Source organism: Mytilus trossulus, chromosome 2, assembly GCF_036588685.1.
Source record: "Mytilus trossulus isolate FHL-02 chromosome 2, PNRI_Mtr1.1.1.hap1, whole genome shotgun sequence".
NCBI lineage: Eukaryota > Metazoa > Mollusca > Bivalvia > Mytilida > Mytilidae > Mytilus > Mytilus trossulus.
Window position 1 is genome coordinate 32,847,603 of NC_086374.1, and position 72,089 is coordinate 32,919,691.

A 72,089-nucleotide genomic window follows, 5' to 3' on the forward strand; every position below is an offset into this window, starting at 1 on the left:
TCGCCTTCGAAACATTCATGTACGCTTCTGCATTAAAGTTTAACGACAGATTGTAGATATTTCTTTCGGCATCACTTGTTTCCCATTCATAGCAAAACAGTTCCTGTTCTGGAATGAAATATAATTTATGTCAACATTCATTAATGAGGGGGGTTACATAGGATATGTCTGTTGCCTAATCCAATTCAATTTATTTGAATAATATATTGTTTAAACTAAGTTATTCATAAAAACGTATCTAAATTCTATTTAACTGATGATAGATTCAACTATATGTACGTTTTCATGATGATATTTTTCATTGTGTAATTAGGAGTTCTCTAAATATACTGTCTAAATATACCAAAATTGAACTCACTTTTAATAAATCAAATAAAGATAACAATCACTGTCCTTTCCTATACTAAGATATATCATTTTTCACGAGAAACCGTTAAAATTTACGAAAATGAAGGACGATTTAACTATTTCCCTTTTTTGACAAGTGATCTGCCTTTGGTACTCACTGTCTAAGGTTGACAGGATTAGTTTTATGTGTTGTTTTTCGCTTTTAGCATCCGGCCAGAAACTGTGAGTATTCTCTGATCTGTTAGTAGTGTCTTTTATCTTGTGGAGATTTTTAAACACTTTGCTCCATCAGGTATGTGTTTTTGATTTTTGCGTTTCGGCTTTGTTTCAATCTGATGAGATAAGACCGTTTCGTCATATTATTGTTGTCCTGTTTCACCACTGGACAAAGTGGTGGGACGGTTTGGTTTAACTCACAACTTTCTGCATGCGTGTTTCAAGTCAGGAGCATGTTAAACAGTGGTTGTCGTTGGTTTACGTCTATCATATTTTTTTTTTTTTTGTGAATTGCTTTGTTATAAATAAGGCAGTTATTTTTCTCAGCTGAATTGTTTCATAATTATTCATGTGGGGGTCTTTTATATGTGAAGCGGAATCTGCTATTACCCTTTCGGAACACCTGAGATCACTTCCAGTTTAAGTGGGGTTCGTGTTGCTTACTCTTTATTTTTTATGTTGTTTTTTGTATACTATTGTTTATCTGTTTGTCTTTTTTCTTTTCTATAGCGTGGTCATTTTATTTTCGATCTATGAGGTTGAATGATCCTCTGGTATCTTAAGCCCCTGTTTTATAGCTAACTATAGAAAATTTGTTTTTTCTCATTCTCATCATATCTATATAAGTGTTCGCAGGCATTCTCTTAGTTTATGTGAATGGATCATTTTGAAATTTAATAAGAAGGATCAATACCACAAACAGAAGGTTGGGATTTATTTTGAAAATAATGGTACCAACCGTTTAGGAATTAAGCCTATTTCTCCGTTCAGGATAAAAACTTGTATATAAGTATTTTAATTGATCTGAAATTGTACCACAATGTTGAATACCTCAAGTAGAAGGTTTCGATTCATTTTGGGGGTTAAGGTACCAACAGTTTATGAATTAAGGGCTAAAAAGGGGCCAAAAACAAACATTTGTGTAGCTTGTGGACAATAACTTGTTTGTAAGAGTTAAGATCTATTTTACTTTGAACCACAAGGTTTCATATCACAAAAGGAAATATGGGATTGAGTTGTGAGTTTATTGTCCTATTTATGCAGGAATAAGGGGCCAAACAGGGCCAAAAACAAGCATATATCTAGTTTCCAGATAATAACTTGTGTTTAAGTCTAGGATGTCTCTTAAATTACTCTAGTTTCCATAATACAAAGGAAAGGCCGGGATCAACTGTGGAGGTTATGTCTCTAAGGGGATTCAAAAAGTGTTAAGGGGGAAGGCAAGTTTATTAGTGGTTTATTTTTTATTTATTTTTTATTTTCAAATGTTCTTAAGTTGCAAGAAGAAATCTTTAATTGCACAGTATTGCGCAAAGACTTTGTAAGATCCCGACATTTGTTTTGTGTCAGAAACCAAAATTATGTCCAAATTTGATAACAATCCAAATTCGGACAGTATCTATATAGCTAGCTTATTTATAAAACCTCTCATGTGTATGACAGTCGCAACAAAAGCCATAATATTGAAAATTATGTGTGAAAGAAACGATCAAACATAATAGGTAAATTATTAAGATAGGGGCACAGCGGTCAACATTGTGTTATAATCTTTATCACTATATGAACAAACAAATATGTCACAAACAGCACAAAAAAGCATATATACAAAGCATATTGGCAAACATCCAAGACACCAACAAACCAATTGATGACGTAGGAGCTTACCATACAATATTGTTATCTCATTCATTTAATTTTAATGAAAATGATAGAAAACAATGTCAAATCGTACATTCAAAATCTGACAAACTTCGTCTTCACATGTCAGAACGTTGAACAAAATCCAAAATAAAAAGGTTTGCATATGTGACAAAACATTTTTTGGTATTGATGTTTCACAACCTATAAATACGAACAAGAAGGTTTGAAAATGTGACAAATTTGGCATCTTTTGCTCTTAAATGAGAATAATAGTTTTAAACGCTTAAAGCAAATAAAAATGCTTTGACATAAAAAAATTAATAAAATAAAAAGGTTTTACTCTTTGTTATGATATGATAACTGAAGGTGTACTTTATGTTTCATAGGTTGGACTTATACGTTTAGGCTCATCATAGCTTAAACAGTGAAATAATGAGTAACATGCATTATACAAAGGTCGAGGGAAGAAAGCAAAAGAATATATCCTGATTTTTTCTAATTGAATATTACAAATTTAAAGTAACATAATCCTCAATGACGTTTTAAACCACACATTCAATTTGTATAGTAAAATATTGTCTAATAATCTAAATTATTCAAATGTAAATGATTTTTGTTGAAACTAAGCTTTTCAAAAATCCTATGACGTGTGTCGAATTCGAACAAAAGCTATGCTGAAGCCAAATGTAAAGTATTTTCTCAAATTTTCATTTTAACATCATAATATATTTCCGTAAGAATATAACAACATACTCAAAAATGCACATTTCAAAATGTTTAAAAAAAACTTTTCACATCAATTCTGAAGTATTCTAATAAGTACACTGTGCATCGTATTTGCCAACTTACAGTTATTCAGATAACTACCAAGAGTATCTTTAAACGCGCGTCTGGCGTAAAAATAAAATTTCAAACCTGGTCTCTATGATGAGTTTATTAATATTAATCTATAATAGTCCTTTTCCTCTGTTTGTTTTTTCAATTTTTTTCAACATCTGAATATAACACTGTTAGAGACGATTGATATTATTAAATTCAATACATTCCATATTCATTGTTGCAATATGTTCAATCTTGTTGATTTTAAAATATTAAGTAGGAATACATTTCTAGAATTGAAAAGACCATGTATATTGTACGTATTCTACGCCTTTTCTAGATTGTAATGGATTGATATTACTTTTTTTTTATTTTGAATAACTTGAGAAAATTGCTTAACATTTTATGTATCGTCATTAAAAAACCGCCACAACAATTTCTTATGCAATAAAATAAACTAAGACGTAAAACATATTTCTAACTCTCGTGATTCTTTAATCATGACAAAGCAATGTTACCATTAAAATGCCATGACAATAAAGAGGGAGCTGTGGTTTGTCTTTAGATATATGCAGTAAACAATTTTTCAGCAAATAAAAGTGGTGAGAAAAACCCATACAATATGGTCAGCCTTAATAGGGCCCGATATGAAAAGTATGAGACTATTCATTTGGGAAAACAAACGGCCTAATTTATAACAAGCAAATCTACGACAAACAAAACATTGCGCCTGTCCCAAGTCAGGAGCCTCTGGCTTTTGTTAGTCTTGTATGATTTTAAATTTTAGTTTCTTGTGTATAATTCGGAGTTTAGTATGACGTCCGTTATCACTGTACTAATATGTATATTTTTAGGGGGACGCCTACGGGTGCGGGAATTCTCGCTACATTGAAGACCCATTGGTTGCCTTCGGCTGTTGTCTGCTCCACGGTCGGGTGGTTGTCGCTTTGACATATTCACCATTTCCTTTCTCAATTTTATTATAGAAAGAAACAGAAGCAAACCACTGAACAACAGTCTACTGACTGGATGGACAGGCATAAAAGGAATGTGGAGGGTTTATACATGTTAATGAGCACTCAACATTCCTCATAACCCGGAACAGTGGTGTTACAAAACAACTTAAGAACAAACTTTAAAAATCATTTGAAAACAGCTCAACACGTCAGATGGATACAAATATTAAACAAAATCACACGGTGGACGAGTGCGGGTACTTTAATATACATAAAAAGAAACCAGAAACACTAATTACATCTCTCAGAGTACTCGCAGTTACTGATAGCTAAATTAACATGATTAAAGCCAAATAGAACTTATGACACTTTTTCGTTGCAATTCTGCATATAAAGTATTGTTTAATAATAACAATGGTTAAATCATAAACATAAACTTTTTAAAAAATCACATTATATCGAACGTTCATTATTTTCGAGATATTAAAAATCTAAACAAAATGGAAGTGAAAACACTATAGAATTTCAAATATCATTTTACTCGACGTACATTTGTCTCATAACAAAGAAAAATATGGTCATTGTTTAGCGATGGAATTGTAATTACAAGCTATATTTAATTCATATCTTTTAATAAAATTGAGAATAGAAATGGGGAATATGATCAAAAATCAGATAGTAGCCGAAGACCACCAATGAGTCTTCAACGTAGCGTAAAAATCCCTCAACCGGAAGTGAGCCTCACGTTAATATATCGATCCTAAATAATGACAGAAAAGTATGTAATGCAATTTTAAATGCAAGTGTTAAATTCACTATATTGATAGAGATGCCATAACAACATTCTGCTTTGGAACCAGATTAAAACAATCGATTAGTCTTTTCAAAATCATTATATAATTTTCCTCCTTTTAATTGTGTTGTTATGTATGTAATTTGTACAGGTGAAATTAATAAAAACCCCAAAACATGCATATATTAAAAAAAATATTTACAATTTTACTGACACAACGTCAAATATATAAATTGTATTCAAGGACATTTGCATGTGTTGTTGAGATGGACTCATTTTGGGAGGAGACAGATTAGAATAACCTTCCCTGAGGGAGCTCTGTACACTTCTTAGACTAGCACTTTCATTTCAAATCAGTGGTTTTGACATTTACGTTCTCTGTACGAGATCTGTATAAATAGTCGAATGCCATTATTATTTCAAATCAATGAGGATTTTTTTCCTTTTAGAATTTAATTGTTAACATATTTGACTGTTGGCGTCTGTTTTGGCGTACATATAACTATTCAATCCTCTTATCAGTTGGAGTTCTAATTTCTATTTGAACTCATGGAGAAGTCTTACTAGCCATTTCACTAATTCTAACATACCATTCTTCACAATATCAAATGTTGGGTGAAAGCAAATTAGCTTTAATAACTTTAAAAATGTTCTTTAAAGAATTAAAGAACATTCATCATTTTAAAAGAAAAATGTTTTTAATACAAGTTTTTAAGTGCATGTTTGATGGTAAAATATTATCAAGGTAAATAAGAAAAAAGTGAGCCCATAATGTTTGAAAGTATGGAAGTTTTAACTTCAGAATATACTTAATATAACTCCTAACTATCACTCATAAGATACATATTAAAAGTTCATAATTATTAAGTATTTAAAATTTAGTTTTCTCTAATAAAAAATGGAAGGAAACCGTTGAGATTTTTGATTTTTTTTCCTTATGCCTTCATAGGCAAACCATTAAACATTTGAACCTCTAATCCGTTTCAGTAAGCGTTACACAAAAGTGCTCATTTTCAAAAAATCTAGAACTGAACAAAGAAAACAAAAATGCTCATGGAGTCCGCTTTCTATACCCAAATCCAAAAGACAAAAATATTTTGTGAAAAACCAGTGCAATTTTATAAAATTTTGCATTTTTTCAGTTTATTTATGTCCTGATGGTGTGCTGTTGGGTCCTGTCATTGTGCTGGTGGGTCCTGATACGATGGTAGTGATTTTTGTTAAAAGTTTGTCATATTGGAAACATATGTTACAAAATCAATAAAATTTGGCAAATAACTGTATTCAATCGGATCTGTGACGACTTCTATTTTTACTTTAAATAATCGTAACTTGTATTCTATAAGTTGTATTGCTTACGAGTAAAAGATTACGTCTTCCGTCCAAATTTCAGATGAAAATATATCTTATGAGAATAGTTTTATTTAAGATTTTAAATGCCCTTGAAATGACGATTCTTTACATGATGGTTTGACTGGTTTATTTCGGTTAAATATGCGTTCCACACACTCCTCGCAACACCATCCAACCAATCCCTCCTCCTTTCCTCATTCATTGGTACAGTGGTGTTTTAAAGACAAAAAAATTATTACATAAAATAATAACATTAAGACACAAATTGTTGAACAACGCATACTCGCAGCTACTGAAAGCTAGTTCAAAGACGCATTTTCAACTAATACCGGTTGATAATCCAAGTTCTTTAAGATAAAAATCTCAATCTTACCGGTCATAAAGTTCATATTTTTATGTTTGAGAAAGCAGAACTTTAAAAGTTTGCAGTGAATCTTGTGCTCACAACAGTTATTTCATATGTATAAATCAGACAATATATAGGCATTAGGAAGATACCAAGAAGTATTTTACAGTTAATGATCACGAAGGGATGGAGATTGCATGGACGTTAACATAGGATAATAAAAAAATGATAGTTGGTTTTGTCGAAAGACTTTAAAACTTCTTCGCATTAAATTTTAAATAGTTTTCTTCTTGTCGTTAAGGTTAAATTCTCAACAAAATCTCAATAACTTTGTTGGAACGAACAAAACAAAGGGGACCTATAGTTGTTAACTTCTGTGTCATTTTGGTCTCTTGCGGAGAGTTATTTCATTGGCAATCATAAGCACAACTTCTTTTTTATAATTAAATCCAATTTTCATGGAATTTGATTTACTTTTACGCTACTACCCTCGTGAGAATGCTTATTGTCGGTATACTGTTGCACCCATCGCATGTAAATTTTCATATTTCCATTTTTTTCTCTGATTTATTTGACCCAATTCATACGTGACAGGATTATTATCCTAGTAACCGGTGTTACCCATGTAAACATTGAACATAAGTTTTAAAAAAAATCAACAATACTATATTTATGTGTGTCAGTTTGTTTAAGCTAAACAAAACTACAAAAACTTCGAAAACAAAAGAGATTTTTTAAATGTCATGATTATCTGTCGATTTCTTGACCTATTAACTTCAGATGGCAGGGAATTCACACCCTGGTGACTATGTTGTCTTTCATAATAATATTCATATAAAATTGAGAATGGAAATGAGACAACAACCCGACCTTAGAACAGACAACAGCAGAAGGTCACCGATAGGTCTATACATCTATACACTGAGACTTCTATAGTCACTATCGATTTATCGGATAATACGAGTCTCATTTATAGTTAGCTACGTTATTTTAACATAATTTTAATTTAAAAACTAAAATACATTTTAACGGACAGTGGTCATGTTTGTTGATGATTATTGTCTTTCCTAAATTCACCCTTGAAAAATCATTTGGTAACGTTTATTCGAGTAATTTCATAGAACATTTTTTTTTATTATTACGGACGCCAAGTCGATGCATGTAGCTCACGCCGCCCCTCGACACAGGTTAGCTTATAGCGAAACAGGTTGCTAACCAATTATTTCAAATTAGTCGTGTAAAGTGTGTTGATTTGTATTGTTACAGCGGATAACAGTGAGGATATTCTGGTGTATTGCTATCGCCTAAATTTCTATTACGTAACTTTCGTCAGTTTGGGTTGTAACCGATTCATAAACATGACGAATACATAGATATCATCAGCATTTCTTATCGCTTGTTATCAGTTCATTTCTTTAATGTATACTCATCGAAAACTTTTTAAAAACGATAAATATTAAAAATATAAATTAAAAATGTGTTGTTTTATGTATATACATACCTATCAAATTTATTTCATAGTGTGTTAATTTACGATTTTTGATTGAGTTAAGCCTTCCAATTGATGTTTTATCGTGTGTTTTTCTATGTTGTGACGTTATGTTTTTGTTTCAGAAAAAGACAGAAATTTTGGTAACATTAAAACGTTTCATCCCGCTGCAAATGTTTCACCTGTCCTGAGTCAGGAATCTTAAGTACAGTAGATGTCGTTTGTTTATGTAATTTATAAGTGTTTCTCGTTTCTCGTTTTTTTATATAGATTAGACCGTTTTTTTTCCCAAAAGAATGGTTTTACACTTGTTATTTTGGGGGCCTTTATAGCTTGTTGTTCGGTGTGAGCCAATGCTCCATGTTGAAGGCCGTACATTGACCTATAATGGTTTACTTTTATAAATTGTTATTTGGATGCAGAGTTTTCTCATTGGCACTCACACAACATCCTCCTATAGCTATGTAAAAAATCATTAATATCGATGCACACGCATGCGGGCGAATATCTCAAGAACATTTGCAATCTCATGGAACGATAACTGCATGGATGATTAAACATTTTTTACGGGAAAATACGAATGCCTACTCAAATCTTTTTTATTAAAAATTTTTAATTATTTCAGTAGAGTGTCCAATATGCACTTATACTGTACTATCATATATATAGTAAAAAAGAATGATATACAAATACATGAACATTCTAGATACAGTCCTGTCACTGTAATATACAATTATAAATATAACAATAAAACAGAGTATACTGAGTTGTATCACTAGAATATAATAGGCATTACGGTGAGGTTGAATTCCCTGTCATTAATTTATCATCCACTCACAAATTTGTCCCCAAAAAAAGAAATTATATCTGTTGACAAACCTCACTTTCCTGTTACAGAAATGTGATTTTTTTTCAAAGACAGGTGGTTGTCGGACCATCCACAAGAACATGCGGTAATCTGATGTTCAGTACATCAGTATTTTGATTTTTAACTGTTATTACTTTTTTAAGTTAAAAGTAGGTGTATAATTTAGTATTTTATTTTATTTTATATACTTGTATAATAATACTCATACAAAAACATGTAACTGTTATATACAAGTGTTATGTTCTCCTCATATATGTTATGATAGTATCACATTAAACCCCTAACGGGAAGGATTGTGCTGATATTCATATTATGGAATCATAATCTTTCAATCAGTTTAATTGAAGTCTGGAGCTGACATGTCAGTTAACTGCTAGTAGTCTGTTGTTATTTATGTATTATTGTCATTTTGGTTTTTTTTCCTTTGGTTACATCTTCTGACATCAAACTCGGACGTCTCTTGAACTGAATTTTAAATGTGCGTATAGTTATGCATTTACTTTTCTACATTGTCTAGAGGTATAGGTGGTACATTGAGATCTCACAAACATGTTTAACCCCGCCGCAATTTTGCGCCTGTCCAAAGTCAGGAGCCTCTGGCCTTTGTTAGTCTTGTATTATTTAAATTTTAGTTTCTTGTGTACAATTTGGAAATTAGTATGGCGTTCATTATCACTGAACTGATATATATTTGTTTAGGGGCCAGCTGAAGGACGCCTTCGGGTGCGGGAATTTCTCGCTACATTGAAGACCTGTTGGTAACCTTCTGTTGTTGTTTTTTCTATGGTTGGGTCCATGTCTCTTTGACACATTCCCCATTTCAATACTCAATTTTATGCCAACTTTTTAAACACTGTTAAGTGTCTCTTTCAGTTGATTCGATTAGTTTATGTGAATGATTTTAACTAATGTAGTCATTAAAACGCACTGATTTAAGCTTAAATATGAAAAATCTATCACATATACAAAAAAACGTCACTTTTCAGATGGTTTTTGTCATAAATGAAAGTGGCCGCATTCGTGTTCATCATCAACCTTATATATGTTTTGTATTATCATCAATTACAACTTATATTTCAACATTATAAATGAACACGAATGCGGTCACTTTCATTTTACTGAAACCGTCTATAAATTAACCAAAATACAAAAAAATTTAAGATTTCAGTAATTAAGCATGACTTAATGATGCTAGAACGCGATATTTGTGCAGTGTATTGTCAAAAACAGCTCATATGTATGTAGCAGAAGCATTTAATTTCAAAATTTAGCTTGAAGATTACATTTTCACAATTTTCTAAAACTGCTATATTTTGGGGGCATCACATACAACTTATATTTCAACATTATGAATGAGCACGAATGTGGCCACTTTCATTTTACTGAAACCGTCTATAAATTAACCAAAATACAAAAAAAATGAAGATTGCAGTTAGTTAGCATGACTTTATGATGCTAGAATGCAATATTGTTAGAGAAACAATATTCAGAATTATTAGATTACACTGAATTCATCTAAGAAGTGTTCAGACTGACATGAATCTGAGTATTTGCCTTGATCAACTTTGTTTGTATTGTATGTATTGTTCAGTTCATTAATATATTGATAACCGATAACGGCTTTTAATATCATTTTAATAGAGAAAACAGAAACAGTCAATTAAAAAAGACGGGTTATTTTGTTCATAATTCCAGTAAACTGATTCACAATAATTTTATGATTATAAACAATAAGAAAACAGATAACAGCTAATAAGTCAATTACAGTAAAGCATTAATGATCTTGAATATTTGCCACTTTTGACTAAAATATAAAGGCACAGAACCAGGACCGTTTCTCTGATCACCAGCACGGCGTCAGGACAATTTCGTTTAGCGGACTTGCACGACTTTTGCGATAAAATATTGTTGTTATATGCTTTGCATGGTACTTATGACGTATCAGAGAAAAATTAAGCAACAAAACAGTTGCTTTATTGCCGTTCTGATACATGTAAAAAAAAAACATCAGCACAGAATCAGGACCCACCAGCACCCGTCAGGATCGAATCATCAGCACAGAACGTTCCCTCGCAGGACAACCTTACCCACCGTGATTTTGGGGTGTAACATATCTTTGGATACGTGTTTTTGATGAACCTTTTGAATCGGTTGACCGTTTTGACTTTCAAATCTAGATATTGCTCTTCCCCACCATCTTATCAACCATGTTTTTAGAATTTAATTGACTTATCGTTTTTAACATCTGATTGCAAATGTATTTGCTGCAACTCATATACATGTAAAGCGTTTTTCTCTACTGAGAGTGTTAAAATTGTTAGATATATTTACTGGAGATGTGATGGGTGATTCATTTTGTAAATATTCTCTTTCGAAACATTTATGTACGCTTCGGCAATAAAGTTTAACGACATATTGTAGATATTTCTTTCGGCATCAATTGTGTCCCATTCATAGCAAAACATCTGCAATAAGCACAATGTGTGACTTCATTCATTAATGAGAGAGCTTACATAGGCTATGCCTGTTGCTTAATCCAATTCAATTTATTTGAATAAAATATTGTTTAAACTAAACTATTCATAAACTAAAACGTATCTTAATTCAATTTAACTGATAGATTCAACAATATGTACGTTCATGAGGATATTTTTCATTATGTAATTAGAAGTTTTGTAAATAAACTGCCAAATTATACCCACTAGAACATTTTGATTTAATAAAAAAAAAATAACAATCACTGTTCTTTCCTATACTTAGATTTATAAATTTTTTACGAGAAACCGTTAAAATTTTCGGAAAAACGGAAGATTTTTCAATTTCCCTTTGTTGACTGTTGATCTGTCTTAGGTTGACAGGATTAGTTTTATGTGTTGTTTTTCGCTTTTATCATCCTGCCAGAAACTGTGACTACTCTCTGATCTGTAAGTAGTTTCTGTATCTTGTGGAGATTTTTTAACACCTTGTTCCATCAAGTTTGTGTTTTTGATATTTGCATTTCGGCTTTGTATCAATCTGATGAGAGTAGACCTTTTCGTCATATTATATGTTGTCCTGTTTCACAACTGCTCAAGGTAGTGGGACGGTTTGGTTTAAACTTGCCACTTTCTGCATGCGTGATTCAAGTCAGGAGCATATTAAACAGTGGTTGTCGTTGGTTTACGTCTATCATATTTGTTTTTTGTGAATTGCTTTGTTATGAATAAGGCATTTATTTTTCTCAGTTGAATTGTTTCATAATTTTTCATGTCGGGGTCTTTTATATGTTAATTGGAATCTGCTGTTACTCTTTCGGAAAATATGAGATCACTTCTAGTTTAAGTGGGCTTCGTGTTGCTTAGTCTTTATTTTTTATGTTGTGTTTTGTGTAATATTGTTTATCTGTTGGGGTAAAATTCAGTAAAACACCTCCCATTGACTTTAGTAATAATCTATCAATGGAATTAAATTTATACCTGATTTACCTTTAGAAATTAGAAACTTTCATATATTATTCATGAAAGTACAAATGTAGCCCTATCTTTTGCAACAATAAAAACAAAGGGTCATGCGGCATTTTTGGGCATTCACATGACCTTGTTTACAAACAATGTAGATTCGCATTGAATTTCTATACTGACCCCCATTACTTTTCAATCCTGTAGGAAAACAAATTAATACATTCAGCATTTATTTTTGATTTTTTTCATTTCTAGTTTTGATCCATCTGCCAAAAATTATTCATTACAAACAGTATCTACCAATCACAGGAGAATATGACTTTAGTGTTATACGGGAAGCTCTCCCCTAAATGGGCCGTCCCTGATGACGTATATTTATAAACTGAATTTGCCCCTATAAGGGACTTTTTTAATTCCCACTTTTTTGGTAATAAACATGTAAGGTATCCAATTTGTAAGTTCCAGTTTCAATACAACATTCATAAATGATGAATTTGTAAAGATAGAGCAAAATTTATACTACAGCCCATACTGCGGCCAATGTTTATTTGATATATAAAGTTGCACATTGACTGTTTTTATAAGAAAGGTGTAAAATACTTTGTTTAATAAATATGAATTGTTTTCTTTGTTTGCTTTGACCAGTATTGCAGTACACCTTGAAACTAAAGACTTGGTGTACTCTTAGTGAAATTTTTCCTTAATGGAAATTTTTTATAAAATACCCTGAAAAGACCACAAAAAGACTTTTCAAAGGCTTTTTTAAGCAATTTGATACCAAGAAAACAATTATGTTTAATTATACTAAATCTGTGTTTTAATTCATGTAAAGTTCACAAAATGTCATTGACAATCACTCTGCAGAAATTCCCGTTACCTCAACATCAGGATGGATTCTTCGCCAAAACTAGACAGCAAGAACTAAAAAAAAAAAAGTGCGAAATATGAATAATTAAGACTGAGAATAACCAAACTTTGCATTTGGAAGAATAAAGTAACAATTTAGAATATTTAAAAGCAATTATTAAACATAAAAATCCAATTACAAACATTTCAACACTAATTTCCTAGATGAAGGACATGTAATCATGAAAAGTTGTCTAGTATAGTTTTTAAATAAAGAAACGCAATGCGTTATGTAAAAATAAATGAGTTCTTCATGCGGTCAGATTATTCGAGTGTTAAAATACTAGAAAAGTGCTTATTTACCACTTGTTCTACAACTTAACATGGGGAACACAGCTTTAAAAAAAATCCCTGTCAAAGGGAGGTAATTCGGTTTTTAAAAATATGATTTTATATACATTATGAAGAGAAATATGTGCAAAATGTGATGTAAATGGGGAGGATATTTATGCCTTTCATTGATATCATCACTCTAAAGTGTAATTTCTATTGTTTCTGTCAATCTGCACACCAAAACTGAGTTTTACCATAAACCCCATGCTTCCTCTCACAGTACATTAAGTGCATCCTTGATAGCCGCAGCTCAGATAGAACTTTGTGTAAAAACACAACTTCAAATGGTTCTAAAATCCATCCATAACATTAACATTTACAGGAAATGAGTTTGTTGATTAGTGTGTGGCCTTGGCCAAGTACAGTGAAAGTGTGCATATTTTCCTATAGGGGTAAATTCAGTAAAGACATCTCCCATTGACTTTAAGGTGGCTCGGCCTATTCGAAGTTTCTATCAGAAGTGCCGTATTTTTAGTTATTTTATTCTTTAAAGAAAATGAATCAAATTGGTCTAAAAAAAAAGGGGTCACGGACCATTTAAGCTCAAAATTTTACTTTTAAACAGGTATGTAAAAGGGACAATTTTTCAATAAAATGATAGGGAAAATAGAGGTGTTGACATATTTTTATCGGAATATCAATAAAGAAAGTTTTATGACAATTGGTCCAAAACTGAAGTATGAAAAGCTGGAATATAGCTTCAAAGAATGAGCCAATAAAAAACATAGGTCACCGATAAGGAAAAAAATATTTTGCCTTAAACCCAAATTTTAGCGGGAAAATGGTGTAAATGGGTGAAATGTCATTTTGACCCTTTAACAAATATGATTTATAACGAAACTATTCTATTAGTCACATAATTACAATGATTTAACATTTATAATCAATCAATATATTTAAAAAAAATTATATCGAATTTACGACAAACACTTTTGTAATTCATGTGGTTAACAAATATGTTCATGTGGTTAACAAATATGATTTATAACGAAACTATTCTATTAGTCACATAATTACAATGATTTAACATTTATAATCAATCAATATATTTAAAAAAAATTATATCGAATTTACGACAAACACTTTTGTAATTCATGCGTGAAATTATGCGCAGTCGAATAGTCCCGAGCCACCTAAATGCTAATATATGTATGGAATTAAATTTATACCTGATTTACCTTTAGAAATTGGAAACATTCATATAGCATTCATGAAAGTACAAATGTAGCCCTATCTTTTGCAACAATAAAAACGAAGGGTCATGCGGCATTTTTGGGCATTCACATGGCCTTGTTTACAAACAATGTAGATTACCACTGAATCCTATACTCACCTCCATTACTTTTCAACCCTGTAGTAAAACAAATTAGTACATGCAGCATTTATTTTAAAAAAATCAACTCTAGTTTTGATCCATCTGCCAAAAAATATTTTTTATAAACATTATCTACCAATCAGAAGAGCACATGACTTCAGTGTTATACAGAAAGCTCTCCCCTAAATGGGCGGTCCCTGATGACGTATATGTATTTACTGAATTTACTCCTGTTTATCTATTTCTTTTCTATGGAGTGGTCAGTTTATTTTCGATCTATGAGGTTGAATGACCCTCTGGTATCTTTAGCCCCTCTTTTATAGCTAACCATAGAAAATTTGTTTTTCTCATTCTCATCATTTCTATATAAGTGTTCTCAAATATTCCACTCTTAAAACAAAAAGTATCTATTCTTTTTAACTCAATACCGGTTTCAATGGCGTGTGGTGTGTATCCATTGATGTGGACGTTTGCCATGTCATCCAGTCTCGCTCTTGTTTGAGTTGATGTGATTCTCTCAGCTTTTTTATGTTGCGTTGGTTTGTATTGTAAATCTATTGATGAATTGCATTACCTTCTACTGTTTCATTTACTTATTCGTTTTTCACATGTTATATTTTATAATGGAATCTGATGCGACTGTCATACTAGTGAGAGATTAACGCTATAAAACCAGGTTCAATCCACCATTTTTTTTTACATTTGAAAATGCCTGTACCAAGTCAGGAATATAACAGTGGTTGTCCATTCGTTTGATGTGTTTTTTAATTTGATTTTGCCTTTTAACTAGAAACCGTTTTGAATTTTTCTCGGAGTTCAGTACTATTGTCATTTTACTATGACGTTCATCTGTGAATGTTTGGTTTCACACATAGGGGTAAATCTCTTTTCATAAACATTTATGCTTTGAAAAGAAGCTCATTACCTAAAAATGTATAAATCATTTTTAGATTCAAAGTTTTTATTCATATTCTATTAAACGCCGATTATTAAAACAAAAGAAGGAGAAGATGTGCTATGATTGCCAATGAGACAATTCTTTACAATTAACATATTTTGATTTTTTTCTATTGCAGAATTTGCAATTCAAAAAAAATATATAGATATGATATTGATTAATTTCTTAAATCTTCGTGTGGTTGTGTATAACGTTATGGTTTGTTTCAACATGTTCAATCCATCATTTTTTCTTAAAATGTCCTATACCAGATCAGGAAAATGGCAATTGGTTTTTCGTTTAGAGTTCGTTTCTGTGTGTATTAAATTTTGATGGTGTGTTTCTTTTGTGTCGTTGGTCTCCTTTTATATGTGATGTGTTTGCCTTAGTTTTAGTTTGTAACCGGAATTGTTTGTTTGAGTTTCGAACAGCGACATACATGTACTACTGTTGACTTTATTTGGACATCAAACATTTAAAACAAGTTAATAAAAATCGCATACTTTATTATAATCATATCAAACTGAATACTATTCAGTTTTATTTCAGCATCTGAAATGTTGTTTCCATTCAGGATATTACAACAACAAATGATATGTCATTATACCTTATAAGAAGATGCTGTCATTGACGCCATAACTTCTTTCAATAAGACTTGGTACAAATATGTATTCGACAATGCAATTTGCAATTTATCACACGCATCCTGCATGTACTTATTATGATTAATAGTACACTCTAATGTATCTGCACTTTATCAATTTAGATGTTTGGATATGGATGAAGATATAGTTTTAAATTACCACAATGTTAGCTGTTTACTCCCTGTCACATTTGTTTAGTAATATTTGAACAGTTCCTCATTTCAACCCAATTACACCTTCTCTCAGATTTTTTTTTTATTTTACTTTATAATTCTTCAAGATTAAATTTGTGAAATGACATAATACTGTATTAGACATAAATTATAAAAATTAATCAACACTTGTAAGTTGGATCAATGTAAATCAAATGCTGCTTCTAACAATTGTGAGGGGTTAAAAAGCATACATAGTATTTTTTCTATATTAATCCAATATATTTATTTTAAATATTCTATTCAACCATATGTTTTGGGAATATTTTCTTATCTACATTTTATATATAGTGTCTAAATAACAACAAGATATTATTGACTGTTTTAATCTTATCTAATCTTTTAATTACCAAACGTGACTTATTCCCGATTGTGACTGTTTTGCTTAGTATGAATTTGCATTACTATAAGACGTGTTACGGTACTTATCTATCACAAATTCATGAATTTCGTTTAAATGTTTAATGTTATATTTGTAATTTTCATCGGATTTTGTCAAATGTGTTGGCGTCTTTTCTATTATATTCATGTGTTATGGTTAAGAAAATTAATCACCGCCTTCATTTATTAGATTTGATTTTGTTCAACGTAATCTGTACGATGTTTTACGTTTGAAGTTATATTAAAAACAAACCGGACATAGCTATATAACATAATTAATTGCTACCTTAGTTTGCTATTAATAAGTATTGAAATGTGTATTGTTATAAAAGGTAATATCAGTATTTAGTTAAAATATAATCTTAAATCAATCCTAATTCTATCTTATTCATTCAAATGTGACGTCATTTTTCATTTTTTGATGATCTGTTTTAAAATTTCAAATATGACATCACTTGGCGTTGAGGTTTTGACTTATTTGGATGTGTCTATTTTTTTGTGTTGCATTTTGTCGGGTTTTGTAATGTATTTCGGTTGTTTCCTGTAATCAGTTAATACTTCAGTTTTATCATCTTTATCTTTTGTATAGTCATTTTATAAAATTCACTGTTTGCAAAAGTATAAATTATTCTAAATAATAGGGATGTTCTGGTACCTAGCAGAAAAACCTGGCCGTTTTAGGCACAACTTTTCTGAACTTTTGGTCCTCGATGCTGTTCAACTTTGTACTTGTTTCGGCTTTCAAAATTTTGTACCTGGGCGTCACTAGTAAGTCTTGTGTGGACAAAATGCACTTCTGGCGTATTCAAATTTTAAACTTGTTGCCTTTTGTTAGTTATTATTCGTGTGTTTCTTTGTCAATTGTATTCTCCTATTTATTTATTTTTGTAGTCCTGTAATGTTGTGTTGTCATTTTAATTTAACTTTTCACATGGCAATAAAAGAGGGAGGTTTGGCATGCCAGAAAACCAGGTTCAACCCACCATTTGTTCCTTTAAAAATGTCCTGTACTAAGTCAGGAATATGGCCATTGTTATATTGTAATTCGTTTCTGTGAGTATAACATTTAAACGTTGTATTTCCTCTCCTTTTTATGAGTGTGAATTCACATTACTATAAGACGTGTCACACTACTTATCTATTCTAAATTCATGTATTTGGTTTTGATGTTATATTTGTTATTCTCATAGGATTTTGTCTAATGCTTAGTCCGTTTCTGTGTGTTTTACATTTGAATGTTGTGTCGTTGTTCTCCTCTTATATTTAATGCGTTTCCCTCAGTTTTAGTTTGTTACTCCGATTTTGTTTTTTGTCCATTGATTTATGAGTTTTGAACAGCGTTATACTAATATTATTTAATGTTGACAATATCTTCTGACACCATAAAATTCTTTCGCGCTGAAAGGCAAGAAAATGTCATTATTTCTAATCCAATATATAATGGAAAGTCGGAAATTTTGTGGAACATTATATTCCCAAAAAAAATGACAAAGTTTCTTCTGATTTCTAAACAAAATCTTTTCTGTTTGATTTCTTTTAATTTACATTTAATTAAAACAGGATAACATATAGATTTCAATGAACAATCTCAAACTGCAAATTTGGTAAAAACGAATTTCTAGTTGTAATAAAAGGCATTGAGTGAATTGTATTTCCATCTTCAATCATAATATTTAAATCTATTTATCTATGTATTACAGGAAGATAAAGTTTAAACTTTTGTGTTGTACTCCAAAAATAATTTATAAAAGATTTTAGTTCCTTTATGATTTTTTCAACTTGGAAAAATTTACCAGAATGTCATGCCAAAATGAATTGACTTGTTTTGCTAAATGTAGCACACCATCTTGACTATAATAAGTACAAAATTTTGTCACCCCAACATTTATGTTAATAACTAAGTAGCAAAACTTTCTAATGGAAGTTGTTTTGTGGGTCAAGAAATCGCTACAAAAATGCAAAAATAATTAAAATTAGGCATCTTAAAACCACCATTACAGTGTTCAGACATCACTTTATCTGGTTTCCCTTTCCGTAAAAAAAATGAAAATATATTCTGTATCTCATTCAGAACCCCTTCTTCAAGAAGGACAGTCAGATCTTGAACCAATATTAGAAGTATCAAAGTTTTAATAACTACAACCCCTTCCAATATATGGGGGGTTTTTTTGTTGCTTTTTTCCCCAATATATATTTGTTCTCTGTAAGACCAAGTATTGAGCAATGACTTGATACTGTTTTTCTTGCAAGTAAAATTACATATAGTATTATCCACGTTACGAGACTTTTTTTCCATACTACCTTTTTTTTTACCCAATCCATATTACTTCAGATTTGTCAACAATACATGTACAGTCGAGCACATTCTGAAAAAATTTCAAACAAATATAAACATTGTTTTAGGAACTAAGAAAGAATAGTCAAAATATCGACTCAACAAAAACTCAGTCATTAATTGTTACACCAGCAACATCAGATCCATGTTTAATAGCTGCACTGGGTAATTCAAGAACTAAAAGAAATAGTAAAGGAGACAGAGGACGTGTCCCCTTGACCGACCCTCCTTTTCAAAGAAAAAAATCTGAAATATACTGACCGACTTTAGAAACGCAACACTTTATTATTGTTGTGTTATTTTATGTGTTATATAAATCGAGGACTGCCTTTTACAAACGTCAAATGATTATCAGAAAGGTCAACAAATTCTGTCTGACATGTTTTGGGTTATGTTTTACACCTTCTGATTCTGCATTTGTTCAACCCATTAATTGGTTTTGGCAATTGTGCGGTTGGAACTTAAGGGCTTTGAAGGTTTTCCTTCAGTCGATTCTTTGGCAATTCAGTTGATGGGAAAAATTTATGGCACGAATTTGTAATCAATGGCACTCGGCAATTTGATAAGCAGTTGCCGTTGCGGCCGTAGAAATGTATGGCAAATGACGTTGCGTAATCAAATTCTGTTGACGTTTCATTGAAACTATACGTTGATATATACATTGATGGCCAGCAACAAATCTTGTATCGTTGTCAGAAGGACAGTAAGAAGAGTTTCTGAAGTCATAGAGTATGGTTGCTGCACGTTTATGTTTTCATGTTTAAAGTATTATTAATGGCTAATTCAGATTTAGTATTTCTCAGTCTTGGCAAAATGGAGATGCAACATTTTAAAACTGATTTAAGTGAGGAAAAGGATTGAAAGAACTGTTTCACAAAGCAAACAAAACTAAAACAATCTTTCATGGGTCCAAAAATTCGTGTGACTTCGAAAATTCGGTAGGTTCAATAACCACAGGTTAGTCAGATTTTGTAATTTTGTAAGGAGAAAGAAGTATAATAAGCATGAAAAGTAGTTGTAACAAGATTTGGTAAAGCAAAATCAACAAACTGAGTGTTTCGTTTCTAAAGTCGTCCAGTATATATCCGTTATTTAACACTGCACTAGAGGCATCACAGTAACTCGCTTTAAAATACAACTTAAAAATGTATTGTCAAAGCCATAAATCTGTAAAGCCTCTGATATAAAAGACAATTCAACCATGTCGAAGTCTTTTTCAAAATCAACTAAAAGTAGAGTCCAGGAATGTCATCTTCTTCCATTTTTTCAATCAGATCAAACATGAATCAAGTACATTCAATGATATATCTACCTTTGCGATACCCTTTTTATATTTGGCTTCTTATATTTACCAGCAACTTTAAGTCTATTTGCTAGAACTACTGTAGCTATCTTATAGTCTTCACATAACAGTGTTATAGGCCGCCAGTTCTTTAGATTTTCACTCACCCTCCTCTGGTATATAAGTAATGAGTCCATGAATTTGGGTGTTAGAGAACTGTCCATATTCTTAAGCCTCATTTAAACATCTAATCAGTGATATTTTAATATCATTCCAAAATAAATTGTAAAATTCAACATGGAATTCGTCTATACCAGGTGATTTGGAATTCTTCATATGTTTAAGAGAAGACAACCATTCCTCCACCTCTTTCTCATTAGGTTTTGTAATAAAAGGATTATCATGTTAAAGAAATGTGTCCCTGTGATTTCAAGCAACAATGGATTAGAACTAGTATACAACTTTTCATAAAGCTGTTTGTGTTCATTTCTAATAAGACTGGGATCTGTTATCTCAATCTCGTTCCCCAAAATAAGTTTTGGAATATTTTTTTCTGTGTAATGTTTTTTTTCTAAATTACAAAAATAGTTACTTCCCTTTTTCCCCGCTACTTACCATCTTGGCTAAGCTCCTGTTATTATCCCTTTGGCATTTTTCCCCTCAATATTTTTAATTTTTAACCCCTTCCCTTTCTTGGTATACTAATGGCAAGTTATTCCCCAATAGTTTTATTTTTCTTATAATGATATCTTATATAGTAATTCTTTTTCTTTTTTTATTTTCTCCTTTCTTCTGGAAAGACGAAAATGAAATTGCAGTTCCGACTTCTTTTATCTTTATCATATTCCAAAACAAGGTAACACAAGGTCCTTTTTTTTCTGACTATTGATGACATCTTTACATTAAATCCATTGGCTTTTGAATGTGTACGGGTAGTTTGGTTTTAGATGCATGATGTTTTTATTAGTTATTAGTGGCTTTGAACTAGCTGTCAGATAACTGTTATAACTCTCAGATATGTTTCTTGTGTCTTTTTGTTGTCGGGATGTACAAGTACTCTGCCACGTCCCCTTATATTTTTGTCCAACTGATGAGTTAAGCCTTTTTCAACTGATTTTTATAGTTCGTTCTTATGATGTACTGTTATACCACTGTCCCAGGTTTGGGTAGGGTTGGAATCCCGCTAAGATGTTTACCTGCCACATTATTTATGTATGTGTCTGTCAGGAGCCTTTTATTCCGTGGTTGTCCTTTGTTTATGTGTTTCGTTCATTTTTTTATATAAATAAGGCCGTTAGTTTTCTTGTTTGAATTGTTTTACATTGTCATATCGGGGCCATTTATAGCTGAAGGCCTTATGATGACCTATAGTTGTTAATGTCTGTGTCGTTTTGGTCTCTTGTGGACAATTGTCTCATTGGCAATCATACCACACCTTCATTTTTTATATTGACAGCTTATATGATACATTTGTATTTTTAAAATACAACTGACATATAAGCATCGTAATGGTGCAATGTGGATAAATTTATTGGTTACCAAGAGCAAAATTGGTAGGGCTTTCATTTCTACGATTGTGTAAATGAACTGGCGTAATGGGGAGATCATTTGACGAAGTAGAGTCCTGACTGCATATGGCTAAAAAGTTCATATAATTACATTTCACATTAAAGAAAAACAAAATCTGAGTAAAAAAATGTCTTTTTAATGACTCATTTTATACAAGAAAAAAGTCTTAGCATGTAAATCCATTTGATCTATATTGTATTAGCAATAAACATACAAAACAAACATAAAAATATAGAAATCTTGTGAGCAATAGAGTCAACGTCATTTTGAAAATGCCAGTCATACATGTACACTTATGTATCAATCCTTAAATCAAATAACTTGACCTTTTAATAGTATTAGAAAGACGAACATTTCATAGGCAATTATACCACATCTTCTTTTTTATAATCGTCACATAACTAAAACCTTGATCACTGATCTACTTAATGCATTCGGGGTCCAATAAACCCTGTAAGGATCCCATGTATCAAATATAACGATCCAATTTCTCATAATAGGCGAGACATTTACATGAGAACATAACTATACAACGGATAACACAATATAGACACCGGGTATTGACCTTGAACTTTTGTTTATTTGAAAATATGGCTTATAATTTACATTTCCAATAAAGTTCATACAATATATACCAATCATAAAATTTGAGGCAGGTTTAAACTAATATGAATTTTTTTTTCAAGTATTGTTTTGTAATGTATAGGTGAAAAAATACAACAACACCATAAAATCAAAATGCAATAGATATTCAAGCTATTTCAAAAAATTATGATATTGCAACTGCATTATTATTACCGTTGACATTGGTCATATAGTTTTTCGTGAATTCGTTCTATACCCCGAAACACGTATCATACCATTTGACCGTGTGGTCGTTGTCGGGCTTGAAGTTTGAAATGTTCAAAATGGCCCTAAATTATCGTTTAAGTGTCATCATTTATCAGCAAAAACGATTTGGTTTCGCATATACGCCATAATAGCAAAAAATTTTGCAAGCCTATATTATCGTCTTTCCCTACTATCACCCTGCTTATTCTCTCCGTAATCCTCGTATCATGGCTTTGAGAAGAAAGATGACATTTTCAGCGTCGTCGCAATGTCTGAAGATAAGTTATTAGTGACGTCATTATGTCTGAGAATACGTTATCAAGTTTGCTTTCGTCAAGTTTATAACTGGTACAGGGAAAGATAAAAAGACTAGTGATAGAACAATAAACAGAAAATCGGGGTTTCCTCGTAAATATAAAGTAGAATATTAGCCTCTGGACACAATACACCTTATCGCGAATCCCAGCTGACCCGGCCGCTTGATCTTTTGTCGCATACAACAATCACTTTTCCGTTGTGGCGTCAAATATTTTGTTTTATGACGTCAACATTTTACGGGAACCTGTGTGCTATCCAGTAATGGCGGACAAATAGGGATAAGGTGTGTGTGAAACTCTTTAGCTCGTTTGCTTGAGCGCCAAAAAGTACACATTGTGTCTTGCGGCTGATATTATAAGTTATCTAGGTTCATATCCGTAGATATGGGTATTTTAACACCCTGAAGTACCTCAGTACACCCTGAGGCGTAGCAGAAGGGTGAACAGGGAACTGAAGGGTGTTAAAATACCCATAGCTAAGGATATGAACGTAGATAACGAATTAATATCCGGTAGTCAAATTTAATACGTTTTTAATACGGAGACAGAGAAACTGGACTGAGTCAAATTTAGTGCTCAATGTTGTGAAAGTTACGTCATAGACGGTGTGACGTTAACGTGGTCATTTGCATAGCTATGTCAGTAGTCTCATTCCTTTACAATGTGGCAGTCAAGAAATGCATTTAATAAAATGAGTGTAAATGATCGGCATAATAGGACAAAATCGTTAATGAAGTAAAAATATGTAATTACAAACATCAAGGATAATCTAAAGAATTCAATATTTCACAAGTAACAACCATGGAACTAAGGAAAACTTGCGTGAAGTTCCTCGGGATAATGGTTAACAATCCGAGTATATAGGTAAGCAACACCCAGGGGCTTTGAGTTTTGTAACAACGTGTTTTAACCAATCATAATCCTAGATAAAGTCAGAAAAATTTCTCATTCTTTTGGTTGATAACGTCTGATTTTTGTCAGTTTTAATGACTCCCTCGTTTTGATTTTACCTTTGAGTTCTGCAAGCCTTTTTTATACTTTTTATTTGACAGGAATAGTGTCAAATAATACATTTACGAGGAGAACATTTTGCAACAGTAGTAAACCAATTTTAAAACTCATAAATCTATAGAAAAAAAACCAATTCGGGTCACACACCAAAACCGAGGGAAAGGCTTTAAATATAAGAGAATTACAACACAACATTCAAATGTAACACACATAGAAACGAATTAAGCATTAGACAAAATCCGACGAGAATAACAAATATAACATATAAATGTAAAACATACTATATACTTTAATATCCAAGTTGTATTTTGCTGATAAATGATAACAGGTTAACTGATAACCGTTTCACAAATGATATCGGATATGTTTCTTACGTCGTAACTACAATCCCCTTCCCTTTCATGAATTTGACCTACCGAATTAGACTATTTACCGGATTAGTGATCACATAAGCAACACGACGGGTGCCGCATGTGGAGCAGAATATGCTTACTCTTCCGGAGCACCTGAGATCACCCCTAGTTTTTGGTGGGGTTCGTGTTGTTTATTCTTTAGTTTTCTATGTTGTGTCATGTGTACTATTGTTTTCTGGGTTTTTTTTCATTTTTAGCCATGGCGTTGTCAGTTTGTTTTAGATTTACGAGTTTGACTGTCCCTTTGGTATCTTTCATCCCTCTTTTTTTAACTGAAGACGCCTTTATACTTAAACATAAATATGACATATTTACAAATTACAAATATTTATCAAACAAAAAGAATAATTATTCACAGTTTTACATATTAAAACAACCAATTAGCAATTTAAAAATATAATAAAATCACAACGTACATCTTACTTGTAATTATAAAGCAGAATGTGTGTGCTTGTCATTAAAAAAAGTAAGATAGATATATGAAAATGTGTTCGAAACTGAATATTGTCACACTACAATATATTTTAATAAAGAAAACAAATCTTTTAGTTTCATATATACATATGAACATGTTTCTTTAAAACAAAATCTTGTTATTGCCAATTTGCAACTGTAAGATCATAAAAACAAGTGACAGCATCTAGTGAAAAAAATCATTTTAGAAAATACGAATATAAATCAAGCAAGGTTGACAAAATTGATCCGCAAAAATGGTGTTATTTTTGGTAATATTTTTTTTGTCTATGTCAAGAAGGCTCATTCTGTTGGAAATTGAGTTTAAAAAACATTGGGTCGGCAAACATTTAGTTTGACATATATAGGTCACATAGTAGAACTCATGTGTGCATATCTATAAAATTATAGTAGAGATCTGTATTACTAGTATTTCAAAGCGTGGGCAAGAATACAAATATTTCTATTTACATATTTTTTTTCTGTCAATTTTAATGACTGTCTAACCAATGTCAAGGTTGTTTTGCAAAACGGCAACAATTAAATATAAAAAAGAGGTCCACATTCGGTTCTGCAACTCAGAGAAATCTTAGCATACAAAAGATGTTATTGTAAATTTTGCCAAAGCTTTTTTTATAGAATAAAGCCAAAAAACAAACTAGCTATCAACGTCAACAAAATTTGACATTTTCCTTCACAGTATTAATACTGGAATCAATCATTAAATTTAAAAAAAAATGATAAATACATTACTTGATGTGAAAAACTTGGTTGCAAGCTAATTTTAGTATTCCAGATACCAATACCCACATATGCAAATAAGTTTATATAAAAATGTATTCTAACGATAAGATTTGAATATAAGTGATTCAAGGTATAATTAGTTAACAAAGGTACCAGGCCAATAATTCTATACGCCAGACGAGCGTTTCGTTTACATAAGGTTTTCATAAGCCTCATCAGTGACACTAACATTAAAAGGTTTGAAAGCCAAAACAAGTACAAAGTTGAAGAGCATTGAGAAACAAAAATTAAAAACAGTTGCCATATACGGCTATGGTAATAACCATGCCTGGGATTAGAAATTATACAGTTTTTCGAAAAATAAGAACCCGATTACTATGTTATATTAAACGCTTCTCTTACGTTTTGCACATATCGTTTTATGGAAATACAATCGATAACAATTATCAATCCGAACGTAGCACCAATGAAAACTACACCCGCTATTCCAATCTGCGTGGACGATTTCCGGCCATCTTTTGCACTGGTGCGTTTACGAATTGATTGTGACAATTTATCCTTTTCAATTTTCATTTCGTCAAGAACTTTTTTTAAGGACGGTTCCATATAGGCTAACATTTCTTCCCGAGTAAAATTTTTCTTTTTCCAAAAGTTGATTTTTTCTTTGAAAGAACATTGACATGTGCACATATCTAAAGCTGAAAAAAAGAAATTAAACACTTAAAATGAAAAATCTAACCAACATACTCCGTAATGAAAACGTATTTATAGAGAGCCGTGGTGTAGTGGTTATTGCATCGGATTACTAACAGTAAGGTTCCTGATTCGATCCCTGCTCCGGGGGGAGGGGGGAATTTCAGGGACTGGATGTTCGGCTCTCTCTTGACACCTTTTGAGAGTATGGGCTTGCGGAAACGATGATCATCCGTCGAATATGTGGACGAAAAAAGGCTGACACGTGTTAAGAGAGATCCATATCTCTTGCACGTTATAGACACGTTAAACACACCCTTGTAGATTTAGAAAAAGAGCAGGCTAATGCCGCTACAAGGCAGCACTCGCACCTGTAAGGTGGAGAGGGATTAATAAAGGTTGCAATAACTTTTTTCCCCATCAAATTTAGATAAACATTTTTAAACTAAACTTGAAAGTCTGTAATATTCTGGTTTTTATATAGATATCACCTAAACCTAACAATATTCGTTAATATGAGATCAAGGTTAGATCCAGTCATATCCTAGAAGGGAAAGTACACCGTACTATCATACTTTCCACCAAATATAGTAAGTCTACTGTTATTATCGTCCAAGAAAGAGACATATTAACGCACTGAACTTTGGTAAAAGAACCACAGGTAACTCTGCCAGACAACCATGCAATCATTTAAAAAAGTTGAAATAAAGAACGTTAGTGAGCACGCTCACATAAACTATGTCCCAACATTGTCACTGAACCAATTAAAAAAAGTGTACGAAAAAAATGGAATCCTTATTTCCTGTCGATATGCACATCTACATAGTATGTCTTTATTACTGGTATATACAAAGTAAGTTCGTGAAATTCTGTTGTCTTGTATGGTTTTAGAGGAAATGCGATGACAATTGTTACAGTAGTATATTGGGGCAAATGAGTTCACAGGGACGTTACTCATAGAAAAAATTGAATCCTTATTTCCTGTCAATATGCAAATTTACATAGTATGTCTTTATTATCTACAAAGTTTCATGAAATTCTGTTGTGTGGTTTCAGAGGAGTTGCGATGACAATTATTGCTAATTGTACCTTAAATGAAGACTAGACTACGAAAAGCTTATAGTGAATAAAAATATAAGTTCAAGGTCATATGAATCCTATTTGGCAGACGAGTATGCAAGTATCTCAAAAACCAAATAGAGATATCATAATACTCATGATTAGTGATTTTTTAATATGTAAAATAAACACACCTATAAAGCGTATTTAAGCAGTCGATGAAAACAGGGCAAGGACTATGGACAAATGAAAGACGGTAACTTCGTAACATACGGCAAGTAGATTCTGAAACAGAAAGCTTTAAACAAATAGTGAATGCTGTCGCTGCCGCTGGGTTGTAAGTATTTTTCCTTGATGTCTGCTAGTTTTATCGCAGACGAGATAAGAACAAATATATGAGTAGAAAAATATACACAACCATTTATTTTTATAAGTCACTATATAACTTCACTTTTAATAACTCGTTTTGTTTTATGCAAACGGGTCAATGCGAAGGATACAATTCCATAAGATGAAAGAATTTTTAAATAAGATTTCCATATTCTTTTTCTGAGAATCGACCTAAAAACAGAAATGCTTAATAGTTATCAAAGGTACCAGGATTATAATATGGTTTGCCATATGGTTAATTTAAATCACTACAAAGTGTATCATCCGTAGTCCCAGATATACATTTGAATTACTTATAAGTAATATATGTAGTAAAATGTTCTTGGTCATAGACAGATCACATCAACTTTCTTTTCAGAAAATACCATTGGTAGTGTGAATAAACATTGTAGAGTAGAGTGTTTCGAATATGACATACACCATGTACACTGTGCCATCTCTTATTTTTTTCTTTTCATTAAGTATTACGTGTAATATAACGTAAAGTCAGGTTTTTTAATGACAAACTAATACTTACATTCATTGACCTGTATATATACTGAGTTTCCAGCACCTTTACCGACAGCATTTGTGACAAGGCATGTATAATTTCCTTCGTCAGATTTTTCTATCGATGTAAAAGTGATGTTTGGGTCTATCGAATTGCCACCAGTTGCTCTTTCTGACAATGGCTTGTATATACCGTTTTGTTTTTCCCATTTTATATCTGTTGCAGGTGGGAAGGATTCATAACTACAAGTTAGTATAAGTGTTGAGACTGATGACTCGTTCACGCTTACAATCGCCGAGTGTAAAACGTTGTCGTAAATTAAAATACTGTTCACGCTCGGGAAGTCTGAAAATAGGTTTAAACTATTAATTCATGGTGAAATATAATAAAATTTTGATGAATTGAAGCTTTGGCAATTTGAAAAAACACCATGGACAAATAAGTTACATGTAAACTCGCTGGTAACAACTATAAGGTCAAACTATAAGGCATCCTTTTTGCAGCGAGGCACCCATTATTGAAAACCATATTGAAATTGAATAAATAAAACTAAAACTAACTCCTATGTATAAAAAAGATCCGCACAAACGCTGATTAACTGTCTTTTTCATTTTTAGCCATGGCGTTGTCAGTTTGTTTTAGATATATGAGTTTGACTGTCCCTTTGGTATCTTTCGTCCCTCTTTTAAGAAATGAAATACCATTTCAAAAAATAAAACAGTGAATATGAAAGATCACATATACCTACATAATCGCATAAACCTAATATGAAAGAAACAAATGTTCTTTCAAATATCAAAACGTATCTAAAGTTTCTATAGCAAAATTATCGTGTGTGGTTTTGTTTTCTTTGAACTCGTGGATGTATAGCTTCTTTATGAACAGCAATCCAATATCATGGAAATTAAGATAGGAAATGCAAACTCGGATATATTGTACCAATCGGGAGATATATATTCCTTGTGTAGGCGCTGATGGAAGGTAGATACATAGAAATGACAAGTTCACAACCAAGAAGCTAAAATCACATCTTTTTTCGAAATGTTTTGTATTTTCTCCATAATTAAAGCTCTTTTTGCAAGATATCAAAGAGGAAGGAAATCTGCAATGAAAAATAAGTTAAATATTTCTAGCATACACTTATGCCTTGACTTACCTCCAATAACATTAAGCCAAAGTCCACCACTAGTTTCGTTTCCGTAATCGTTTTCAACTGCGCATGTGTACGTTCCTTGATCACTAAACCCAGCATGTTTGATTGTCAATTCTGTTGGTGTTGGTTGGAGATATTTTGTTGTGTTATTAATATTAATACAGCTTCCATTTAATGACCAAGTTATTGTTGTTAATTGTGTTATCGGTGGATGCGAATTCACGGCACAGTCGATTGAAATGTCTTCTCCAAATGTAACGTTTTCATCAGGGTGTTCGTCAAATATGACTGAAATAAAGATTAACTATAATTGAAATTTGAAAAAGTTTACAATTAACGATTATATCAAAATATTGAGAGAAAAAAATACTTTGATAACTTAATTCGATTTTCGTTTGTTGTGCATAGTGATAAAAGTGTTAAGTACTCTTTGTTAAAATGAAGTCCATCTATCGAAATAATCTAATGTTGGGAAAATTTGAATTCGTAAAACGACTTCTTATTTAAATATTCTAAAGTGCAGTAATTATATATTCCGTCATAATAGTGATGTGTTCCTTACAGAATTCAACGTGTTAGTCTTGTACAGTTCTTTGAGATATTCGTTTTATCCAAATTTGTCTGATGGGGTTCCATTTACATATCCTCCAGAAGTAGAAAAAATTAAACTGATGAATACACAGAATCTATCGTTTAATCATGGTGAAAATATCCATTTGGCTGACGATTTTTTTCACATTTTCATACGTCGTCAAATGTTTGTGTTTCAAGGACATTGTGTTACATTGAAAAAGAATGTAGGTAGATATGACAACATAAAAATTACATATTTTATGCTTAAATGGTAAAAGCTGTTACATGACCCTTAGTATAAAAAAAAAACACAATGTGAAGCTCGCAAAATCAGGCAGGTATATCACCTATCCGGTTAAGGAACAACTGACGACCTTCCGAGGGATGAACTTTTTTTAATGAAATACTTTTCGTCCAATATTGGAATCAATATCGACTTTTTCAGATAAGGATGAACTTTTTCGAAAGAATATTCTATCACTAAATATCAAGTTTTCGTTCATCAGGTTTTTATTTAATAAACTCCATAAGTATAAAAATAGGGAGAAGTAGGATGATTCCGGTAAATTTTCAATAAATTTGCAAAAGCAATATCAAAACATTAAACCAGCCAAAATGTTGGTCGGAATAATGAAATAAAAGATTAAATCAGAACTTGCCTCCATATATTTCTAGTGTTATTGCATCACTAATGCTGGATGTGTGCACGTTAGTTGCGTTGCATGTATAATTTCCACTATCCTGTAATGTTGGGTTAGTTATTGTAAATGTAAACTTTTCTTGGTGATTTCCAGTGGATACGTTGAAAACATTTGCTTCGATAATCTTCCCTTTTAATTGAAGTTTAACATCGAGGATTCTAGGGGCGGATTTCACTTCACATGTGATATTAAATGGCTTTCCCAGGAATCCTTCAGCATAATGTGTATAATTAGTAATGATAGGCATATCTGAAAGAAAGGGCTAGAAATACATAAAATAATAACATTTGTATTTCGTTCCACGTATCTTTGAATAATATAGAGTATATAAGAAGAGATTTTTCAAAATAGATATTGTGTTTGGCAATGTGTCAAATAAACTCATCATAGATACCAGGATAAAATTTTACGCCAGATGCGCGTCTCGTCTACATAAGACTCATCAGTACGGCTCGAATCCCAAAAAAAGTTATAAAGCCCAAATAAAGTACGAAGTTAAAGAGCATTGTGGACCAAAGATAATCATGGATTGATATGCTCGAACTGTCGAAATTACAATTCCATCCTATTCTTTTATGTTATGAGATCCCTGTTTAGAGAGACTTTTCAACAAATAGGCACTGATCACGAGCCCCAAGATGGGACCTACAAGTGGAACAGATACTGCTTATTCTTCCGGATCACCTGGTATCTCCCCTCTTTAGTTCATTTCGTATTCCGAAGATTTTAGTTATGTAGTATTTTGTCTTTGGTCGGGTTTTTTTTTGCCATGTTGATGTCAGTTTCTATCCGAATTATGTGTTTTTGAATACCGCTTAGAATTTTTCGCCTATCTTTTGCAGTGAACAAGAGACAAAATCAATGAAGACCACAGGGAGGATACATGGTATACTGTTCTTTACTATCAGAATCCGTAAAGGGATATTTTTTTTTTTAAATATGGACGAATGTTTCCCTACCTTACTAAATCCAACCGGTTGACAAGTTAGGAATGTTAATTTGCCGACAAATACTTATGAGAACAATTATGCAGTGTACGATAATATATAACGTTTAGAAATCAAGCGATTAAACCTTTTGGTAATTAAGTGTAAAACCCTAAATAGCTGATTCCTTCTACGTCATGAACCTCAAATTAAGTAACACAATAATAATACGCATACAAAATTATATTCGACATATACAAATAAGAAGATGTAGTATGTTTGCCAGTGAGACAACTTTCCAGATTGGACCAAACGACACACAAATTAACAACTATAGATCATAGTACAGCTTTTAAAAATGAACAGCCCGTACGACATAGTCAGTAATAAAACACCCCACAATGACAAATGTCAAACAATTCATACGAGAAAACTAACGGTCTAATCTTTGTTCAAAATACTGTATGAAAAACAAAAATATGTATCGTATATATGTTCATATCACTGAACTAGTATATATTTGTTTAGGGGCCAGCTGAAGGACGCCTCCGTATGGCAATTTCTCGCTACATAAGAGACCTGTTGGTGACCTTCTGCTGTTGTTTTTTGCTATGGTCGGGTTGTTGTCTCTTTGACACATTTCCCATTTCCATTCTCAATTTTATACTAACTCATAAAAGTTGAATACCTGTACTTATTCAGGAATGACAGTCGTTATCCATTCGTTTGAAATGTTTGAGCTTTTGATTTTGCCATCTGATTACGGACTTTCTGTTTAGAATTTTCCTTGGAGTTTGGTATTTTTTGTCATTTTTATTTTAAAACTCATTTAAACAATACCTTAGACAGTGATGTAACAGTACAACATCAAGAAAAACTTTTAAAAAATCAGTTGAAAAAGGCTTAACTCATCAGTAGGATGAAAAGAAAAATATCTAACAAAAACACAAAGTAGACATGGACTGGTACTTATACGTGAACATCCCTACAACACAAAAACACTAAGTACAGATTTGAAGGTACTTCTAGTTACTGGCAGCTACTGTTCAAAACCATCTAATTACCAATCAGTACACACCAAATGAATTTAGTGTAAACTGTAATAATCAAGTGAAAAACATGACCTTGAGCAATTCCAAGATACAGATATTGACGGATCTTAAACCTTGAATGTGCATATGAATACAGATTAAAAAAAATGATTTTGCTAAAATGATAACAAACTTAATATTCATACCAATTAAAAGAAAATATTCGAAAATATTATTGCAGTGTTTCATACATCTAGATACATTTACAGGCAATAAATAAAACAGCTCTGTAGATACATCTCAAGGTCAAGCAATTCGAATTGCCAAAACAAGATTTTTTCATCATTAACGAAATAACAGGCAAAGTCGGGACCGCGAAGTCATTTTTGGCAGTACATCTACGTTATATAATTAGATGCACGATTGTGCTGCTTGCATGTCTGTTCCCCTATATATAAAGAAAGAGTAACATATTGATGACAAACATTTAAAAGCAATAATTCCTAATGAAGTAAAACCAGACAATGCAAATGTCACCTTCAAAATATATTCAGCACCCAAAGTTATTTTTAATCTAGAAACTGTAACGATTACCAATCAGCTGCTGTCAACTTGTGAGCTGTTTAACTTCATGGTAATGTTTGAATAGATTATAACTTGAAGTGAAATTGACAAAACGAAATCATTATAGCATTTCGAATTAACAAAGATCCATTCATATACTCAGTTAGAAGGAATGGTACTATATCATCTCTTATATCATCGTATGTCCGCTTTTATAAACCAAAAATTTATAAATTTGTTTGTTGCTGATTTTTTTTAGAACGAAATTCAACTCACATCCAAAAACTATGCTTTTACTACAGCTGAAACCTATGGAATTGTTTGCACAGCATCTGTAATATCCAATATCGTCTGTTGTAGTCGTTGATATGTTGAGTGATGGTTCTTGTGGAGTAGACCCGCTGTACCGACTATCTGTTTTATCTATTAGTCCGTCGTCTTTCGCCCACCAAACATCCGTTACTTCTGGATATACGTCAATCATGCACTCCAAATGTACGTCTCCACCAAGATTCAGCGGGTATTTTTTTAATGGTATTTGAGGGTCAGGGGTTTCTGATTTATAACAAAACATACGTGTTTATCATAATTTATATCAGTTTGTTCGATGTTTGTAGACAATGTTGAAAATAAGAATATTTGTTATTTCAACAATAAAAGGTTCCACGTGACTTGTAGTACTCGAATTGCTAAATTTAAAGGTTTTTTTGTGTTTTATTTTGTTGACAATTATTTCTGATTAGTTCTTTTTGATGGGTTTATTGACAGTGTATACCTCTCTTTTTTTTAACTTGATATGCTATTAACTATGTTTGCCACATCTTAAATCGTATATTCAAATATAGTATCTTATATTTTATGTACATTGTACAGTATCAAAGATTCATGAAACCTAATGGAGTTATGAATATTTCATTTTTCAAGATTAATCGTGCAATAAACCATCCATTCTAAAAAAAAAATCTTTCTATTTGTTTTTTATGAAAGTTGTCATAAAATAAACTGACCTTCAATTATGAGCATGGATACCTTGTCATCATTTTCGCCATTCTCGTTAGAAACCTTACACTGATAAAAACCTACGTCTTCGGGTATAAAATCAAACACAACTAGCGGTACACTATGAGAAACTCCGGAAAAATTAGTGAGTTCATCTAAAATTGTTTGTCCTGTTTGTCCATGCTTGATCCATTTGAAACTGGCAATGTTAGCAAACGATAAAAATGAACACTCTAATGTCACATCATCATGTCTATGTACATAAATACTGCTGTGTCCGGGAGTTATATATACGGTTGGGGGATCTGAATCTGAAATGTCGAAAATATCATTTAAAGTATGCGTTGTTATGAAAGCGAGACGAGAGATACAAACAAGAGCATTCAAACTCATAAACCGAAATCAATAGCGTGGCACAAAACGAAAAACTACAAAAGAATGAGTAGAACACCGGTTTACTTTTTAAAACATAATGTTGTAAAGAATATACAATTCATTTTTCAAGAAATACTTTTCAAAATAAATACGCAATCTATAGAAATTTATAACACGTCTGTAAGTAACACTTCTTTAGAAGACATACATATGTTCAATATTACTTAAAAGGAATAGGGGCATTAAGGCCTGGATTTGGCCCAAAACAAATAAATGTTTGATATATATTTCAAATTGGCACATAATGTTTAGAAATACATAGGTTCAAGAAATATAAAAGAAAAACATAAAGATTTTTACCTGATGACGTCACAATTACGTCATAATATGTACTTTTTTTTTAAAATGATGAAAAATACAGTTTTTATGCAGTTTTCCATCTTTATTTCCGTTATGGAAACATCGTGCGCAGGTAAGAAACAACGAAATAATTTAAGAGAAGCTTTATTATTACTATTGACATGATCCTACCAAATATAAATTTGTTTCTTGGGTGCGCTCATACTTTTTCAATCTAAAATATACATAAATTTGGTGAAAAACAAGGAAAATCACGAAATTTTACAACATATGCAAAATAAATCATGATTTGTTGCAATGGAAACTTGTTCAATGTCAAATTTGTTTTGTTTTTCTGAGTACCTTGTATTGTATAGTACGGTTTTCAGTTATTTTAGAATACATATGATAACTTTTAAATTTGCAGTAATTTTTGGGCCAAATAAGGGCCTTTTTGCAATTAGATCAACAAAATTGTGATATGAATTTGAAAACATTGTGATAACAATTTGAAAAAATTGTGATAACAATTTGAAAAAATTGTGATAACAAATTGAAATTTTCAAGCAAATGAAAATGTGAATAGATTTATTTCATTTATAATACCGGAAATGAATGTGCATTTGACCTATAGGACAAGCAGGACTTTCAAGGAAATATATCATTTAAACCCGTACCAACTATAAATATAACAGTTGTTTTCCATGTTTATATGTATTTTTAAGTGAAATTTCGCGTAGTACTACATTTCATTAACTGTAGGTACCATGTACTATCAGTTCTTGACATCAAACAATGTGTCTTTTGGTATTGTGCTGTTGCTTTTGTAACTAATAATATACAATGGTCTCTATCAACAATTGTTTCCAGTCTATTTCAATGTTGCGCTGTTATTTCGAAATCAAGGTGTCGATGTAGGGTTTCGCGCCCACATATATGTTTTATATCATAGCATATCAAATATTCATCATGCAATGAGTTTTATCATGTTCATTATTTGTTCAGAGTTATCTCGCTTGAGATCAAACTACATTCTAAATCATTCTAAGAGATTATACTGCAACTTAAACAAATACAGTCGCAAAATTGAAGGTAAATTTTTCAATCATGCATTGCATGCGGAAAATTCATGATAAGGTCTGAAGTAGCATGTCATTCACGATTCAAGTCATATCAACCCTAGGTTAAAATATAATTCTATTAAGTCAATGATAATGGCATTAAAATCACATGGTAGGAAGTGACACGAACAAAATGACAGGATATGATGCATATTGCATCTACGCGTTACAAAAAGTAGTGTCAATTCATCATCGTTGTTCGTCAACAAGGTTATAGATGCAACATAGGTCTATATGTACGGAACACGCCCGTAAACACGCTAATACTCGTATCTACATGTAAGAGACCGCTTTCACTAAAGCTTTCGTAATATGTAGAATTTCTTTGTAATCATACGTTCTTGGCCATTTAAACTTCCGTCATTTAAACCTAAAAATGATACAATAGAAATAAATTCTAAAGCGCAATCTTGTAAAGTATTCCCTTTCATTTGCATTTGTTTGAAAAACCAAGTGTCACTTCCTGTCATTTGGCATATTATGTCACTTCCTCTTCATACATCAAATGCCATAATACTATTGAATGCCACAATACTATTGAATGCCACAAGTAATTGAATAGTATATAGGATTGCGACTGACGATGCATGGTCAATTTGGTCAAAGGACTTCCGTTGACGAGTGCTTAACTTTGTATTTCAAGTGCGTATTCCGTCTACACAAAGAAATATTCCGCTCGAATAAATAAGTTGAAATGGCCTGATTTATATATATGTTTCCAACAAATATATGGCTTTCATGAGTTATTTATTATGCTTTATAAGTTATTTGTAGAGGAAGTTCTTGAGATTCAATAGATTTCGTAACTTTCGATAACGTTATTGTCGAAACATTAAATGGGGTCGAAGTCCCCTATTACGGAAGAAAAACAAAAAAAACAAAAACGTGAAATTTTCCGAGATTTTCATTCTAATAATGAACTCAAAATCCAAACTCCATACAGTGTTATCATTGGGGTAATACTTCCCTTTCTCTACAAAGAAGCGTAGCCAGAAAAAAAATCGTATTTCCGTTTCTCTTTTTAACATGTTTGGTATTAAAACAAAATCATACGTACCCATTCACAGGTAATACCTGCCTCATATTATGAGGACGAAGGCCCCAGTTACGGTAGAATTATTTTTTTTAAATCAAAAATAAATTTCGGAAAATTTTCCTGAATTTTTCATTCTTCTAATTAACCCAAAAGCGTTAAAAAAAATCAGACTTTTTTAAATCCCCGCATCTGCGCAGAAATCAACTTCCTTTTTCCTGTCTTGTTTGCATGAGACTTTGAATAAAATATATATTTATCAGTCTAGTTAACTATAGGAAGGAACTCAATACCAATTTCCTTTTAAATAAGTGTATGATATTTAAAAAAAGTCACCTGATGACAGCTTTTCTTTGTTTACATTAAATATGACATCATAACTTAAGTAGAGACACAACTTAAGTCAATATCAACAGAACCAAAATCGAAAACGTTACAGTATTTCCGTTTCTTTTTTTAACATGCTTGAATTAAAACATAATCATACAGACTTCGTCCCCTTTTACAGGTAATGCCTGCCTCATATTAGATTCACGTTAACCGTACAAGATAAACGACTTCCCGTTACACTTGCACACGGCATGTTTTTCAAGTTGGTAACATAGTGTCTTCTTGTTATAGGTATTCTGGCAGATGCACGTACTTTGATATAGTACTGCATTGGCATTGGAACACTTGTTGGTATTTATTTTTTCCGTTTTGTCAATTTTTTTAATTCTTATAATTTAACGCATGAATACCTTTAAATTAAATTACTTCTTACAATTTCAAATATTACCTTAGCCAGTTTTAAAAAAAAAGAACTAAAGTTTAAATATGTTAACAACAATTACTGTTTTAAGTGATTTTAGTCTAGACCAGACAAAAACAATAAAATATTCATTTCCCAGAAGTAGATGTATACTTGTTATTTCCCCGTCTACTTTAACAAACCTGTAGGACATTTGTCTAATTCTAAAGTTGGTTCTTTGGCCTTGCAATCGGGATGAACTGAAAACAGAAACATTAAAAATGAAAACTTGTGGCCTGATAAATTTATTTTTGTTTCATATACCTTTTTCTGTTAGATCTGTCAATTTAATTACCACGACGATAATTTTAAAATTATGGAACACAATGATTTAAATACACATTTATCAAATGTATTAAAATAATATTTTTAAAACAATTAGTGGTTAGTGGTATAAGTATTCGATAGTCGGTTGACAACATTAATCTTATCAGATCAACAAACAAGACGCGCTTTGTTGTTAGATGTAGAATACATTCGGTAAATTGTATTCCTTTCTATTAAGTGGATGACGCGTACTATTCTCACAGTTTTAAAACTATAATGTACTTTTGTTTAACTAAATTTAGAACTATAAGATGAAAAACATATGCTGCTATTTCATGTTGTGCAATGCAGATGCTGCAATTTATTTTATGTTGAGTATTTCAGAAGATTTGTTGTTTCCTTCGTTGTTTTTCTGTTGATTGTAAATTCCTTTGTCGTTTTCCTGTTTGTCTTTTTACAATTATTTCTTTGGTACGTTTCTCTTCCATTTGTGAGTTCATTCTCCCTTTGATATCTTTTGCCTCTTGTTCGTAACCTCAAAACACCTTTTAAGGTAATTTGTGTAATTTTGTTGTCTAGTTGCATATCCACTAGTAATCATATTCATATTTAAAATATGTTTTATAATTTAACTTAAGTTTTTAATATTTTATCATATTGTCTTAACACTATGCCTGTTCCGACCGTATCTCAGTCCTGAAAGTCAATATCCACAAACAACTGATAGAAATAACAAATTTTAACTATTTGACAGTCTTGTTCTTTTACTGCTACATGTAGATATAAGCATTTATAACTGATAATACACATTACTTTCTTACCAATGTATTGTTGGCAATTAGTTTCGGATAAAGTAGCGGTACTTTACCAATAAGTTTAAACTATATAAGAAAGAGACTTGGATTTTGCCCCATGCGTGACGAATTGTAATTTATTTCCTTCAGAAATAAGAAGGTGTGGTTTAATCGCTAATGAGAAAACTCTCCGTCCAAGTCACAATTTGTAAAAGTAAACCATTATAGGTCAAAGTACGGTTTCAATACAGAGCCTTGGCTCACACCAAACAACAAGCTATGAAGGGCTTAAAAATATTATTGTTAAACCATTCAAACGGGAAAAACAACGATAGAATCTATATACAAAACAAGAAACGGGAAACGGAAAACACTTATGAACTAAATCAGGAAACTACAGTTACTGAACATCAGATTACTCGTAGTTGATATTAAACTTTGAACTAGCTTTCAATAACTTTTTTTTTCTTTATGTTATTTTCTTTTCTTACATATTATTGATCTCATGCATATGATTGAATCCCTTAACATTGGATTTTAACACTTTGCACTTTTAATGTGATGTTATATCACTGTTCCAGGTTTAGGAAAGTTGAGTACTCAGAAACAATGTGGGTTTTTTATGTGCCATGAGGTAATGATCATGTGCTTGTCCTTGATTGCTATCTGCTGTAATATGTTTAGTTAATTGGGTTTCTTCTTTGCATAGTTAAGATTGTTTCATTCCTGTTTCTTTTAAGCTTTCATTGGACATTGGGTTTTGTTGATGTTATTAATAAAATTGAGAAAGGAAATGGTGAATGTGTCATACATATCATTGATCGTATGTTATCACTTCACTTCACTTCATTAATAAAGGTGTACATTATAAAAGTAACTGTTAAGAATACATCATACGTAATTTTTTTTTATGTAACAAAGTAATATTTTGATGCAAATTTCGGATAGATATTATAAACGGGGCATAGGGATCCTTTTTTTTTTGGCATAAATATTTGTTAACTTACCGTAAGGTTTGCTGTTTATCATAAAGTTTGGTACAACTTCGACAGAAGTCGTATCAACTTCGAGTTCACCAGCTACAATGGAATATTATAATAAACTACATTTAAAATACACAGAAATCCTGCATCAAAAAGGCAAAAATGCACAGAATGGGAATTGAAACTGTATTCAAGGTATTGTTAACTTCGATTAGGTTATTTGGCACAACTTTTTGGAATTTTGGGTCCTCAATGCTCTTCAACTTTGTACTTGTTTGGCTTTATAACTTTTTTATGAGCGTCACTCATGAGTCTTATGTAGAGTTTTGTGTATCAAATTATAATCCTGGTAACTTTGATAACTATTGAGTGTACCAGTAAACACTATTCGCTTCGAAGTTATATAGGACTTTTTACATGTGTAAAGATAACAAAGTCAATTAATGCCAACCTATAACATACAGGGAGAAATCTGTTTGCGCTAACAATAAGTCCTGTCGTGCAATAACTCATTTGCACCAACGCCACTAGTTTGCAAATCACATAGCATTATTAGAGCAAAACACAAAAAAAATATACGATTGCGCCAATTTAAATGCATTAAATTCCTTTCTTTTTATTATATTTAGTGTGAACATCGGATAATATTAGTTATCTTGGTGTTAAATTCTGCTAATGAAAACATTCCAGTTTAACATTTTTCAACGATATTACTGCGTTTTGTCAAATACTTTCTTTCTTTATTTTTGTGAAAGAAATTGTTCTTTTCAGTTTTGAATTTTTGGGGACTTTTTTTTTATTTCTAATTAATCTTTATTTTTTACAAATTTTCGTCCTCAAATTATTTATTTTTTATATTTTATAATTGTCTACTGAACGAGTAGCTAGCCTTGCTGCTATCAATATCTATGTAGCAGCTAGACTAGCTACACGTTCGATAGTTATATTTCTCTAATTTTTGTGCTATTTTCACATTTCCTGACCGGTGTGAGAAAAATAGTTCTCCTCACTAGTGAAAAATCTGTTCTCGGCAAATGATTAGTTGAAATTTGATTATGACGTCAAAATGTTTTGTTTTCTTCTCAATTTTCCTATTGTGACGTCATGAAAAAAGGCGACCTTGCCTGATGACGTAGCATATAAAGAGCACAATTTTCTGAAAATCTTTGAAAAAGAACGATAAAAAGCATTAGAGAAACAGATTCCGACACTATAACTCGTGTATTACGATATTTCTCCACTCTCGACAGTTAAATTTTATTATTTAAAGGGCTCGGCAAGCCTTGCGCTTTAAATAATAAAATTTAACTGTCGAGAGTGGAGAAATATCGTAATACACTTGTTGCAGTGTAAGAATCTATATATCTACGTAGCCCTATGTAGCCGCAACGATATTTAACGCAAACCCAACGCAGCCCTGTTCGTTGAGATTATTTTTTTTTACGCGGTCTTAAATGTAAAAGCTTATCTGTCGTCACTTTTGAAATTTTGGAAATGTACTTGTTCATATCGCACATTACTATTTTTATTAGAAGTATATCTATGCAGTCTCTGATGTTATTACCCATATAACCTACGTCAATTTTGATTTTTTTAGAAATGTATACGCATTAGAAAGATCGTTGACTAATATTTAGACGTTATCTATACATATATAAATTTACAGATCTAACATTTATAGGTTAATATTAAGACGAATTATATTTGTACATATATATATATTTAATATGATTCGTCTAAATAACTCATGATGCTGAGTTATCTATACCGGAAGACGCCTGCAGTATGCCCGATGCGCTGGACCATATGGTCTCTCCTAGTCTAGGTGTTCGAGTGGTATAGAACGTCTGGCACGTTGCAAGGCGATTTGGTGCCACATTATCGCAGTAGCAAGAGTTCGAATCCCGGCAGACAATTTACAGATCTAACATTGTTGGGCTAATGTTTAGACGAATTATAAATACAGAATGTACACAGCCATGTATCGCCATCACTGCTGGTGATCCGATGATTTTATCTCTTAAAGAGTTGTCAATGTTTTACACCTACTTATAAATATAATTATTTCTGCTACTGTATCTTGCACTAATTTGTAGGATCTTTCACTTTAGATATTTCAGCTGATCTGTAACAATTTCATCTTCAAGCCTTATATATAATGTACTGTATTACGACGTAGATTAAAACTGACGAAGAAAGGTAACACCTGGACACCAAAAGCTTTATTATTGTGAAGCCAAGGTGAAAGAGTGGTCTAGCGCATCGGATACAGTACAAGCGAGTTGGTGTCACGATATGTCAGTAGCATGAGTTCGAATCCCTCCAAGGGAAAAACAAGTCTAACATTGGTGGGCTGATGTAGCCGTTTGGTCATGAGCTGGTGTTGTCTCGATATCAAAATAGCAGAACAACTCTAGATTCTATTGACGAGTAAAGATAACAATAGGTCATGCATTAAATTGCAGCTACATTAAAGTGTCACCCTAAGTTCCTATAGTTTCAAGTAAGAAACAATATATGTCTGATGACACAGCAATATAAGAATTCAGCTGGATTTGATTTATTATGAGGAATATTTTATCATTTAAATGTTAAAAAGCTGAACATCTTTCGAAATTAAAGTTGAATTGATCTTAACTGTTATTAATTAATAAAAGAGTAAAAAATTATTGTATAATCAGTATTAAACAAAACAGAGAAAACCATATCCTAGAAACTAAACGAACCATTCTCCATGGGAACACCGCTCACTGTAGCTACAAGTACTTTAATTTCCCTGGGACTAACTGTTGAGTAGATTCCAGCATAGAAGGATGTTCTATTAGCATTTGTATAGACAAGTTGGAACTCTTTGTAACTATAAAACAAAAGTAAAACCATAACAGATGAACCAATCCTCTATGAATATAGATATAGATATACACAAAATATAATCATCTAGAATTATTTCACCTAAATGTTTCTTAAGCAGTGGACGTATTTTATTCAAATAACCATGTTTGATATCGTAATAATTTGGCGCTGTTTTATATGTTTGAATGAATATTTGCCTACTTTAACTGTTTCACAAGACATGGCCTAATTGCGACGTCATGTTATGGAATGTCATTAAAGTTAATTTGCAATTAAATCAAATTCATCTTGAGAGGTTATCATTTCAAAAAAATAGTGGGTTCAGGTATTTCCCATCAAATATTTCATGGTAATATTCTTAACAAAGCACAACTACGTGGGCATTCACTTCAAAAGCTAACATAACCCTCAAACAGACTAGTTCAGAGGAAATGTAGTTACGATACTGTTGTCAGGTCATTAAAAATCACATATTGTGGTATTAACATTGAATCATTCATAGTGTCTTTGCATTAGAAATAAACACATGTATTAAAAAACCAGTTCTTTGGCATGGTACGATCTGTTCTTCTCATATATTTTATGATGCAAAATACTACTATCCACCTTATACGTGATATTACCAATACGTGACAACTTGTGAGATTAAGTGAATATTAAATTTTATCCATTTAGAACATTAGGCATACATCGTTTGTTACATTTGTTTAGGGGCTAACTGAAGGACGCCTGCGGGTGCGGGAGTTTCTCGCTACATTGAAGATCCATTGATGGCCTTAGGCTGTTGTCTGCTCTCGGTCGGGTTGTTTTCGCTTTGAGACATTCCTCACTTCCATTCTCAATTTTATCGTAATATTTTCATTCCACTACTTGGGTCATATTCAAGCCAGTCGTATCTGCAAGTCATTCCGGCCATTCTGGCAATGACGATATATGAAGATATATGCCGATAGAAATGAACACTTTTAGTCCCTTTGTAGCATTAAATGATACTGAAATAGGAACTTAAGTAGCATGCCATATTTGACTTTCAGACGACGCCAACTTTCCCCTTATCTGGGACAGTTGTGAAACAGTACATGTCAACTTAAGTACAAAGTTTAACTATAAATTTTAAATGAAAAAAAGCTCATCAGATGGATACAAATAGAAATACCACCAATAAACAATGACATCAAAAGCACTATCTTGTGTCGGAATAGGGCTATTTGGTGGTATGACACCTACATCTAACAAAAACACAGAGTGAACGTGAACATGTACTTATACATCCCTTCATAAAAAACTATTTGAGTACAGATATACTTTCAACACGGTATTAGTGTCGTCATATCGATAAGCGAGTAGTACAAACATTTTGTAATGGTTTTGTTAAGTTGGGCGTGATTGTGTTAATTGTTTTAAGTGACAAAAAAGGTCATTATATAAACCTACGGATTTTTTGTTGTACTGAGGTAATTCTGAAAATAAATTCAAGCTGATATGCATCTTTGTTTACGGTTTACATGTTAACATTAAAAAAAAATATTTTATACATGTAGTTATAATTTGACAAAGATGCTTATGTTAAAACTTAAAAGTTGTTATTAGTTTCATATTAGTTAAGAAAATGATTTGTTTACTGTCTGTTCCATCATAAATTTCATTATAATACTACTGTCTTCTTATATTCTGGAAAAAAATATATTTGCACACAATTTAAGGTTTATGAAAATTCAGTGTCATTGTTTCAGTAGTGTCATGGATTGATTTAGTTTATGTTCGACATGGTTTAGTTCTGCCGTTCCATTCGTGTTTAATAGAAGAGTAACGAGCTAAATAAAAAGACATTATTGTGTGCAACTATTGAAATACTGTTAAAATATATTTTCGCTGAAACTTTTTTTCGCGTTTAACCCATTTTATCCTAGTTTAATACCGGAGTCACACATCAGCGTATAGCATCGACTTACGTGTGTCCTAGTACCGGCGTCACACATTAGCGTGTAGACCGGCGTGCACCAAACGTACAGAGAAAATTGACTAAGTCGGTATACGTTAGTTGCACGACAGAGGAACGCTAAGCAATCGTTAAACGCGCGTTGCATAAGTTTGAAGTACGTCGAAATGCATAGGTATACGCTTGGTTAAATGCTACAACTCGAGGAATTCCCGCACCCGTAGGTGTCCTTCAGCTGGCTCCTAAATATATGTATACTAGTATAGTGATAATGGACTTCATACTAAACTCCAAATTATACACAAGAAACTAAAATCAAAAATCATACAAGACTAACAAAGGCCAGAGGCTCCTGATTTGGGACAGGCGCAAAATTGCGATGGGATTAAACATGATTATTAGATCTCAACCCTCCCCCTATACCTCAAGCCAATGTAGAAAAGTAAACAATACACTAAAATTCAGTTCAAGAGAAGTCCGAGTCCGATGTCAAAAGATGTAACAAAAAAATATAAATAAAATGACAATAATACATAATGAACAACAGACTACTAGCAGTTAACTGACATGCCAGCTCCAGACCTCAATTAAACTGATTGAAAGATTATGTCTTCATCATATGTATATCAGGCATAATCCCTCCCGTTAGGGGTTTATTATCATACTATCATAAAATATATGAGAAGAACATTACCCGTGTCATGCCAACAACTGCTTTTTAGAAATAAATGTGTTTAGTTCTGATGCAAAGACCCTATAAGTGAATCAATAGTAAAGCCAAAATATGCAATCTTTAATGACCTGATAACAGTATCGTAACTATATCCCTTTTAATAAGTCTGTTTAAAGGTTTTGTTAGTTTCTGAGGTGAATGCTGACTTTTTTGTGCTTTATAAAGAATGTTTCCATAATAAATTGGATGTGAAATACCTGAACGTATAAGATGTCTGCATCTAGAAACTTTTTTCCTTTTTAGCGTGATTCCATCTACCTTAGACAAACGCCAGGCATACTTGGTTTTCAAGTCGAAAGAAAATAAGTCTAGAATCTGGTTACATTTCGGTAAATGAACTTTTATGATCAACCCGGTTCTTAGGGTGAACACTAAATTTTCCAAAAATCTGGAAGTCGACTTAATTTGTTTAACATTGGTATAGATGAATACTGTTTAACACTCATGTAATGCAGTACAAGCTTATGTTGATTTGTCACCTAAATATGTTTCAATGGCATATTGTCCATTGTCTGTACTGTACCATCGATATTCGTTCATTTAGATACATGAAATTAACTGCAACTCGTAAATCAATACATTTTATGAAAAGTCAATATTAGCTTGTACTGCATTACATGTAATGTTCAGTGTTCGTCTAAATCTCATAACCTGGACCAATAATAGTCCATTTGTCAATGACCGATTTGATTCTGTTATTACACACTTTTTAAACAAATTAATTCCCTTTGTCAATCGTAGACTGGTTCCATACCGGACAAAATTGGCCTTTGCTAATGCAAAGTATGATGAATAGAAAGTGATGTATTGACGGTTTAACTAATTTTTCATAAAAAAATAATTTCTGATGTCAAAAGTATTTAGATTAAGTGTCGGTTAGTGTACAGAAATGTATATACTATGAAAATTTGAGCGAGGGACTTGCCACAAGCTCTTATTTTCATAGTATATACCTTTCTATACACTATCCAATTTAGCACATAAATCCTGTATTTAGTCTATTGATATGTTTTGGCCGACTAGGTTTAGCTCATTTACGTAGTTTTGTAAATCTACTCCCTATTATCATTGAAAGATATTGACTCCAGAATGAAAAGATGAAAAGATTGTAGTTGCTGGTGTAAGTATGTTTATTGATATAAAGCTGTGTTTTTCTATACATGATAAATTTTAAAACATCTAGATAGTTTGCAGTGGCAGATCCCAAAAAAGGGGGTTGGAAAACGGTTTTTTTTGGGGGATGATCAATGTTTTGAACGAGAACATACATTTGGACCCCTCCCCCTTTATTTTGGGTTAAAACTCCTTTTAAAATGGATGGATCTGTCCCTGGTATGTACCCTTAGGTAGTCTATTGCATGGAATATGTGTCACTGGAAATTAAGCAACCAATACTAAATCAATTCATGACGAAATAGATCAAATTGCTTTAATTTTCCTTCACAAGTTTTCATGGTTCACTCTATTTTTAGCTCACCTGGCCCGAAGGGCCAAGTGAGCTTTTCTCATCACTTGGCGTCCGTCGTCCGTCGTCGTTAACTTTTACAAAAATCTTCTTCTCTGAAACTTTTGGCCAAATTAATCCAAACTTGGCCATAATCATCATTGGGGTATCTAGTTTCAAAATTGTGTGGCGTGACCCCGCCAACCAACCAAGATGACCGCCACGGCTAAAAATAGAACATAGGGGTAAAATGCAGTTTTTGGCTTATAACTCAAAAACCAAAGCATTTAGATGAAAATACGGATTGTTTGTGTTATTTAAATTTACTGTTACGAAATATTAAAAATTATTATAAATTAAGGAATGTATCTCCCTCATGCATAGCTCTGATTCCTTTCACGGATTTGGCTATACTTTTTGGACCTTTTGGATTATAGCTCTACATCATTTATATAAGCTTTGGGTTTCAAATAGTTTGGCCACGAGCATCACTGAAGAGACATGTATTGTCGAAATGCGCATCTGGTGCAAAAAATTGGTACCGTTAATTTTATTACTACCACTGGGTCGATGCCTCTGCTGGTGGACTTTTAGTCCCCGATGGTATCACCAGCCCAGTAGCCAGTACTTCGGTACTGGCATGAAAATACGGATTTTTTGTGTTATTTAAATTTACTGTTACGAAATATTAGAAATTATTATAAATTAAGGAATGTATCTCCCTCATGCATAGCTCTGATTCCTTTCACGGATTTGGCTATACTTTTCGGACCTTTTGGATTATAGCTCTACATCATTTATATAAGCTTTGGGTTTCAAATAGTTTGGCCACGAGCATCACTGAAGAGACATGTATTGTCGAAATGCGCATCTGGTGCAAGAAAATTGGTACCGTTAATTGTATTACTACCACTGGGTCGATGCCTCTGCTGGTGGACTATTAGTCTCCGAGGGTATCACCAGCCCAGTAGCCAGTACTTCGGTACTGGCATGAAAATACGGATTTTTTGTGTTATTTTAATTTACTGTTACGAAATATTAGAAATTATTATAAATTAAGGAATGTATCTCCCTCATGCATAGCTCTGATTCCTTTCACGGATTTGGCTATACTTTTCGGACCTTTTGGATTATAGCTCTACATCATTTATATAAGCTTTGGGTTTCAAATATTTTGGACAGGAGCATCACTGAAGAGACATGTATTGTAGAAATGCGCATCTGGTGCAAGAAAATTGGTACCGTTAATTTTATTAGTACAAATCTGACATGGGGGTTAATTTGTTCATCAGGTCAAGATCTATCTGCTCTAAAATTTTCAGATGAATCAGACAATCCGTTGTTGGGTTGCTGCCCCTAAATTGGTAATTTTGAGGAAACTTTTCGGTTATTATTTTGTATATTATTATCGATAAAGATAAACTGTAAACAGCAATAATGTTCAGCAAAGTAAGATCTACAAATAAGTTAACATGACCGAAATAGTCAAATTACCCTTTTAGGAGTTATTGCCCTTTATAGTCAATTTTTAACCATTTTTCGTAGATCTTAGTAATCTTTTACAAAAATCTTCTCCTCTGAAACAACTTGGCCAAATTAAACCAAACTTGGCCACACCTATCATTGGGGTATCTTGTTTAAAAAATGTGTGGTGTGACCTGGCCAACCAACCAAGATGGCCGCCACAGCTAAAAATAGAACATAGGGGTAAAATGCAGTTTAGAGCAAATCTGACAGGGATAAATTTATTCATCAGGTCAAGATCTATATATCTGCCCTGAATTTTGCAGATGAATCAGACAACCCGTTGTTGGGTTGCTGCCCCTGAATTGGCAATTTCAAGGAAATTTTGCTGTTTTTGGTTATTATCTTGAATATTATTATAGATAGAGATAAACTGTGAACAGCAATAATGTTCAGCAAAGTAAGATCTACAAATAAGTTAACATGACCGAAATGGTCAGTTGACCCCTTTAGGGGCTATTTACTTTTATAGTCAATTTTTAACAATTTTTTGTAAATCTTTGTTATCTTTTACAAAAATCTTGTCCTCTGATACTACGTGGCCAAATTAAACCAAACTTGGCCACAATCATCATTTGTATATCTAGTTTTAAAAATGTGTGGCGTGACCCGGTCAACTAACCAAAACGGCCGCCACGGGTAAAAATTAAAAAAAATAGGGGTAAAATGCAGTTTTTGGCTTATAACTCAAAAACCAAAGATTTTAAAGCAAATCTGACATGAAGTAAAATTGTTTATCAAGTAAAAATATATCTGCCCTGAAATTTTTAAAATGAATCAGACAACCTGTTGTTGGGTTGCTGCCCCTGAACTGGTAATTTTAAGGAAATTTTGCTGTTTTCGGTTATTATCTTGAATATTATTATAGATAGAGATAAACTTTAAAATACAATAAATGTTGGCAAAGTAAGATCTATGAATAAGTCAACATGACCGAAATTGTCAGTTGACCCCTTTAAGAGTTATTGCCCTTTATAGTCAAGTTTTAACCATTTTTTTCGTAAATCTTAGTAATCTTTTACAAAAATCTTCTCTGAAACTACTGGGCCAAATTAATTATAGATAGAGATAATTGTAAGCAGCTAGAATGTTCAGTAAAGTAAGATGAACAAACACATCACCATCCTTTGTTTAATATTCACAAAAACCAAGGTGAGCGACACAGGCTCTTTAGAGCCTCTAGTTTTGGTACGGAGTAATAACATAAAGATAAATGATACACTTTTAGATGGCAAAGTACTCTAATCTAGTTATAAAGAACTATAATATGTGTTACTCTTTATTTAAATGAAAGAAACGTTTAATTGTCAAAAACATTTTTAGATCTATTAAAGATTAAATAGTGGGATGTTCAAAAATTAATTTGAAAACTATTGACAAACAATTTAGTTTAATTTGGAACAAACATTTTTTTTCAAAATAGCCAGTAGCAATTTTCATTTCAATATCTTGATTACAATACAATGAAATCTTACCCTTGTGGTCAATCATGCGTAGTTACTTAGTACACGGAAAAAGTATGTACTATGAAAGTTAGAAGGGCAAATTTAAGCAATTTGATTGGACGAGAAGTTGTAAGTATGTGCTTACAAAAAAAATAATGTAATTAAAAGAAATGGAAGCCTTAAATATTACTCACATTACGCACAGGTAAATTTGATCGTTCTGCTACCTCTCCATTATAAATGAAAATTAATGTCCCTCATAAGGGAGGCAACTGAAAGAGGGATCTCTAATTACAGGTTCTATTGCGGGAATTGGAAAATAGCCTATCAGAACCCACAACAATGTCGGTTTATGTGTGACAAATATCCGGACTCGAAATCCGGATAAAAGCAGATATTTAGCAAAATACATGTATGTATCTTTTTAAAATCTAAATCGGGTCGATTGAACTATTATACGGTTGCTTTACTTTTGTATTTTTTAAACACACCTATACTGCAAATAATGTTTGTGCTATGCATTTTACTCTACATATGGATTTAGGGTGCAATCAACAGTTTTTTTCTATGACGTCACATTTTTAGGGACCATGCATAAGTGACCCTTAGTGGTGGACTGATTAATAAAGATACTTGTATAAAACTTGATATCACTGGAATCAGAATGTTCTCTAGTTTATAATGAAATAAAAATAATGTGTACTTTTAATATATTAAAAACATTCCATCCAATGAACATGGGGGAAAAAAGCTCTAATTTTGACAGAAAAAACTTGAAACCAGGTCATGTGCACAGACATGAAGACATGATCCATGCACATTTTTCATAATCAAAACTGTATGAAATTTGTAGGTTTTTACCTGGCCTTTCAAAAAAATCTTGTTTCAGGGTACGGTTTCCTGCTCCGAAAAGAGCTACAGTGGCTGCAAATAAGTTTTCAATTTTCACTGCCAAAAAAACAGGATGTTTACAAAGTTGTCTCCCCTCAAAACATGTAAAGTTAATTTAATTTTTAAAAATATTTCAATCATTTAACCTGTTTTAATTGAAAGCTAATTAACTATTTTTTACAATCAAACACAAAAAACATGATACTTTTGCACCAATTGAGTTAATAAACAGGGGTTTCCCTCCATGGTTATTTTTAGTCAGGGAATAACCCCTAGTTTTTTATACGAAACTGTTTATAGCACCCTTACTTGAAATGCCTTTATAGTGGGTGAGGTTCAAGAATAATTGTATTTATCAAGTTCGTGAACAAATTACTTTTAGAAGGTGTTACTTGTGAGATTTGTCTACCGAATCACCAGTGGGGTATTCGTTGCAAATTGGGTAACGTCAAGTAAGGCCGTTTTTAATGTCATTTGTACCATATTTCATTATTACGAGAAACATGTTTCTGAAGCTAAGTACTTGATAGACAATTTAACACTTTAAAATTCCACGAGGTACTTACAGAATTTAAACTTGTTTACTAACCGAGTCGACTGTTTCGGCATTTGTCGCTCCACTTTATTAAGATGAAACCATTATGAATTAACATGGATCTAATGCATGTCCAGTTCTGTAAATACTATTACAATTTTTAGACACTTATCTGAACCATGTCAAGCGCTTAACCAAACCATACTAATTCCGACATTTTGGTTATCATGCGTTAAATTCTTCGAACAATAATTTAAATCTAGATAGTTTGACTAACAATGTAAAGTCAAACATGTAATTTACGTTTTATTTTAAAATTTAGGCAATCGTTCTGGGGAGTAACCTAACTGATCCATGACCAACTTCACAAAACTATGACAAAATCACTGTACTAAACGCTGATTGGTATGATGACGTTACTACCCGTGTAAAAGGTATTATATTTGTACAACTGAAAAATCATTAAATCTTTATGATTTTCGTCCATTTTATTGAACTTTTCTCACTTAATCATTGTGTGTATTTACACTATTTATTTTGTTATTCAGAAGGACTGTTTTCGAATTTAGATATATACAGATTATATAGTTACATTTTAAATTACGTACTAAATGATAACTTAAGTAATTAAAAATTTTGTTTGATATATTTTCGATCTTGAAAAATATATCTACATCAAATTTTAGAAAAACCGCGCATTTACTGTTATAGTTTTAGTATAAATTAAAATGTTAATGAACTACTGAGTCAGTTTTGTACATCATTTGAACATATTCATGTGTAAGTAATTTATTTGCATGGCCTATTGACTCAGTGGTACAGCTGTTCCCAGCGGGAAATTGATTGGGAATGACAACGCATTGCACTTGTTTCAATATCTTTACAATAATATTATTTCTACACAGTTTTGTTTTTTTTTTCAAATTATTATATACACTTAAAAACAAATCATATTTATAGTCATAATTATATTGCATTACTTTTCAATTTTCAAGTACACTTACTTTTTTGAGCAGTTAACATCATTCTGCAAGTTACCTCCTACTTTCTCTATCAGTATGTATGACATCAGGCTTGTGTTACATATGACGTCCATGTCCAATGCATCAAACTTTGGTTCGTTGGAAAATGTTATAAAAGATTTTCCGCCAAACAGGACATATATCTGAATATGATAAAAAAAAAAGTAGTTTTTTTGTGAACGTATGTTGGTTTGTTAAAATAAAAGTTGCGCTGTATGTATTAAAAGAGGTCACGATCGGCGAGAGACATTAATTGCTGGATATAATTGTCCAACAGATATTTTGGGGAAAACATTATTTTTACTCCTGATCATGTTACACTATGATTAAAAGCTATTTTTGGGTTTTTTTTTGTGGTTGGGTATGGGAAAGTGACATTTGCGTTTATCTAGACGTCTTTTGGTTCGTTCAAATGTGCTTTTGCTTACTCATTGATGTTTATTCTCACATCTCCTTTTATTCATACTTTGTTTACACTAATTTTGTATGTCGTAAAATTGAAAATAATAAACAAGAGTAATTATTGACTTGTCTTTACTTAATGTTCTTGAACCTTTTTTATCACACATTCTAGGAATGTTATTTAATGTAGTTGTAAGTGGACTGAGTTATCATTGAGTTTAAACCTACACAAGTTTCATATAAATATGTCTGACCAACTTTACTAGCCAATGGTTATGATTCAGTTCCCTCCTCTACACTAATGGGGGATAAGGTAGAATTTCGAATACATGATATAATGATTTCCATTGGTCGTAGTTGTAACTGGCTGCATCCAATCAAAAAACACTTTTAAGGTGGCCACATAAATTGTCGAAAATCAGCCAATTAAAGTTCCTTCAAGTTGGTATGTTTCTCTAGAAAATGTTGCAATGTGAACGTATGTTTTTGGTTCCGTCTTCACGGAATTTGTAAACACTAGACACACCCATCTTACCCTACCCAGAAGAGTTTTTAAGTAGTGCAATTGGTCAAAAATGTATTTGAAATGGGTGTGACTATTGTCTATCTGTGGATGACGCAGCATTGTAATCACAAATGTTGGCTAGATCTGTCACGGTTTGAAAGGAGGGGACTTGATCGTAACCCTTGGCTAGCGAAGATGATTTTTATAGTATATGTTTTTATTTAAATTCCAGGTAGACTGATCGAACAACCGATAGAAGCCCATGAAGCTACCTGAAAACCGATTTATTTTTATGGAAGTGTAACGTGTAACCAGGCGTTTATATCCCAAACGTCCGTTCCAGTCAATACTTGGATCCAAGTTGTCCACAAACAATACGGTAATACTAAAAACTACAACTATCTATGTTATGAACAATGAACTAAAATATACACACTGACTCTTTGTCGAAATAAAGTTACAACAGACAAATATATATATATACAACTATAATACAATAGAACAGCCTGTCCTCAAGATGGGACGATGTGTCACTAAAAGACAGTATTGCTGGTACCGCCTGTCTGTATCAGACAGTGTGTGCTGGTACAGCCTGTCCTCCGAATGGGACAGTCTGTCACGTCCAGACAGTGCGGGCTGGTACAACTTGTCCTCCGAGTTGGACAGTCTGTCACTACCAGACAGTGCGGGCTGGTACAACTTGTCCTCCAAGTGGGACAGTCTGCCTTAATTGTCAATCTGATCAACTCGAACGTTTACTTTTGTACCCAGTACAAAGTGTCCTCTCAATATTAAAGCTCTTCCAGCCCATAATATTGCCGACGTACGCTCTGTTGACTAATGACAGCTCATCGACAGCCAACCGACAGCCTCGAGTGCCGTTCCTTACTCTCTTATATACCCGTGGTCAACACCACTAATTCCTTGACAAGGCTGTTCTCTAAATGTTAACCCCTACATAGCTTAGAAAGTCCTTACAATTACCCGTATAATTTTGGACCCGGCCACTAATATTCCCGTCAAACGTCTAGATCCATTTAACGCTTCTTTCTGCATAAAATATGCATATGTAATACAAGATTCTCCAGATTCATAACCATAACGACCAATAAACATTACAGAAGCCTTTAGGGCCATGCTATTATATACATTTTAAGAAATGACTGTAATATTTTTTCTGACCAGAATATACTGATTGTAAACTGAGAACAAAAAGCTACATACTGAGTTGAATAAGCAAAAGGAACGCCATATAAACATTCAAAAGCAGCTAAATGTAATTCGCTCAAAAAACAATATGTTGAATGACGCTGTTGCGAATTGTGAAAAGACACAGAAAACAACTATTGATAATCTAACAGAACTATTCCAATATCAAAAAAAAACAACGGCACTATGCGTGGCACCATCGATTCTAACAATCTGACGACAGTTGTTGGTGAAAATGAAAATAAGATCAACAATATGAAAGCCAAATTAGATATAAAAACTACAACATTATCGAATGAAATAAAATCTAGCCTTGATTCTAAAATCATTAGAATCACAAAGATTAGCGACAGTCGTGCATTTGGATTGTGTAACCTCAAGTCTAAAGTGTCTATTGAACTTAAAGAGATCTATACTTCCGTTCTTAGTTTTAACAACAATACTTTGTCCAACAACCAATCTGTAACAGAACTCCGAAAACGTATGAACGCATTGAAGAAAAATGTCAAGCAGCTAACATGTTCCAACCAAACGTCTTATGCACTTGATACTTCAAAGCCTGTAACTACTGATTTGTGGACAAATACAGAGATACATGTTGCTATGGCAAGTGAAAACAATGAAACTGATTCTTCACTTTTGAGAGATTCAACTGTTGAACTGGTTCAGGTCAATCACCCTCAGAAATACGTTGAACAAGGCTTCCTACATAAAAAGTCATTTGCATCCGTCATTTCGTATTCAAACATTACACTAAACTCCAATTCATTTTCCGAGTTCAGTATGCTTAACATTCAAAGAGTTGTCCATAAGAAGAAATTCAGTCTGTTTTATGTGTGTGGTATCGAAAAGCGTAACGAATCTGATAAACTTATGCGGAAGTATTTAGAAGATCGAAAAGTAAAAGTGACTTTCATTCGCTATTTTTACAGACCTAATAAAAGGATTTTTAGCCTCCGCACAGCTAAACGTCATATCAGATGACAAACCGTATATTTGTGATCCACATTTCTGGCCAAGTGGAATTTTAACGAAACCATGGCTTTCCTGGCAACAATTTGTGAGTGAGCATTCGATTGTTTTTTACAGACATGGCAACTATCTAATCTAAGTTTGATGTGCTGGAACTGTGTGGGACTTTTTCTAGTATACTAGTATCATGTCTCTCCGATTTACTGAGAGATTAACTGAATACAAAGTTAACATTTGTGTTAATTTCGAACGTTGGTTACGTTCATACCAGCTTCATGTACTTAACACTATAGATAATAACTTTGTTTCCATAACAAAATGTGTGGACATGCATAATCCTCAATCTATGTCATGCAACAGTCGGTGTGGGGTAGCCTTCTTAGTGTCAAAAGACACTGTTTCATTTGTTACAGAAATAGACATTGACAGTGACAGAATCATAAGCATCCAAGTTAACTTACCTAATAATGTAAAAACTTTTATTGTTCTATCAATTTATTTACCAGCTACAACTCAACCTCATCAATTGTACCAGAATAATGTTGAACTTTTGCATGAAATTTGTTCTGTATATAAAGATATGGGATCTGTCATACTAATGGGTGACTGAAATACAAAGATTCAAGGCCCGCGTTATGATCCCGATGAAAAAGTAGGCTTATGTATTCCTTAATAAAAGAGTACGAATTGTTTTCCGTAAATACGCAGATGTTTTGCCATGGACCAGTAACAACGTTTCAATTATACGAAATTGGTCCGTCTACTGGTATCGATCATATTCTTATGCCACTATCAGAAATTGGAAAGGTATTAAATGCAAAAGTTTGAGACTGTCAAACTGTTTCAGTATCTGACCATCGACCAATATTATGTTCAATAACATTAGAAAAACTCAGTTTTCACTTATACTGAAGGTGAACAAGCAACTCGTTCCGTTTCGTGGGATCGTGCACGCAAGTATGGTTACATAAATGATTATTCGTTCGCATTATCACAACACTTGTGGACGCCGAATTTCCAAGGCACGAAATTAATCAATTAGTTATTGAGGAGTACTACAACAAGATAGTGTCTGCAATTGAGCAAACCGAACAAGATACATTGCTGTACTCTATATTCAAACATTAACTTAAGCCATATTGAAATAAAAGTCTCACTCGTTTGCGCGACATGATGCGTTTAAACAGAGTCGAATGGTTAAATAACTGTAACTGCCATGATATAAAATGGGATGCATTTGGATTCGAGTGTCACTGATGAGTCTTTTATAGACGAAACGCGCGTCTGGCGTATATACTAGTAATTTAGTCCTGGTATCTATGATGAGTTTATTTACAACCACTGGGTCGATGCCACTGCTGGTGGAGATTTATTTCCCCGAAGGTATCACAAGCCAGTAGTCAGCACTTTTTGCAATTTGTGCTGACATGAATTGTCATTGATATGGTTATATTTATAAATTTATGTTTACAAATTTTTGATTTTTTTGCATTAAGGCTTTTCTACCTCAGGCATAGAATACCTTAGCTTTATTTGGCAAAACTTTTAGGAATTTTGGTCATCAATGCTCTTCAACTTCGTACTTTATTTAGCCTTTTTAACTCTTTTGGATTCAAGCGTCACTGATGACTCTTTTGTAGACGAAACGCGCGTCTGGCGTATATACAAAATTTAGTCCTGTTATCTATGATAAGTTTATTTCATCATTATAAGAGCTTTTCGTGACGCTCAAATATCCGCAATTGACGAATATGAAAGTGCTATTGCGCAGAAAATTGAAAATAAAATTGACGTTGACCAAAAAATATATGGATCATCTAAATAAGCGGAAACAGTAGCAACATACCTGTACATCTCAAACGAAAGATTGCACTTTATTTATGGATAGTAAAGATCTAATGAGTATATGGTTTGAATATTTTCAAAAAGTTTTTTCGGAATCAGATTACAGTGATCAAGACCGTGAAACCTACTACTTGTCCGAAGGCGTTAAACGGATGTGAACTATGAGGCAAACTTACTTCAACTGAATGGTTAATGTTGGAAAGAACTCAGCACTACATTCGCAAAAATATTCAACGTTTACCACGGCGCACACGAAGTGATATGTGCTTTCCGATGATCGGTTGGTTCAGCATTGAAAGCTATCTGGAGGAGAAAAAACTTCTTTTCTTAGGACGGATGTGTAATATTCCATAAGAATGTGTAACTTTCCGTATATTTTAAAATTCGTAGAGTTAACGACTATAATCATAACGACGGAAGTCATTCTAATTGGGGATCCACTGTTGACATTATAAACATTTTGCAGAAATATGATTTATCAAAATATTTTAACGATTTCTGTGAAACCGGACTTTTCCAAACACCTTTAGTATGGAAGTGTATTGTGAAAACAGCAGTGGCCGCTTTCGAGATTGTTAATTTGACAAGACGTATTAACATTGATGATGACTTTGATGTCTTTGAAACAATGGGAAAAAAATAGCATATGCACCTCACTCTGCATAGATTATAGCTTTGAAGCATCCAAACTTACGAAAACAAGCACATTATTTGATCCGGCGGCGGTGGCGGCGGCGGCGTAAGTTAACTTCTTCAAAGCTTTATATTAAGAAAGTGGAAGACCTGGATGCCTCTTACTTTGTATATAGATGCCTCATGTTACGAAGTTTCCATCAGTCACATGGCCAATGTCCTTGACCTCATTTTCATGGTTGAGTGACTACTTGAAAAAAAAATTAAGATTTTTTGTTATGTTAATTTCTCTCTTATTATAAGTAATAGGATATCTATATTTGGTATGTGCGTACCTTGCAAGGTCCTTGTGCCCGTCATACAGTTTTCATTTGACCTCGACCTCATTTCACAGATCAGTGAACAAGGTTAAGTTTTGGTGGTCAAGTCCATATCTTGAATACTATAAGCAACAAGTCTAGTAAATTCGGTGTATGGAAGGACTGTTAGGTGTACATGTACAACTGGCCGGTGTCATTGAGCTTGACCTCATTTTCATGGTTCAGTGGTTATACACGTAGTTAAGTTTTTTTAGTTTTGGGTTTTTTTCTGATACTATATGCAATAGGTCAACTATATTTGGTGTAAGAAAATATTTTATGAGCTACATGTCAGTCGCGCAGGTTTTATTTGACCTTAATTTCATTTTCATGGTATATTGCTCAGTATTAGGTTTTTGTGTTTTGGTCTGTTTTTCTTATACTTTAAGCAATAGGTCTACTTTATTTGGTGTATGGAATTATTGTAAGATGTACATGTCTAGCTTGCAGGTGTCATCTGACCTTAATATGGAACGCCAACACTGTCTTGTTATGCCCATTTTTCATTATATGTTGTGCATTTACCTTTATATGATGTGCACTTGTCATCATATGATGTGCAAACACCTTTATATGATGTGCAAATATCCTTATATGATGTGCAAACATCATTATATGATGTGCAAACATCATTATATGATGTGCAAACATCATTATATGATGTGCAAACATCTTTACATGATGTGCAAACATCATTATATGATGTGCAAACATACTTATATGATGCGCATATATACTAATATGATATGCAAATATTCTTATATGATGTGCAAATGTACGTATATGATGTGCAAATGTACTTATATGATGTGCAAACATTCTTATATGATGTGAAAATATACTTATATTATGTTGAAAGCTCCTTATATGATGTGCAAATATACTTATATGCTGTGCAAATATACGTATATGATATGTACATATCATTATATGATGTGCAGTTTCCCTTATATTATGTGCAAACAACTTTGTATGATGTGCTTGTGTCATTATATTATGTGCTTGTAATCTTATATTATGTGCTTGTAATCTTATATTATGTGCTTGTAATCTTATATTATGTGGTTTTATTTACTTCATTATATGATGTCGAAACGTCATTATATGACGTGCTTTCATCGTCGTTATGGTCAATGAACATGATTACGATTAGAATGATTACTGTCTACGTCATTACTGATTCCGATCTGCTTCTGCGGAGTTACTGTTACTACTAATTAGGATCAAATCTGTAGCTACCGTTTAGAAAATGGTTGAGACTTGAGATAAACCTTGTCATGTTAGTACCTCGTTTTAAGATGCAAAAAATCACATCTGATATTGTTGGAAAATTGTAAAAATATATATGAATTGCAAAGTTTTGTTTAAATCGACGGGTCTTTAATAATAAACATATTCATACGAAGTCTACAATACGGTTAAGGTTATTAAATTTAATAAATAATATTTTTATGTCATGCTCTATGAACGTTTTAACGAGGGAAGGCATTATATTTGTCAATTTCAGTATACTTAACGTTAGCATTTTTTCTATATTTTTAAAAGATAATACACGAAGTTTAGTATTGTCATTTATGTAACTTAAATATTGCCTTTCTGGTCATTTTAGCTGTTGGAGTTTCTCTTTGTATATTCTCAAGATAGACACAAACAATTGGGAAAAAACCGGACTCTGGTAGAGTAATGATTCATATAAGGAACCGGTCATTTGAAACCAAAAAAAAAAGAGGGGATAGGAAAAAATAAAGGGGGCCTTTCATTTTATCATTTTTGGAATGGAAAAGTGACATTCAATTTTATATAGTTATTAATTTGCCGCGGTATAATGTTATGGCGAATTCTTCGTCAACCGTAGGCATCAATCTTTACGCCTCGTTTCGCTCACCTGAATTGTTAAAACCTGAAAATTTAGTTTCAAAAATTTCTTCTAGCAGAGAATTTTTTATCTGTAGCTATTATTGAATGAAGGCGTGGTAAAAATTAATGAAACCACAAACGGCAAATCCAAACTAAGTTCCCTGAAGTCGCAAACAATTTTCATACTTCAGTACTTTGATTATATATGTTCTTGTCAATACCTTGCAAGAAAAGGTTTCTCTATTATTGGTTATCAAGATAATAGCCAATAAGACAACAAAACTCTGAAAAGCCAAAATTGCCCAAAAAGAACCTTTACTATAGAGTAAAATTCAGACACATTGCACTATTTGTTTTTTTAAAATCTATTATGTTTCCAGGATAAACGCAAAAAATTAAAAGCCGCTGCCGTAAATCTTCACTTTGAAAAATTCAAAACACCACTCTCTATCTGTAAGAGAACAACAGGTCTCAGTAAATAATAAATAAATGCAGTGTTTTAAGTTCATTTAGACACCAGATTAAAAACGCTCAATTCTCCGTTTTTTTTGGATTGATACACACATTCATGAATTTGAAGGCTGAAATTTCATTGGCTGATGTAATATATACAAGGACAGAAAATAAAATGACGTGTTGTCAGATCTCAGTTACCCAAAGCTTAAACAGATGTTCTGTAATTATATATTAATAAATAAATGTGGTAGACACCGACTCTAGTTTGAGGGAAGGAGCACGTGTATTCCTTGTTCGAAATTAATAAAAAAAAAAAAAAAAACACAAAAAAACATGGTTTATTTTTTTTTTAAGTTTCATCATTGTTTTATTTTTTCCTCATTTTAAATGGAAACAAACTATTTCGCTTCTCTTCTGAAATAGATAAAATCTCTATCCAGAAATTTAGAATCAAACATTTACAAAACAACTTGCTCCCCCCCCCTTTTTTTCGTCGTAGCATGTTCGCCTTGAGTGAGAGAGGTCGTGGGTTCGAACCCCGGCCGGGTCAAAACCAAAGACTTTAAAATTCATATTTACATGCTGCTTCCCAGTTAATTATATAAGCACGCGGGATTAAGGATTAAGAGAAAAAGCTGGTCGGCTCGGAATCAGAAAGATGTGTCCGGGTAAGGTGATATAAAGTCTTCCTTCGGAATGCTACCTTTTGAACTACCATGTTAAAAAATCCGGCTCAGGGTGTCGGTCTAGTACAAAACAGGGTATTCATATCACATTAACATGTTCTTGTACGAATATGCATATATCAATTTGCCGCTGGACCTCAGGAATCCACCCATAATCATCTATAGTTGAAACTGTGAAATATATGCACAAAACATGATAAAAGGCTGCACGTAAATGTAATGCACCGAGTTCAGCTTCATTCCATATATCCTTTAATCCATTTCGGGTGAAAGTGATGGGCGCTCGGTTTTCGAGTGGTTACATTGTCATTTCGGGGCCTTCTATAGCTGAATATGCGGTATGGGCTTTGATCATTGTTGAAGGCCGTACGGTAACCTATAATTGTTAATGCAGTCATACCATATCTTCTTTTTTATAAGTAGTCGAACTGCTGTATCACTAGCATGTCAACACTTAGGTGTGCGATTTCAAATTCCGCACGTGGCAGTTAAGCTCGATTCCAATCTTAATTGACCAGAATTGTCTGTTTTCCAAACGAAGGTCAGGGGATCTCTCCGGGCACTTCGGCTTTTCCACCAATATAAACTCACCGCCACGAAATAGCATGAAAGTGTTGAAAGTGGCGCTAAATAACAGTCAATCAATAATCCATACCGGTATGTTTATAGCCTCTAAATCTATATATTTGGTCTCACAAAGTCAATGTATGACATCAGTATACAGAGATAAAAAAAAATAACTATTTACAGTATATACAAAACAAGAGAGAGAGGTTTCAAAATTACTAAGCCAGCTCAGGAGGACAAACGCACGTGTTTATATAAAAAAAAATTATAAACGAACAAGCTGAAGTTGACATTTTACAGAAATCTTATACATCCTTCCTGTTTTCATGTTTTCGTACATGGCTATCGGATAAAAAAAAATTGTCATATCAAAATTCCCGTTTTAGTAACAACAATTCCCAAATAGTTATATTGTTTTATCATCTTAATGTTAGTATCATTGTAAGAAAATCTGAGATTTTTTGGCTTCCGTCCAAAAAAAACCCACAAAGACTTTAATTTTGTCAACTTTCCTTTCAAGTTTCAAGCCTTACAATAATCGTGGAAAGCATTGAGTTGAGTCTGCAGGTCCTGTGCTGTTTCAGCCAACAACACCGTGCCATCTGCAAACAATATAACAAAACACTTAAGATATATTTCTAATTCTCTTTCCAGATCTTCTGGTATGGTTCTGTTAGTCCTATAATATTTTTAGTCACTAAGAAATTAATTTAGTCAATCAAAAGTAAATAAAATAGGAAAGGTTATAAGTTTTCTCCTTGTCTAACACCATTGTCACAAGCAAGCAAAGTATTCCAAATTATAATTACTACCGTGTATCATCGGTACAGCGGATATAGCTTTATAGGTACTTCGAAGCGTGAAAAACTATATACTGTACATTCATTCAACTATGCACCGTACAGAAGGATTCATTTGGTCAGCTATACACAACGCTTCTTGTCGGAATAAAATATCGAAAAATAAATAATGTACAAAATATTTCAATGCCAATTATTGAAACAGCTATACTTATTACGCACAAACAGTGGCCTTCTATCAGAAAAAGAGTTGCAATGAATATCGAATCATAACGGATGAGACAAGCGCCAACTTCTTTGACAAGTATTTGCACATGTTTTTAGTAAGGGTTCTTGTTTTGGGCAAATAATGAGACTTCTCTAATCACCACCAGGGTTTCCGCTGGCGGTCGCCATTTTCGCAATTTGCGAAAAAATAATAATTGTGGCGAGAAAAATTCGTCATTTGCGAAAGAATTTGGCGAAAGAAATATATAGAACGATTTATTTTCCTCTATCTTGTTTATTTACTTTTTTCGAGTTTCTCGGACTTTACCCGGTCAGACAATACTCGGAAATCACCTTGACCTCATTAACGTCTGGACAGAAAAATGAATAATCAGCTGATTGCATTTTATTTCTATCGACAACAAAGGACTATATTAATAAAGGTGTTGATTGAATTGTTTGACAAAATGATATGGTTAAATGGCTTCTGCTAAATGTCACATATAGAATTTATTTACCAGTTTGCGACGCACGTGTTTGAAGCAAACTTTTGATGTCTCCTCCGCTTTTAAAGATAGTTTAGAAAAGAAAGCTGTTGTTGTGACGAAAAATGTCCAAAAGCAAGAAAAATCTCGGATTTAAAACTTTAATTATCCTTTGACTTAAATATCGGTAATTGATTAGGAAGGCGTTTTTAAAGTCGTTTGAGTGACACACGTGTTTCAAGCCTAGTTTTACGTCTCAACTTTTTTTCATTTACGATGGTCAAGAAAAAAAGATAACTGTCGTTATGAAGAAATCTATCCAAGAGAGAGTAGCCCTTCAATGTAATGACTACACATGAAACGAGGGATCAATTTCATGTGATAAAAGCTTTTGTTTTATTGTAAAAAAAACTTCTTAGTACGAAAGGGAACATCAGTATTTTTCTTTTAAAGAAACTTTCCCTACAAACTATACTGGTATTATATAATCAAAACATGTCCAATAATTTTGTTGTATTCCAAGACGTATATCTTCTTTATTATTAAAAGTATAGTGGCCCAATCAATTAGAAAAGTTGTTTATAATACAATGAATAGTTTTCCCTTTTAAATTAAAAAAATCTGTTGTTTTAAAGTAAATTTTTAGTGTTTATTCATTAACATGTAAACTCTAAAATAAGTTTGAGAGCATGGGCAAAATCATCTTATTTAAGGGAAAAGGGGGGGGGGTTAGAAAAAAAATGTAAATTTAAAACCAAAAATATAGTTATGTTATTTGGCGAAAAAAATAATAATGTGGCGAAAAATATATTGTTTTGGCGAAAGAGGTGGCGAAAAAAATAATAGACCCAGGGGAAACCCTGATCACCACCCTACGACCAAATCATTTCTTTAAACAACAAATATGTTTAAATTGAATTGCACATTGATATAATGTAAACAAAACAAAGATTTTCGTACCGTGTCAGACGAAAAATCGATCACGACCCCTTGGTTAGTACCTATATCCGCTGTACCCATGATACACGGAGATGCCAGCGAGTGGGCAAGTGTTGATACAAAGAGTGATGACATATTAATAAGGTTGACACAGTAATGACAAAGTTATTCCTTTTTATTCTATTTTTTAAGGAGACGAAAAAGAGGAACAAAATGCAAAAGACGGGCGTCACCCCATTCATCTCGGTTGGAAAATAAAAATATTAAATACCCTAAATTGGAAAAAGTGTGGCAAAGTGTGATTTTCAGTATTTTTTTCCCCTTTTAACTCAATAACTGTATCGTCTACGTAAAATTCGTTGCCATTACCACAATGGGGAAAATCCGATGTAATCGGACGAAAAATTAAATCTTAAACACTTCATCAGGAATCAACCCCTTGCCTTGTATCACAGAAATCGTTGACGCTACTCCAAATCTGTTGACATACTAGTACTCATGTTTCAGAATTTTATTAGCAATTAAAAAATCTCCATTAAAATAAGTTGAAAATAAACAATCTGTATATGCCAATATGTGCTCATTCTCAATTTTATCATTGTTGAAGACCGTATGGTGACCTATAGTTATTAATTTCTGTGTCATTTGGTCTGTTGTGGAGAGTTGTCTCATTAGCAAAGATACCACTTTTTCTTTTTTTTTTATAATTACCCACATAGCCATTGCGCATTTCGCGGGCACTACGTCGACTAAGCTTTCAATCTCCGAAATTAAGTATTTTCTCACATAATTGGCGTTTTCTGTGGAAAAAGGATTGGTTCAAAGACAAATTAGATGTAAAAAACACTACATGTAAACGTCATATCACAAATATTACTTGGTATGGTTTTAGAGAAGTTGCGGCTCAATGAAATCGGTCTCTTCCTTTAGTGGCATAGATTATATGATATACTAGATTTAATATCATTGTACATATTCAATACTACATTATACATCTTACCATTTACAGATTAATATTATTCAATAACATTTTATAAAACAAACCATCTCGCCATATTATGCATCAGTAGATAATTTTATAGCTATTGTTATGAAATATTGTTGAAACAGACTGTGATTTCAATGGTGTCTTTTGCAATGAATAGAAATAAGCAGATGTGGTATGAGAGCCACTGAGACAACTCTTCGTCCAAGTCATAATCTGTTAGAGGCAACAATTATATACCTGTACCAAGTCATGAATATGACAGTTGCTATCCATTTGTTTGATGTGTTTGGACTTTTGATTTTGCCTTTTGAATTTGGACTTTCCTTTTTGAATTTTCCTCGGAGTAAAGAAGGCGAGACATTTCAGTGTGTGCACTCTTGTGTAAACATTTAAATTTTAAATATGACCATATAAATAATAATTCATGTCAACACAGAAGTGCTGACTAATGGGCTGGTGATACCCTCGGAGAATACAAACCCCACAAGTAGTGGCATCGACGAAGAAAACAGTTGTTTGTGTGTGAAATAATTTGAATGAAAGCTTTCTGAAATGATTTTATTTCACGCCTTTCATTAGAGCATGACAAATTGCCATTTATGTCCAATCAGCTTTTCTGTTGTACAAAGTTTGACGTGCTGGACTGCATTTGCAGTGTACGTGACAAAGTTTTATAACATGATAGTCTTCGAAGATTAATAGTAAATTAGCAAACAAACCGAACTCCGAGGAAAGATCTAAACGGAAAGATCCTAAGCAAATTGCAAAATCAAAAGTTCAAACACACCAAATGAATGGATTACTTTGGTACAGGCATTTTCTTATTTGTATGAAAAGAAAATTTACTATATTGACTGTGTGATCATGATTCAAAACTAAATTGATTTTTAAAAAGGCTATACAAACGCGGAGAAAAAAGTTAGCGTAAAATGAAATAATGAAAACAATGAAATATTTTCTGCAAATTTAAACAAAATGCAGAAACAAAAATGGTTTAAAAAATCGAAGAGAAGATGCTACCAAAACGTATAACATATGAAAGAAAAGATAGTATCGGTTTTCTATTTCCATTTTGTTTCATTTTCCTATACAGTATCCAAGTCTGAATAAAAAATTATAGGTCGCAATTTCTTAAACTATTGTTTAATAGAGTTCTCATGTCTCCGCCTTTCTTCTCTCGTAAATCAAGTGACCCTATCAATGGTATTAAATAATACTGGATCAAGTCAGGCATTTTTGTTTCATGGCAACTTTTATAAACCGTATCAAGAATTTGACAATCTTAGACAAGAAGATTTTAGTCGAATGCACTGTAGGATTCGAACTTATAACCTGTGTGTTGGCAGGCTAGCGATAGGTAGTACTGGGACCACTCGACCTCCAAGACCCGAAGTATTCTAGGTAAAATTTCTAACCATTTGAAATAATTTAAATTATTTGTGGGTTTTTACATCTCTAGAAATTTCTATCATTGTTTCTTACTGAAAATACAAATTGGAACGAAATAGGTGTAATTTTCCTCACATGCAATTATTTATACAAAAAAAGCTATAAATTCAAAAACCAAAAATATCTCAAGTGCTTATTTTGGGGAAAATTATATCATTTTTATTTCATCATTATTGATATAATTCAAATTGGTAAAAATAAATCATAAATAGAAAAATATAAATATTACTGATTCAAATAACCAATTTTTCCCAATTTATTTTATCATTTAGATAATTCAATAAAACTTCAGCCGTTATACTGATATAATTGAGTTTAGTGTTTTTATAGGAATAAATAGACAATAATAGTGCATTGACTTGACATATCAACGATATTAGGATGAGGCTTAGAAACAGGGAAATGCGAGGCTCTGCCGAGCTTTTTCCCCGTTTCGGTCCGAAACTTTCCCCTTTTATTAAAAGGCCTCATATCATGCAGGCGGATAAATAAACAACACGATGCACTGTTGAAATTCGCAAATCGATGATGAACGAATTTGTTTGAAAATAAACTAAATTATCAACAGTAAGCATAAAACATAATGGTTTATAGTTTGCAGATTAAAAATATTAACAAGTGAAATGTACTTTTTTTTATATAAATTGTAAAAGAAATAAGTTAAAGTCGTTGTATACATTGAAAACAAGGACATCATCTCATCATAAAACTAGAATATATATCACAAATAAATGCGCATAAACTTCAATTTTAGATTAGGTTTAATGGAACTTAAATTATTTTAAAGTGGCTTAAAAATTATTTTAATGTGCTTACACTATCAAAGCAGCCTCTACGAATGCTGTCATAAATTCCATTTCTGTATACTTGTCCTCCTCCATTGCCACATTGTAAGCCCTCCATTCCTAGAAACTCCTCGAGGTCGGTAGATGAATTATCACTACTCGAAACCGTCAAGTACGTAAACAATGTCGTTTCTAATTAAAAGATAAATTAAAACATGGCAATTTTTTAAATCACATATATATTATTACACTAACGGGTCTTTCTATATTATTTTAAGAAGTCTAAAGATTGATCTAATATTTGTGCGCCATCGATAAGGGCTGCCCTAATTATAATAAGTGTGTTCTGTTGGGTTAACATTTTTGATACCAGATGATGGTTTTCTTTGTTGGAATTTTTATTTCACAAATGTATGCGTCGAACTTACCTATATTGGTAGCAACTACGAACAATCGAATGGTAATCTGTACTTAAGGAATAACTGCGATGAGAGTTGATATGATAAGCAAATGAAAAAAAAACACAAAATTACTATAACCTTTGAATTTGATTTTAGTTATAAAGATGTCGTGTACAGCATTTCACGAATTACTGAAAGTGGTACCATAAACTGCACTTCTATAAATATTTCATCTTATTTTAAACAAACTGCTTAACCATGAAAAGACATCAATCTTAACTAATCGCTACATGAAACCATGGTTTTCAATATTGTACATTTACAAAATTATTTGATACACGTGAAGGGTCTGTACGAGATGATGGTGCCTCTATATAGGGGAACATCAATGAAAAAAAGAAAGAGCCTTTCAAATAGTCCGAAACTCGCACAGTCACATACAGATTTGATATTGGACAAAAGTGAGTTCAATCTTTTTAATATCATTTCAACTTAAATCTTTATTAATAGAATTATTGCTTAATTATTATATGACTAATTTATGGCCTCAAAATTGTCACTTATACATGTTACGTCATGCGACGCAATATACCGTGCGTAACGTCTGACATATCATGATATGATACTAAAATCTTTTTTGAGGGATATAAAATACCTTTTATGCAGCTAGAAACACCGGGAATGTATGGGAACTTGCATTTACATTCGCCATTCACACATTCCGTATTATCTGTGCACATGGTTGTTGAACTACAAACGGTTCCCTCAGATTCTGAAAAATTAATGTTATGTATATGAACAGATTATAATAAATTTTCGCTTCTTGAATAATGCGTTGATTGTTTTCTCTCCATTTTTTAGTTATTTGATAGGGATTTAACAGTCTAACCAACGAGTTTCTGTTAGAAGGCGCGAGCACAATCTGCATGATATAAATAAGCACCCCCAGGATAGCAATTCGATTAGAAGACAAGTTGCTTTCTTTAAAAAAAAAAATTAAAAAAGAAGAGAAAAACAATATATGAACCCAGAACCGCTGACTTGTCCCCACAAAAAATGTTTTCTGAATTTTTGTTCACTTTTTAATAAAAAAAAAATAATTGACTGTGAATAAAATAAGCTAATATTGAGGTTACAGTACCTTCATTTGAAATATGTAAGTATGTGTTCTTGCACACAAGTCAATTGAAAGCAATGTTGTATAGTTGTGAAGAGAAAAGTGTATACATACAGCTACTATTTGAATTTATATTTTAAGGCCTGACTTTTATTTATTACTTCGGAGTGTTCACCATTTTATCGAAAATGACACTATCAGCGGCATGTTTCCAATACCATTGACCAGAACCGGAAGTCTATTATGTTTCCGCCTACCGCACTCGGTTTCATATTTACTATTTAAACTATTAAACTGGAATCTGCTTGTATCACGCTACAATCGAACTGAGTGTTGTAGTCGGATGGGAACTAGTTTACATACTTTATTTCATTTACAAACAATAAATCTTGAACTGTCCATAGAAAGACTTGTATAGTCCGCGGTTTTATTCTCGAGCTTCAGTCGGAAACCAGGTTGAAATAGAACAAAAGAATCGAAGGTATCGAAGCTCTTTTTTGTTCAGTCGGAAACCAGGTTGAAATAGAACAAAAGAATCGAAGCTCTTTATTAGAGAAGGCGAAAAAAGTTTACTGTATTGTTTACTATAGTGAGAAGTTTTTTAAAAGTTAATAGAAACAAACAAAATTGCAATTTTCTTCTCAATTACGAGGTGTTTTATTTTAAAAACACTATTTGCATAAGTTTTCAATTTATTTAGTACAGAGTTAAGCAGGACAATTAGATATCAAGTCGACCACATGGGTATCTTTTAAGTTGGATGAAGAAAATGCATAACCTCCGTTTTTGTTTTTTTTTAAATTACCACGGACGGAAAACATATCAATCTATTAGTTCAGTAATTTTCGTGTCTTCCCTTCCATTATGTGACTGAAGAAAAAATTCCAAAAAATGGGTAACAATCGTATCGAAAAGAGAAAATCGAGTGCACTTTTTTATGTTAGGGTGTGTTTGAGTTGAGTATTTTGTCTTGAAATCGTACAAAGTAAGAATATTTCATACATCATCTCGCTTCAGATTCTATAATTTTTATATATTAAAGCTACAGGTTGACTTTATAACACCAAAACATATCAGTACTAAAAGATGAAATATATGGGTCAAGTGAAATACCTATCAAATGAGTCACAAAAACAGAGAAGGTGTGTTCGAATAGCTATTTTTTTACTGAAAGTACTTGACGACATGATGATAAAAATGCATATATCTTCGAAAAATTCTAATTTTTTTGTGTGTGATAACTAGGGTTTATAGTCGTCTTCATACACTAAAAAAATCTAGTCTGCCCTTCCACGAAATATTTAATAAGATTTTTTTTTAAATGTTTATGAATTTTCGAAAATTCCACCTGACAACCGATCAGACAATAGTTTGAAGTTGAATCAATGCAGACAAGATCATTAACTGATGCTCATTAGCTAGTTGATACATTTGTCTTTTTGAATATAACTGACATATAAGGATCGTATTGGTGCAATGTGGATAAATTGGTCGGTTTTCAAGAGCAAAATTGATAGCGCATCATCCCTACAATGGCTTCCATTTCTACGATTGTGAAAATGAACTGGCGTAATGGGGAGATAATGTTGACGAAGTAGGATCCTGACTGTGTTGTTTTCTGGAGGCCTTCAATTACATTTGTAATCTTAACTCGTTATTAATTTAAAACACATCTATGCTCATGGTAGATATTGTATAAAGATAAATTTAAAGTCCACGTGAAGTGAAACCCTGTTGCATGCAATTTGTAAGGTTTTGTGTATATTTCTTGAGAGTTTTATGTGTACCTGTTATATTGAGACTTATTTTGGTCTCATACAAAATCTAAAATTTTAAGGATTTCCTCATTTTACTCCAATTAATCCAAATATTTTCAGAAACACTTGGGTTTTAAAAATATCTTATTTTCAGAAGTTTTATGAAAACTTTAACATGCTCTAAAAAGAACCAATTTATATAAAAAGATATTTATATTTAAAAAGATAACAGGATTAAAAGGTTGTACGCCTGACGCAAGTTAAGACTGCACAGAATCATCAGTGACGCTCGAATAGAAATAGTTGAAAATGACAAATATTCAAAAGTACTATGTTGAAAGAAATTCATGACCCAAAAATTCGAAACAAAGGTCTTACCGAAAACATCTACAGTAATCTATAGTATATTCATGAGATAGAAAGTACCTAGCATTTCGTAAATGTCAAAGCTTATAATTGGACAGTGACTCAAAAAAGGAAAGAAAGGAGAACATTAGAGATTAGAATTCCGTAAATAATGATTCAAGATTTTAAGAAACACTCAGGCACATTTACAACGTGTTACAAAAAGTCATTATTGAAAACATATATACACTAAATATGACAGAAAGCTCTTTTTTTTTTAAATATGACAGAAATAAACATGGGATTAACAAATTCAATAATACAAACATTTAAAGAAGAGAGGACAGTTTTCGTATCAACACTGACAATTTCTTATATAATTCATTATTGCAAAGTGACAAAAGACCTTCCATTTTTACAATGTTTTGATTATTTCTATAATATTGTGGTTAATATCTGTTTCTCAATTCTAGTATATCTGCATTTTTACAAATAAATAATAAATATTCATCACCAATATCCTCTTTGCACAAATTACATTTTCTTTCTGATTTTGGTAAATTGTACTATCTACCAGTTTCTATAGACAATCGTAAGTTTACAGTTCTAAATTATGAAATCCAAATTCTAAATGATTGGTAAATTATAAGATATTTTTCTATTTCAAAACTCTTTTTGAACAGTGAATACAATTGTCCACGCGATG

At 32.4% G+C, this 72,089-nt stretch overlaps 1 protein-coding gene across 1 annotated transcript; it reads right to left on the minus strand.

Moving 5' to 3' along the window:
• Positions 1–25,483: 25,483 nt before the first annotated feature.
• On the minus strand, positions 25,484–54,663 carry LOC134705725 (hemicentin-1-like). The gene is made up of 11 exons (XM_063564446.1): positions 54,511–54,663; positions 52,602–52,762; positions 42,960–43,090; positions 40,258–40,329; positions 38,333–38,389; positions 34,540–34,842; positions 33,809–34,087; positions 30,970–31,260; positions 29,741–30,025; positions 28,612–28,929; positions 25,484–26,650 (listed from the first exon to the last, which is right to left on the minus strand). Exons 1-11 carry the CDS (start codon positions 54,661–54,663, stop codon positions 26,328–26,330), a joined length of 2,373 nt encoding a protein of 790 aa, XP_063420516.1. The 3' UTR covers positions 25,484–26,327.
• Positions 54,664–72,089: the final 17,426 nt, after the last annotated feature.

What these genes read in the sequence shown, in the direction of transcription:
- LOC134705725 (XM_063564446.1), bottom strand. Translation starts at nt 54,663, where the DNA reads ATGGCCCTAAAGGCTTCTGTAATGTTTATTGGTCGTTATGGTTATGAA. An exon ending in GATGTTAACTGCTCAAAAAA is followed by an intron (nt 43,091 to 52,601) that starts GTAAGTGTACTT and finishes TTTGTTTTATAG; the next exon opens with TTACAAAGAGTTCCAACTTG. An exon ending in TTGGCTTAATGTTATTGGAG is followed by an intron (nt 28,930 to 29,740) that starts GTAAGTCAAGGC and finishes ACCTATTTTCAG; the next exon opens with ACTTCCCGAGCGTGAACAGT.